Below are 59919 nucleotides of genomic sequence, written 5' to 3'. Positions count from 1 at the left end.
TGGCTTCTTAGCTATGAAAATGTTGTCCAAAGTTGGTACGGTCTAATGAAACATCACAAACACAGAATATTAGCCAATTTGTAAACCAAATCTTGGCTGATCTAAAGAATCACAAATGAAAAAAATAAAACATTTGCCCATAGTTTCTTGATGTAATATAAAACATAAAGCTTTTCAAAACAAACTCTCAAAATTTCATACCTGAAACACATGTCAATAACAGAAGATCGGCCCTGGTCAATTTGTGCCTTGTATTGTATAAGAACCCCGTTATTGCTGCGTGTTCTTTAAGTTCGCCTATTTTGTTCAATTTTGTCAATCTTATTAGATGTGTTTGCTAATGGATATGTTTTTTGAACTACATGTATATTATCAACTGAATGGAGGAACTATAGAAAAAACTTCAAACCAAAACCCATGGGTTCACAGTAGAAATAGTGCCCTATACTTTGGTTAAATGTTTATTTTCGTCGGCCTAGAAGATATTTAACCCACCGCAATCTATGAGAGTAAGTCGTTACCAGAAATACAATTTTCTAATGCTGAATATTGTTTGAATGTGAAGCATCTTTAAAATGTACGGTTGTCTTACGTTTACTAAAGCAAATTCCTAATCACCCTAACAGTATCCATAAGCGTACGAGGTTATTAATTCGAAGCTGTGTTTCTGAAAGACAATTAAAGTGTTTCATAAACTGTCCGCTAAATATCGAAATCTTTCTGCTGGACCATTTTGCACCCATAAAGCCCTCTTCATACTCCACCAATATATTGTATCCAACCAAAGCCCGAGAGTTCAAACTTTTAGGCATATGTACACCACTACAATAGTACACATTTCTGGTATAATATTATATAATAATGCGCAGATGATTTGCTATTATTTCAATTTTTTGCCATGCTTTACTGCCATCAAAATAGTCTTCTTTTTGACTTATTTTGACAGAGATCGAATTAATGAAGAAACGTCTTGTGGGCAATTGCGAGCGAAGGTTTTACACGTACACCCATTCTCTGAATAACACCAAATATGCGCTGTCTGATTGAATTATTTGTAATCCCTGAATAGAGTAACTACTCATAAATTTGGGCAACAGTGCGTACCTATGGGTCCCCCCCCCCCCCCACGTTTTACTTTTCTTCACCCGATTATACTTAAGAAGATGGGAACGTCAAGAAATATGCAACGGGAATTTTGCCAAGATTGTGGCATTAGCCCCGTTTTTCGTCTTCCAATAATTGTCGAGGGATAGCACAGCCTGTTTCACTCAAGGTCATAATTTATTGCCCCATCTGAACGACTAGATGATTTTTCCAGGTCAGCCTCTCTGACAATAAACACCGGGTTGAAAATACCCTCTGGCAGGACAAAACCTTAAGCAAGCAAGCAAGCACCGACCTCACTAAGCAGCAACTGTAAGATAGCTGTATATATAATAATGGACTATGCATGATGTCTGTGGTACAGTGAAACATCCTTGCTATAATCCTTGTTATAATTATGCAGTATATTTATTAGTATACAAGTCAGTCAGTCAGTCAGTGGACATCTTTTAAACCATTGACCTGTATTAAAGCACCCATTTGTCCCTTGAGGTAGATATAAATACAATTCATATTCATAGTTGTTTTACGACCACTATTTAACTGGTCATTAAAGGGATACCAAGGCGGTTTTCTAGCACTTCACATATTATATTAGAGATACTTTTAGCATGCATCTTTACATTACGTAGCAGTCTGGTTTTTCTGAAATTTCAATAATTATACACATCGGACAGGAAAGGGAATTGCTGCCTTAACTGTCCCTGATATCAACATCTTAGCAAGGTTGCACTAATTACCAAAGAGACGATGGGTATAAAACTGTCATAAACAATTTGGTTCAACGATTCGCATCGTCAAACATCAGTTAATAGCTAGGAAGAAGGACATCTTCGGCTCAAGGAATTCATACATGTATATGCTTTTATTCACAGTCGCATTTAATTCAATTTAAATCCATTAGAGAGGACAAAAAGAACATGCTACTGTTCTCTACTGAAATGGCTATTGAAAACTTACAACGCCCTGCATTCTCATGACAATTTTACCATAGCAGAAGCATTCGCATATGCTTTTTCGATTTTTAATCGTCGATGATCATTTAACGAAGCAAGGAAATATTCATCGATAAGACACCGAAAAAAAAATCTAAAACAAACAAAATATTTCAAACAATCCACCTTTATTAATTCAATAAAATAAGTACAGTATATAAATAAAATGGTTATAAGATAAATCATCAAATAGCTTTGAAAATTGTAGGTTGTGCAAATCATTCGTTCCAGATGGGCTTTTAGCAGCTAGAATTGTGAAAAATTGGATATTTGACCATATGCGTCGGCTGTGTACATAAGTTCTGTTTGTATCAAACCAGTTGGCAGCCAGAGATCGAAAAAAATCCTACTCAACGCAGTTGTGATTATTTTTGATCATAAAGAAGAGAATTTTTTTTTCTGCATAAATTGCGACCCTATTGTGACAAATACTCAAAAACTGGTTTTCAAAATATTAAAGGTTTTAAAATTGAGCTTGTAATTTTCAAAATAAACGGATAGAAGCCAAATTCTTTTCAAAATTTTGCACTTTCGGACTGAGAACTTCAAAATTTTGGAATGTGTTTCAGTTTCTTAAAATTCTAAAATTTTCCTAAATTTTCCTGAATAATTTATATAAATTAGAAACAAGTTTTTGAAAATTGCCCTTTTGCTTTTAATTAATTAAATTAATTTTAATTGTTCAGCAAATTTGATCATGATAACTATATCTCAAAGTACAATGGAATTGTAAAATTTAGAATAATTACTATGTTGGCGTATCAAATTTAGAAATATATACTTGATGCTTGAAAAGTTCAGGTAAAGTAATTGAAGTACAGTTATCGAAACAAGCCGAAATATACAATTGTAAAGTCGAGTTGAACTGGTAGCGACAAAGTTATACAAATATAAGCATATGAGACCCCTAACGTTAGTAATAATTGCCAAAATTTACTTTCTGAAGTTAGAGAAAGAAAATCGGAAGGGAGCGAAACCTCCAACATTGCCTCTTGGTTTGTTCTGGAAACCGAATCCTCCGAAACCAGAATTGTTGGATTTGTATCCGACTCGTCCACTTTTAACTGGGGAGATACCGAATCCGTTGTTACCGAAAGAGTGGAAGTTGTTTCCGAAGTTGGAGAATCCACCATTACCGTGGGTACCTCCGATATGTTGGATTCCACGTCCGTGGTTTCCTTGTCCGACATTTTCTTGAACTCCTTGTCGTCCTTGAATCTGGGCGACGTTGTTATCGTGGTAGTTTTTCTGGGCGGCGTTTTGTTTATATCCTTGGGCAGCATTAGCAGATTGAGCGACCTTGCCAGTATTTTTCTTGTGGTGTCCGTTGATAGAAGCAGCCTTGTTTCTCTTATGTTTCTGTCCTTTAGCTTGTCGGGCGTGTACGTTTTCATCCTTTCGTCGATCAGCAGTGAAAGCGTTTTGGTTGTGAGCAACGTTGAATTTCTTGGCACTTTGGGCAGCGGCGGCTTGTTGGTTACCGAAGTCGCTTTCAATTCGTTTTCTGTTGAACTTGAGTCTTTCAAAGTTGTTACCACCTTCTTGTTTGTCGTGGAAGAATCTTTTGAGTTTTCGTTGGTTCTGGTGTCTGTCGCTAAGGATTCTTTTGGAGTTTTCTTTGTCGAATTTAGCTTCATCTAAATCTTTCTTGGCTTGGCTGGCATGTTTTCGTGCAGCAGCATCAGCGAATTGTCGGTTGCTGGCGGAAGCACTCTTAGCAGCAGCGGCGTTCTTGTTGTTAAATCCACCATTGGCAGAGTTGTGGACGGCGTTTTTCAAGTTACCTCTTCGACTATCTCTCAAGCTCTTGATTTGGTCAACATCATAAAGATCCTTGGCTCGTTGGTAATCATTAAGGGCAGCAGCGTGTTTACCAGCTTTTCTGGCGTTGTGGTTGTTGGCGTTTTGGATGTGTTTAGCGGTTTCACCATACAGAGCAGATTTCTTGGCACCATTAGCACCAACCTGTCCGAGGGTAGCACCATTTCGTCCTCCTTTACCACCATGGACACCACTATGTCCGGCACCATGTCCAGCAATACCAGCACCATTTCGTCCGTGTTTACCATCTTGGTAGAATCGTTGAGCATTTTCTCCCTTTTTACCATGGGCATCTGAAGCGTCATTTCGGTTGAATTGAGCATCTTTAACGTTGAAATCATCGAATTTTCTGACGGATTGATCTTTACCTCGTTGGTTGGCTCGGAAACGTTTATCTTTCTTGTCATAGGCAACATCTTGGAGATCAGCTCGTTTTTGGGCTCGGTCAAGTCGGTTATCTTTGTTGGCGTATTTATTGTTGTGGATGGCTTTTTGGGCAGCATTTTTGTTGAATTTACCTTCTCGGACAGCTTTTTGGGCATTGGCTCTGTCAAGGGCAGAAGCGTGGTTGCCTCTTCGGAGATTAAGAGCTCGTTGTCTTTCTCTGAATTCATCAAGTTTGTGGCTGTTGGTTCCAAGTTCTTCTTCAAATCCACCCTTTTCTCCAACGTGTTTGTTGAATTTCTTGTCGAAACCATAAGAGATGTTATCGTTAAGGACTTTACCTCTGTTGAAGGATTTCTTTTGGGCATTGGCTTGGTTGAATCCAGCTTTGTTGGCGACATCGTTTTGTTTGAACTGACCATCCTTGAAGACAGAGTTGGCGTTTCTTACGGCTTCGTTGGCAGCTTGGTTGGCGAGGGTGTCGTACAGAGCGGAGCTTTGATCATCATCTTGATGAGCGAAACCTCTGTTAGATTTGGCAACTTTTTGGTTTTGTCCGAAACCACTGTGGACTTGGTTGTTTTGGTGTCCTGCTTTGTGGGAAAGTTGTTCTTTTCCGGAATGAGCGTGTCTGTTCAGAGCTTTTGAGTTTTCACCATTGAATGCAATACCTTGTCGGGCAGCATGGCCAGAGTGGTCATCATGGATATTATCAACAGCAGCAATAACTCCGAAACATACAACAGCAATAAGACAAGCGACCTGGAAATATAAAATATAAGAATGTTGAGCTCTTTCGAATAGTTGTGGAATAATTATCAAAAGAGGCAAAAAGACACATACATTCACACAGAATCAAGTTTATTTGGTTTCTTACGATCCGTAACACAATGTTTACGTATTTGTGACATTTCAGAATCAAAAATACCAAACAAACATAAGCTTTGCGAATGGATCGCTGTGCTTACATACATGGTTTCAAATTTGCATCAGGAGCTCCATCCAAACCAAAGTTATGAAAATGGTCAAATTAGATTCTTACGCCGATTTCAACTTAAAACTTATCTTTAACATGAGTCGTAAGTAAAGCCACAAAGAATCCTTGTTGTGTCTTATGGTGTTCAGAAGTTGTTATGTTGACTGAACTTTACAAGTAAGCTGAAAACTGTTAGTTAATTTCTTACCTTCATTTTGAAGCTGATTCAAGTCCAAAAACCAAGGAGGAACTAGACTGAATGAAGCGATGCCTCTGTTCACTTTGCCTCTAGTATTTATATTTTTACCTCAATACCTAATAAACTTTATTACAACTCAAAGACATCTTTAAAATTTGTCATTTTAACGACTTTTACACTGAAAATCTACATAAAAATTGAAATGCGAAATGCGGACGACATTGGTCAAATGATTTGATTGAAATTTATTGGATTTTCATAGATGTCAAAGTACAGAATCTTGTAGATATCTTGTCATCTATGTAACGTTAACTTGTCCAAATGACAATAATCACCCCGGGAAGTGTAATGTGTGGATATCAATTGCGTTTAAGTAGCTAATTTTTAAGTCGTGTTGTGATTTTTTCAATACATGAGATTAAATTCACGCCTGGAATCTTGACAAAGTTTAGCCCCCAATAAATCAATCATCTATTTGATTCAAATTCAAATTTTATCGTTTTAAATGTAACCAGATATATTTGACCTTATTGACATTCGAGATTTGAATTCCGTTGAGGTTTTGGCTTTGTTGATGAGTCTGGATATCTCATTCTATTGACGACTGTACACTTTCTTTGATAAGATGAAAAGAGCTTGCATCGGTCTGAGTGCTAAAGGATCTGGCGATTTACGAGTTAGTTAAAATCGAATAGAAGAAGATAAGCCTATTTCCTCTGAACGCTGCCTGGTGATATCCATTAGGATGTAAAACCCAATTTCATTTCGTGCCATATATCTTTTCCCAATGATATTTGAGGTAATCAACGGTAATCGAAAGGGGCATCGACGTGTCATTCCTTATGGAGATTCCACACAACTGATTCGTGTAGTTATTTTGGGTGCATTTAATGATGAAATGAGATGAATTGAGTCTTTTGTGGAAAACTGGGTGATTGGAGAAGATAGGAACATTAATAAAGTCAAGTTTTTCAAAATTAATAAAGCGCCGTTGAGATTATTGACACGTTAGATAGCAAGTAACGGTGAATTTTGTGCATACATTATGTACAGATTATGGACAAGGGTCAAAATTGTACAGGTCGTCTTAATGACCCCCTCCCCACCCCCTTACAAACAATTGGACCATGATATCGGTTGGGGCTTTTTTATTATTTTAATTATTATGCCCACGGCTTGCCATTGATGTTAACCTCGCCTGAGGACTTAATACTGCTAGTATAGTCTATTGTCAATAACCCATAGAGGTGAAATAAAGTGGAACGTATACCCTCACATTCCCAATTCGCCATGGTATAGTGGAATAAAAAGGATTTGCTCATTTCTCTGTTCAGTTCTGACCAATGAATATTAATGGGGATATCACCTTTAGATCAGCGAGTATGCAGGGCGATCTCAGAATGTGTATTTTTATGTATGGATATTTCATCAGGATAATATTGTTTCAAAAACAATATTAAACATTGTCTCCTTGTAAAAATCAGGCACGGGACATTTGCAATTCCATAAAATCACACGTGTCATTGCAAACGAACCACCTATTTTTATAGCTAAATTTATGACATGTTAAAGCGGTGTTACGAAATAAACAATCTTATTCGGGTCGATGGATATAGTCAAAAATTCACAAAATTATCGATAGGAAAACTGTGGAAACATATCACTGTATCATTAAAATCACAAACTGTTCTTTGAACAGTTGCTTAAAGTATCAAAAATATACCATTGAAATAATTGTAGATACTTTTCAGGTGCCAAGTTCAATCACTGTTCAATTTTCAAACCAGGGGGATCAAAGATCCCATTAGCACGTAAACACTGAACACGAAATATTCTAGGTTTCTTTGAATATTTTTTTTTCATCTTCTGGGGTGCATATCACAATCAAAGTTTGTGTTTCACATTGATACGATGTTTGCAAGAGATCAAGATACGTGATAGTTGGATGCACTATTATCGTTCAGGAGTAGTCTATGCAGTTGACCGAGGTATATCGCATAGTCCAATGCGAGCAAGCATACTCCTAATGGTAATTTTGTGCCTTAAAGGTTTGGTTAACAATATGAAAACTGTTCATTGCGATCACAATCCATGTAAGTCGTGAACAATTAACTCTAAGCATTATTATGCTTATCTATATGAAGCACTGCGATAATACTTGGCTCGAGTCAAATTATTTTGATACAACAATCCCCACAAGACAAAGCAAATGGATGGACATTCGTTTGGTATATACCCCAAGTGGATGCATAAAAAACATAAAATTAGTATGAAAATATTCTTTATTTTAGTAAAATAATGTTAAAAAACATAAACACCAAACCATACCTTTAAAAAAATAAAACTTTTGTACAATATTCTGCAATCTTATGGCCAGTGGAATTCAAAATTATTTAGTATCTTTCTGAGAACAATTTTAAGTAGCGGATTCGGATCGAAAAGGATAGAAATAGGATTTGAAAAACGAAAGTTGAAAGAAAACTATTTTTGAAAGCATCTGCAAAGCAGTTAAAAGAAATTCGAAAATTACGATGAATTTGCAAAAATTAGAAAATAATGATATTTCAATGAAACCTTTTTAAATGTGTAAGAAATTATTTGAAACCCACGTGTATTTTGACATGAAATGTTATGAAGATTTGAAAAATAAGTTTTGAGAGCTTGCAATTTTCAAAATTTTGACATTTACAATTGAAAAAGTTATCCTCCAAAATTCTCATAATATAAATCTTGCTTTTAGATTCTACTGTTTAATAACCATAGTAGTTTCGTCCGTGACCGTAACCATAGTTATTTCCTTGGTAACCGTATTGGGGGTAACCATTGTAGCCATTGTAACCATTATTTCTTTGGTAACCGTATTGAGGATAACCGTAGTTGTTGTATCCGTTTCCGGCATAACCGTAGTTGTTACCGTAGTAAGGAGCAGCATATCCTTGGTTGTATCTGACTCCGGTAGCGTGTACTGGAGCACTTCTAGCAATACCACCAGCAACACCAAGACCAACATGTTGTGGGGCCTTGACGGAAGCGTATTTGATACCAGAAGCATCTCGGATGGCGTTGTCGTGGGCAGCAGCAGTTTTACCATAGTATTGACCTTTAGCGTTGTGGGTAGCGTCATTGACGTTATCGTGGTTGGCTTTGTAAGCGTTGTATTGGTTACCAGAGTAATCTTTGTTGTAAGCGTTCTTGGCGGCGGCGTTTCTGTTAGCATAAGCATTATCTCGGACAGATTTAGCTTTTTGGGCAGCAGCAGCGTTGTTGTGGTAGTATTGGTTGTGGGCTTGCTTGGCAGCAGCGGCGGTATCTTTGTATTGGTTATTCTTGGCATTAGCACTGTAGACATCGTTGTTGAATTTCTTGGCATTGGCAGCTTTGTAAGCGGCGTTGTCGGCATAATCGTTGTCTAATCGTTTTCTATCAAAGTTGAGTCTTTCGTAGTTGTTTCCTGAAATGATAAATTAAATGATTAAATTAATTCAGCATTGATAGTGTGTTGATTCACAATGGTGAAAAAAGCTTAGCATCGTTTCGAGAATGGACGGGCCTTCATAAATGTTTCAAAGCTTACTGTTTACAGCTGATTTGCCGAATTAATACTACGAGGTAATCTCAAATATATGTATTCTTACCTCCGACTTTCTTGGAAGTGTGGAATTTCTTGACTGTTTTGCTGTTAGAGTTACTATCGTGAAGTTGGTGTTTAAGGTTTTCGTTGTTTCTGGCGGCAGCATATTTATCACTATTGGCAGCAGCGTTGAGATAGTTGGAAGCAGCATCGGCGTATTTTCTGGCAGCAGCTCCTTGGCTAGCAGCATTAGAGTGGGCAGCATTGTTGTGTCCGGCACCATCGGCTTTGTATAAACCGCTCTTGAAGTCTCCTTGTTCATGATCTCTGAGGTTGTCGTGTTTGGCGTATTTAGCACTATCGTGATCTTTATAGTATTGGTTTTCAGCAGCACCGAATTTACCATTCTTCAAAGCAGCACTATTGGCAGCAGCATCAGCGTGTTTAGCAGCATCCCCATAATAACCGTTATTCTTAGCAGCAACACCGTTGATACCACGACCGTAACCATGTCCGACTCCGACACCTCGTCCGTGACCGTATCCTCGTCCAGTTTGAGCAGCAGCTCCGGCATGAGCACCGTTTCTGGCAATAGCTCCTTGTCTTCCAAAAGCGTTATCCTTGGTAGCATAATCGTTGTATTTTCTGAGAGAAGAATCTTTGGCGTTGTCAGAGTATTTGCTCTTTCCAGCGACGGCATCGAGATCTTTGTGGTGAAGGCTGCTGTGTTGACCGGCTTTGTTGATTTTGTTGGCTTTATCGGCATAATCTTGGGCAGCGTAGGCTTTGTTGGCAGCAGCTTTGTTGAATTTGCTTTCTTGAATGGCATGAGCAGCATCGGCTTTCTTGGCAGAGTTGGCATGGTATCCTTGTTTGGCATCGTAGAATCGGGATTTGTCTCGGTAGTCATCTAATTTGTGGGCATCATTGTGGTTGGAAACTGAGTAGATACCATCTTCATCGGCGTTTTTGTTGAATTTCTTGTCGAAACCATAGTGGATGCTGTCTGAAAGAACATGAGCTTTGTTGTATCGGTTCTTGTTGGCAAAGTTGTTGTTGTAACCAGCTTTGTTGGCATTGTTCTTGTTGGCGTAATGGGCATTGGCATCATTGTAGTGGCTTTGTTTGTAGGCAGCGGCTCCACCTCGGGCAGCGTTTTCCTTGGTAGCAGCAGCTTGGTTGTTGTAAGCGTTGTTTTCATGAGCGGATTTAGCAGCAGCAGAACCAGCAGCTTGGTTGTAGACGTTGTTCTTAGCGTATTGTTGTTGTCCGGCATTACCATAAACGTTGTCTTTTTTGGCGTATTTTCTGTAATCTCCATGTCCAGCTACTTGACCGTAAGCACCATTATGGTGGTTATCAATACCAGCGGCATTGTATCCGGTTCCATAAACGTTCTTCTTACCATAACCAATCTGAGCGACGGCAACGGCTACGCAAAGGACAGCCACAGAGGCAAAAAGAAGCTGAAAAGACAAAAGATAAGAGTTAGAAATCGTTATACTGTACTTGTATAAGGGAGCAAACCATTACCTTGTTCCATGCAGTCAAATGTGCAACACTGTGAAGGCAAGAAGCAAGCCACTCAAAGCGATTATTAGTCGGCATCGGACCAGTAGAAAAGTTTCATGATATGCATACGCTGGGATGACTTCTGAATCTCTTACGAACAAACAGTGTTCGAGAGTAAGACATGGTTGTTATCAGCTTAGCCACTGTAAACTACTGTTCACTTACCTTCATTTTGAAATGAGATTTCTTGAACTGTATCAGCAACAACTACCTTCTGTGACTGTAGGAGAGAGGAGAAGGGAAGGATGAGAGTGAAGACTGATGGATTTTCCTCGACTTATATACCAAACTTTTACCAAACTCATAAAATTTTAACTACCCTGAGCGAACCTCAATATCTTACCCGAGCTCATAAAATATGGAAATTTGGCCTTTGAAATAAGCGCAAGAAGTTATGAGGAGATTTTATTAAAATGAAATATGGTTTATGGAAGAACGAGTTATTGGTTTATTAGCAACACAGGACGTCCCTCAGATATTCATAGTCCTAATTAAAATTAATATTTCTTAATATTAATGAGAACATTTCAATTTAATTCTCATATTTAATAAATAAGCCTGATTTTATTTGTGTGAATATATGAAAAATTTAATTTAATATACCATTTGTGGTTTCGCACCCCCCCCCCCCCCTCTCCTTTCCCAGACAATCTGGAACAACATTCAGTTGGGATTATTTAGGATAAACTATTATATTCAAATTGTATTGTTGTATGAAAAACTGTATTGACAAAGGCATTGTTTTTGTGAACGGGAATTGTTTAGGTTTTTTAACTGGAACCGAGGCGGTCAAACAATGGACACGCAAACAAGTATGACTCTTTTTGAGTTTATTTTGGCTTCTGTATGTGTCTTACTACTTAGTAACTAGAAAAACTGGCTCTCTTTTTCATTTTTAGTTCTATATATCTTGTAATATCTAGAGATTGCGAGCACCGGCCAATGTTATGTTTTTGAGGCCTGGCCAACTGCTGAAATTTTTCGATTAGAAATAGAGAGTTGACTTTCGATAGCCTTTTTACATTATGACCTACCATTTTTTTCTAAACCAAGTCCGCAATTTGATCATTTTGGTCAGAGCCCATCCATGTTTTTAGCTATTTTGTGATGATTCGGTCAATTTTAATACATTCTTTTGCTTTTGACAAAATTTGAAGATGCTACCCCAGACCCTTCTCCCTAAATTTGCTTTACGGCAATTTTACACCCTTTATAATTCGTAAGAGTGGAGAGTATGCATCAAGATCTGGCTGCTTCAGCTTAAAACAACCAGATTTTCATTCCGTACTATTGATGAGTAAGGTCGTAAATCATCGTTATTACGCAGTATGTTATCATTTCATCCCTCATTAGGCAATCACGGTAATCAATTTCTAAAAGGAATATAACAATAGTCTATATATAATTTCAATATGAAAATAACTTCATAGAAAAAGCCCCACGAAAAACATCTAAATAAATTTAGCAAATGAGAATTTTCGAAACCAAGAGATGTTTGAAATTTGTTTTATTTTAATAAAAAGACACATTTTCTAACATTGAAAAACCAACACGTTCTTGCGTTAACCATTGCCTGTTGTAGCCCAAATGGAAAATATTGGCAGCCTGAAGGATTTTAGTTGACTGTTTACGTGAATAAATAGGTTTATGTATTGATTTATGCTTTTTTTTAATCTTGGATCTATTGGTAGGTTAGTCGGTAGAGGCTTGGTCACCTACCTACCGTTATATAAATTGTATATCATGATTTGCGAACAGTTCTGGTTCATAAATATACGATGTACCATGAAGTCAGGGGAAATGTTCGGGGGAGGGGGTTGTAGAAAGGTAGCCAAATCAGTGTCTAACATTTTTGTGATAGTTATGTCCCTTGAATGTGAAATTTGAAATATGTGATATACTTGTTGACGAAGTTGTTGTGCTTAACATGACTAAATTGGAATTTTTAGTAACTTCTATCCTTGTTTGTCTGGGATACTAAAACGATAACATAGTTAAGATTTATACATTGGCTTTATCAAAATGCCGTCTCTGTGGTGTGTTTTTCTGTTTGGCTCTCGTTATAAAATTGCCCTCTCCAGTGCGACTCAAAGAATTTCGAGTACTCTTGAAACCTCCATATTCAGTCCTAATGCTAAACCAAATACTGACGATGTAGGCAATATACACGGTAGATAGCTGACCAGTTAACGTCCGCTTCCAGTGGGACTGTTGGTTTGGTAGTTGAGAAAGCAGTGTACTGTAGCTATTTGATATTTATATTGTTTCACATTTTAAGGCGATATAAACATGTCAGATTCGATGATTTTTATTTGAAATCCAATTAAACAGCTGGTTCGAGGGTTTCATAGTCCCGGACCGTATAAATTACTAGTTTATCTAGGTCAAAAGGTCGCCGCCGTCTAGACTCCCCTGCTGATACCTGCATCCAGGATCAAGTTTTATTACGCTGGTAGGCCAATATCAATATGATTTTATGTCATTGGTATGCATTGATATACAATTTGAACGTTGCAATTAATTCACTCTTACAATTAAAACATCAAAACCAGCTTCTTCTGTAAAGAAAATGGTATCCTTCTACAGGACAGTGTTTTGTCTGATATTTTCAAATATTTGATATAACTGGGGCGTAATACATGTGTTAGATTGACTTTGGTTTCATAGATTTATAAGGCTTTGTCATTTTGCATTGCCTTCTCGCTAATGGAGGGAGGAGGGTGTCAAGGTTTGATCATGCTACAGGTCGATATATCATCCTCCAAATTTACAACATTATTTCGTCCTGAAGCATGTCGGAAGAGCTGATACGATAAATCGTATGGTACGATAAATCGACGACTAGTCTACTCTAGGACTAGAGCCAGGTTGTGCATGATAATCCCTAAAGGATATCGATAAAGGTTTGAGAATGCTGTTTTCCTGGAAAAATATAACCGATCATACACTGTATAAATACAAAATTTGTCTTCTGTAAAATATTATTTAAAATTGGCAATTCAATATATTGAATATATCAGTGTAAAATACACAAGAAGGTGGGCGTCAATGGAATATTTTCGTATTATTAATAAGCTGCAATGTCGGCGTAGTTTGTAGTACAGTAGAAGTAGCGAAAATAGAGGGTGTGTCCAGAATGGGCCTTTGTCTGATTTTAATATTACGTCCCCAGTAAACTGAAAATAATCACGTAGGAGTGGGTGCGGGGCGTATAGGAATACAACAAATATTGTCGTCACTCCGGGGCCATTATCAACATTTAACGATCCAATACTACCAATATCATAACGTCTTCAATCTTATCTACCTGGCAGAAACTGTCTGGAAATGACGAACCTCAACAATCTTTCATACAGAGTTGTCGTTCCTTGCAGACTTTAACATGTGTATGCAAAGAACGGCAACTCTGCATGAGAGAATGTAACTCGCATTGTTTGTATGTTGATTTCAGGAAAATTGGACGTCCAGAAAAATGACGGTGACTTAAACTAATTATCCTTTATCTGCTGTTGTGTCTAATATTTCGGTAATAGGTAGAAAGAGGTGTGCAGATGGCATCATATATCCATTCATTTATTAATTTATTTATTGTGATACTTGTATTCTTTCGATATTAGATGTTACTCCGAAAAAGATGGTTTACCAAGATATTTGATCGTTATAATGGAAATAATGTTGGGATCGGGATCTAGAAATGCAGACCACTTTATCATATGCCATAACTCATCCGGCAACGCGGTGAACTACTGCAAAATGACGGTTTACAGGGAATGTATGTCTGTAGGGGAATAGGTAACTAAAAGATAGCTGCATGGAGTGGGGGGGGGGGGGGGTGATCTGAAGCTTCTTGTTAGCAATATATTGTACTTATATTGTGTTTGAAATGGAGCTTCATGTCTTCCTTTTGCTATATTGGGATACATTGAATGTGACGTGTCATCAAATTGCCTTCGCTTTTCCAACCTTCGGGGAAGCTTAAACTTCGTTTCAAACGGAACCTCTGTTTATTGTGCTATTACACCTACGAAATTTTGCCCATAACCTACAGCGTTGATAACGTGGTTGGGATAAAACAATGACGAAATAACATTTTGATAATATATTTCATTTTCAATAAATTATTATCACATAACTATCACCACAAATAAATAAATAAATAAATAACTTCAAGATTTAAAGACAATTTTCAACTATATAACATATACAACGTACAACAAAAGTATTCATTTTCGTCAATGGTTTACAATAATCAAATTATTCTTATCAGCCTTTTTCTCAACAACCTGAAGAATTTTCTAGTGGGCACTATGATTTATGTCTAAATCTGGAACATCTTATGTGAAGATTTAGAAAATTTTTCTAAGTCATCAATCACAACAGCTTTGTCTTTCGAAATTTTAAATCTAAATCGAGTCTTAATATTCAAAGTTTTTCTTACAGATTCAAACTCTTTGAATTTGAATGCTAATTGGTACTTATTATTGTTTCCTTCGGGTCACTTAATACATGTGCATTCAAATGAATTAAGTTACCGTCATAAAAAATTTTAACATTACAAAAATGAAACGGAATTTAGGATCTTAATCTGGATTACTGTAAATTAGAAATAAAATTCAAAGTTTCTAAGACTGAAAACCTTGTATATAATTTCTGTATGTTCTGACTGAATATATGGACGAAATAACAAGAATCGTTAACGGATATAGTGTCTGTTCAGATTTATCATTTTTTGTTATCGTTCTAAAATCATTTTAGACTTGTTAATTAATAATAGAGAGAGTTATCCGTTTTTTATAAAAAAAAATTCATAAAAAAATTTTCAGTATCAAACTTTTCACAATAAAGTTCAGTTATAACTTTCAGACTGTAAGTTATTCAAAATATATGGAGGAAATAGGTGGAAACTTTCACTTAAAAATTTTACAGTTTTTTACATTTCAAAAGCAAAATTTTTGTTTATGATTATTTACCACCATGACGTTGAATATGTTGTAAAGTGATTTAATATTGTTGTACTTTGTCTAATATACCATTGCTTTCATTACCAATAACATCACGACTTTTTAAACCGGAAATACCAGTAGCTTGCTGAATAAATGGTTTACTTCCGACATTAGACACAACTCCGCTGAAATAATAAATTAGTATTAGTTTTTAGCAATGAAACTTGAATCTGAATCCAGTTGAGGCAAACCTCACAAGGAGCATTCGCAAATGCAAATTTCGGTGCCGTTGAAAAAAGTCCGTAGCAATAACTGCTCTCCACTGCATTACGTTTGTTCTTTATTCAGTGATACATACAGAAACAAAATCATTAGCCCCGTATAAGTCTTAAGTCTTATATCAAGTCATACGGGAGCATCTATTTTTTCAGGAAATGCTGGTCGTGAGACGGCAGAACTTATGAGAATCGACGATACCTCAAAGAAGGTAGATTTCAAAAAACCATAATCACGGGCAAACATACCCTGAGGTGCATAAGGTTTTACACGAGTGTGATCCTGCCCACTAATCATGCTGTAGAATCAACTTACCTAATATTTTTTTTATCAAGAAGTGAAATTATTCAACTCACCTATTAAACTTGTGGGCACCATTATTAAGCCGTCCCTCGTTGTAGATGTGTCCATTCCCTCTTCCACCTTGGATATTTTGGTTTCCGTTTTTGAATTGGTTGGTTCGGCCTACTGGCTGGAATCTTTTGTTTGCTGGTGCATTGAATTTGATGTTTCTTTGGTTAACTCGGTTTGGGATTCTGAAATTTTGTCCCTTTTGGGTTGGAATGACGGTGTTTCCATGGACCTTATTTCTTATTAATCCATTATTGGCTACCTTTTGTCCCACCAAACCATTGTCTCCATGGACACCAGTGTTTAATGGTACGATTTCGTGCTGGTTGGTGTTGAAGCCAGATCCAAATTTATCATCGCTGAAGGATCCAAAGCTGTTTTTGTTGTTGAACGCAGGGCTGGCAAAAGCATCGTGAGTATCAAAACCAATATTGGCGTGTTGACCATCAAGGTTCATCTTACCGATACTACCATGTCCGTTGTTGAAGTTGGTGTTTCCAACATATCCATTTCGTCTTCCGATGTTCATTGGCCCATGGATATTACTCAAATGCTGATTATTTAATCCTCCGTTGATCCTGCCGTTAACGGATTTAGCGAAGCCATTTTTATTCGAGTTGACGAAGTTTCCTCCTTTTAATCCATTATTAAATTGGCCACCAATATTGGATTGGAATCCATGATTGATACCATTGTTGATGCGGGAATGGACAGATTTGCCGAATCCTCGGCCTGGCATCTGGCTTCTAATGACATTTCTACTGAACTGGTTACTGGAATCGCCAATACCACGGAAACTTCCAGCAATACTGTGTTCTGCTCCCAGACCACTGTCACCATTGTAATCATTACCCCGCACATTTCCTTGTACAAGACCATTATTTTTACCAAAATTGCCTACAATACCATTAGAGTGCTGGACAAAGTTGCCAACGATTCTGTCTTTGCCAGAAACAAACTGATTTTTTTCATCATTGCCTTGGAAATGGTTTCCAACAATACCATTATTGCCTTGGTAACCATTGTCTCCAACAAAACCATTATTTCCATGGAAATTATTCTCAACTATACCATTATTGCCGTTGTAACCATTGTCACCAACAATACCATTATTACCATGGAAATTACCGCCAACAATGCCGTTATTGTTGATTTTATTTCCAACAATACCATTATTGTCATGGAAACTATTTCGGATATTTCCATGGAAATTATTGCCTTTAATGCCACTATTAATTTGGATTTTATTTCCAACAACATCATTGCCATGGAAACCATTCTGACCAACAATACCATTATTGCTGTTGTAACCATTGTCATTAACAATACCATTATTGCCATGGAAACCATTCTGACCAACAATGCCATTATTGCCATGGAAATTATCCTGACCAACAATACCATGATTGCCATGGAAACCATTCTGACCATCAATACCATTATCGCCATGGAAATTATTCTGACCAACAATACCATTATTGCCATGAACACCCTTGTGTCCAACAATACCATTATTGCCACGGAAACCCTTGTGTCCAACAATACCATTATTGCCATGGAAACCATTCTGACCTATAATACCATTATTGCCATGGAAACCATTCTGACCTATAATACCATTATTGCCATGGAAACCATTCTGACCTATAATACCATTATTGCCATGGAAACCATCCTGGCCTATAATACCATTATTGCCATGGAAACCATTCTGACCTATAATACCATTATTGCCATGGAAACCATTCTGACGTATAATACCATTGTTTCCATGGAAATCGTTTCCATTGCCAGCAAATTTACCATTTCCAACTAAATCTCGTTGAGGAGAAATGGCATTTTGGGGTGCGCTAGCGTGTTGAAAACTTCCGGAATTGAAGCTGTTTCCCTGGTAACCATTGTTAAGTCTTTGAGAACCAGCTACTGTACCTCGGAAACCAACGATTGATTTACCATTGTTATTGTGTACAGCATCATTACCATTATGGATACCACGAGCAATACCATCATTGTTACCATTGAAACCGACTTGTTGAGCGATAGCGATGGTAACTGATGCGAAGAGGTAAAAAAGCGAAAATGATCTTGCAGAAGCCTGAAAAATTTTAAAAGAAATTTAAAAGCAAAAATACTAGACATGCCCTGTGTACTGCCAAACGAAAGCGGAAAAATATGTCACTCCTTTTTCTCCAGATCTTTTTTGACCCTATTTTCGTGACTCTCTTAATCCGTTAAGATAAGCGTGTGGTTAACGAGGTGGTACATTGTATTCTCTTTAAAAATCATATACCACTACAACATTTATCATGTCGGATTCCTTATCCAAAAAAAAATTGTCGAATTTGTCCAGATACTGTTGCATTTGATAACAGACGTACCTAATATCAAATGTCATATCTGAACGTACCACGGATGCTGGACTTAAGCTCTAACAGAAAGGGCCAGCAAAACGATTACTGATAGTGCAATATTTCTGTAAATTTCTGATTCATTCTTACTATCTTACGGATATATACGAACACTTACCATATTTTCAGATGAATGGCTTGCGACCAACTGGTGAATATTCTGATTTCAATTCGCTTATAAAGAACCTGTCAAAACGGATTATGTAAATTGGATTTTAAATATCAATAACTTTTTACCTTGTTTCACATTAGCAACCATCTTGCTGATGTTAATTTTAAAATAACTCCGTCAAATTCGTGACATCTTTGCGGGCATCCAGTTGTTTTAAGGAGAATTTTGTTTGAAAAAATCAAATAAATGTCAGAGTTTGACAAATCAGTTTAATTTTAATTTGTTTAATCCCCGTGATAAATTCTGATTTATGTATTAAAAGCATTTAAAATTCAATTTTTAAATATCGCCCATTCGTTGTTCGGAGTTTTGATTGCAACCCCGTATCTGTCTATGTTTGTTTATTTTCGAAAGACATCTGGAAAGCATAAGATGATTAGGACTTGAACGTCCTACTTTTCTGCCTTTGGTTACGCTTATGATAAGGAATAGCATACCCCTTTTCGATTCTTTAATGTCAACAGACTGAAGAAGTTTTTTTCCATGGCTCTTTAGAATAATTTGCTTACAAAGTGGCGAGTTATTGAAATATATACCATGTACACTTAAACTACATTCTTAATTTGTCATTGCCTAATGACATTTAAACAACTTTCCATGACTGCCAGATCGTATTTGCCGTGGCATCTGAAAACGGCAAAACCTTTCAAATTTTAACTGAATATGAAGTTCATATTATGAACATTTGGCGATTCTCACAAGAAAAACTCGATACATGTATTTTGTAAGTTTATTAAAAGAATACAACATACTCCTAATAATACATCCTAACTTGATGATGTATCGAACTCTGATTGGCCAGCTTTGCTTACATCACTTTTTTAAGCCAATCAAATTTAACAAAAATATAAAGACATATCGAAAAGCTTTATGAAAGAAACGTCTTCAGCATTCGAAGGTTTTACAGGCACAGTGAGTTGGTATTAGAATTTTATCATAAATAATCTTCTTGTCTCTGGGTAAAGCCTCACAGTAAGACCACACCCATAGGTCTCTAGTCTCTGCGGCACATTGAGTGACTCCATTAAAACCGTTACAATTGGAACATTTCTGTTTTCTGGAAAGTAAAAGAAGCTAGATATAAGTATTGTTTGTCACTTCAAAGATTTCTGTAGGGATAATCTCGTGATTTCGACCCTCAAGAGAAAAGCAGGAGCGAACAAGAGCATATTATTATTAATTGATCTTAGCGTGGGCGTCTAGATCTGTTTCGGATTTTGTAATCGGAACACTTACAGCTTTTTCCTTGCACCATTTAATTCCCCAGTCTCCAAGCAGCGTATGAAATTTCCTAATTGTTAATCTTCGATGCCCGAATCTGGCTTTGCCAAAAATTGTACGTACAAAAGCACCCATCTGTTTGAAAGTTTAATCTTACCTGCATTTCACGAAGTTAATATTTTGAACTTCGGGTTCTAAGACGAAACATTTTCCACCATAATTTTGGTATCTTTTAAGTTGAACCGTCTGAGAATCACACAAATGTTTTGGTGTCTTGAATCCACTAAAGCTGGTCTGAAAACTGAAATGTGAAATGATGAGGTATATATTTAATACCGTTTGTTTGGGATAGGTCTTTAGATATGAGTCTTTGTGTTCATTTGTGGACAAGAAACTGTGGACAGTCTGTAATCGAACTGCCTTGCAATGAGAGAATTATGCTCAGACCATGACAGAAGCTGATCTTCAATTTACAATGATTTCTGTAGCACATGATGCCACTTACTCACTTTTACTAACATCTAACTTGATAACGAAGCAAATATTCCTATTCATATATTAAATTGCAGGTCGGGAGTATATTTTTGATCATAATAGTTTAATCATCTTGGAATATTCGCATTTTTAAAGGAATCGTCAAGATTTTAACGACTATAACGCCAACTCGTGCATGGTCGGATAATTGAATTGGGCATAAAAGTAAATTGTTGAAAATTGCATTATATGCCTAATTCTTACCCAGACATTCTCTTCTTCCTAAATATTGGGATTCCTCCTGTTGGAAAATGGAAGCCATTGGTCACGATGTTGGCTTTGTCCTTGGTGTTAGAAATGGGAGAGCTGAAATCGAAGCCTTGGAAACCACCACCGTTTTGGTGTTTGGGGAATGAATTGGAATTAATGAAAGGTGACTGATAGTTGTTGGTTTGGAATGGTTGTGAAACTTCATTCCCGAACAAGATGTTTCTCTGATTGTTTCCATTATGGGTGCCAGCAAATGGGTTGATGACTTGACCCTGATGTGGTTTCAGCTGGGCAACTGTTTCTGATATTGTGTTGGTATTATCAGTATGTACATGTTGATTCATGGGATCACCAACCATCCTGTGTTTTCGGAGATACAGATCAAACATTTGGGTCGCCAAGTTGTTGCTTCTGAATGCATCTTCTACCATGTACCTGTAAAGACATCAAAATGTGTTTGTATTAGATGAAAGTTTACATTTTTGATGGACGTCCTTGGCATATTTGTATCGGGACCATTCATGGCTTGACATTGCATCATCTGTCTGAATTCTAAAGTGGAAATCGATGCTATCGGTGCAGAAGTACAAAGTTCTTTGACCATAGTACACCTTGAATAACGTTATTAGATTACAGCTGGACTCTTACTGGACTTACTTTGGATATCCGAAGTCATCATCTGTAAGATGTAATGTGTCTGTATCGTCAGCGATAGAGATGGAGCAAGACACTCGACCTGTAGGATCGTGGAAGGAGGTCTGTTGGACTGGTAGGGCAACGAGAGGTGACGCCTTGAAAGCTGGTGGTGTTGGTTTAATTTGGTGATTGTTGTGTTCTGTAGTATTGTGGTGTTGGCCCAAAACTAATTGAACCAAAACACTGATTACTACATAGTGTATCTAAAATAGAAATAAAGGAGGCGTTTGAAAACTGCAATAAAACCTTTACTAGATATCAATATCATTGAATTTGAATTGCAAGATTGTAAGTACAGTGGTGTAACCTATTTTCGTGGATATAAGGATTCAACACCGAATTTCGTCAAAAAAGGAAAAAAAAATTATGTCTTAGAGGTTTCCTCAGATATTCTACCAAATAATTAAAATTGGTTTATTTCGATTTCCTTTACGAATCCTTCACTTTGACCCATATTTCATGAGCAACCAACTCGGCAACGGTGGCAGAATGTCTCACCTATTTTCATGTACAATGTTTGATCTATAAATAAGTCTAGAAAAACACGTTGTATGGATACCGGGTGGTATAATTAACTTCTCTTAGCATTTATCTTTAATATCAATTCATTATAATTAGTGACAATTCCTTCAAAGAACCACGATTTAAAAAAAAAATAGTGACTGACAAAATAAGATACGTAGTGTGATTTATTGCTGAAAGTCACTGAAACAACATAAGAATATGGTCCACTTTGTGTTTCATAGAAATTTTCTGCTGACACGGAATCGGCTAGTTGATCACGTGACTTCATTCGATTACCGCTTGGGAAGTTGGAATTCCGATTACCGCTTGGGATTATAAGGAAATTCGGCCGATAAAAAATGGTGACGTTTGGTATTAAGTGAAATCCGCCATTTTGTATTTGTCAAAGTATACATTATTACACTTTACCTTTCTTGAAACTACTGGATTCATTCTACTAGCTGATATTGTAGAGAAAACCCATGTTTATCAAAACAAACTAATGCGGAGGTCGCTCATGTAAATTATTAATCCTTTCCGGAAATCCACGAATAATAGGTTACCACGAAATTAGGTTACTTGTCTGTACTAATGTTTTGGAGATGTTGCAAAACAAAATCCTAACGATTAGCGAAACCACTGGCCATGTTGCTACCATGAGGGAAATGGGAACCCATGTCACCTTCCTCCCATCGACATTTTCATTCACTTATAAAGTTAGTCAAATCATCACCAGATACCAGACTAGGTTGGATTATTAGGAAATACAATGTGAATGAATGAGTGTATGTAAGAATGCTATTGAATGGGAGAATTACGTGAATATTGCTTTCTGAGCTACTTTATTGGCATTATTAACTCAACAATTTCCTTACGACTTATTTTAACAATTTGATTAAATTGCGTCTTCATAATATCAAGCTATACGAAATTCGTCTTACTGCAGTTGAAAATAGCTTAACATTGAGAAGATCGCACGAGAGTACCATCACTATCTTACTTATACTTCATCGACTTCAGAGGTGACATTACTGGACTTACATAACGTGGATACGAATGCAGTTAGACAAGCGAAAAACGTCAAATTATGACCATAAATCCGAGACATCTCGAGACATTATCAACCTGTTCCGAGTCATCAATTACGTAAAAGAACAATGGTGTGCTAAAGAGAATGTGTCACCCATTTATTACCTAATAAAACAGTAGTTAAGCAATAGTGAAATCTGGTGCATCATTAGTATCAACAAAAACAAGTCCCTTGGTGAAAAGACAGTTCGGTAATGATGCAAACGTTTACCACAATAAGGATTTAATGTGTAATTTTTAACTGTAAGCTATTTTAAATCGTTATGATATGGACAAAGCGGCAGATAATGCAGCAAAGCGAGAGAGCTCTCTCAATTGTTTTGTATCTTTGCTGTTATAAGTGCTACTCTATATTCACCAGAATTTATAATGTAAAATTTTGAAACGCTATGTACAGTAACATTCTGGGCAGTGATTTCCTTCCTGAACCTTTAATTTTTTTCCTTATGTGCTTATCCCCACCTCTGTCAAAAGTTCGGATTTTGGTGGCTTGCTATAAAATTTTACTGGCCAGGCTTCATTCAGTATCTTAAATCTCAATGTTCCGCTTTCAACATATTTTCAAGTAAGCTAATGTTCCATGCAACACAAATACCGTTTTGTTTTGAATATCAACACAATAGAATAACATTACACAAGTCAATTAGAAACGCAAACAAACGTCGGCTCATTCGTCATTTAGAGAACGTGCTTGCTTTGACCGTGTGATGTTTAACATATTAGTTTCTTCAATCCAAATTCCAGAACTGTTTTCATTCGAAAAACCTGTCAGCAGAATGCGGCAATTAAGCACTCTAAACTTCTATAGAAAATACAAATATTAAACTAGAAAACTTACCATTGTAGCAGATCAAATGAAAGAATATGTTAAAAGAGTGAAAATTTATTGAATCTTGAGGGTCATTCTTAATAAATTATGAACGCTCTTAATAAATATGTAAAAATTGAGAAAATATGCATTATTAATTCTTCAGATCGCTCCGGGATGGACGCTTTGTCTAATATATCTGAAATTATGTCGCAAATTTTCTTACTATTTAATTGGTTTTAATAGGTTTAAATGCATATTAATGGAGTACACCAACCCTTAGCAACCTTTATACTCATTTTGTACTGGAAACTTTATAGATAACGTACGAGTTTCAAACGATTTAACGCTCATTAACGGTGAATTTATTGCAGAATGATTAGAAAGGACTTGGTGGTATATCTTCCCACGCCATTGTTTGAATTCAGTTACCGTGAATATATGCGGCAGATGAAAATCTTTTTCGGAAAGTCTTCAAAAACATTTAAGGCAGTGGTTTTCAATTAGTTTTGAATTTGTCCCCAATTCGTATCAACATGAAAACGATGTCCCTAAAAGGAAAACGTGAACGTCACAAAAAGTGTATAGGTTAGTCATAAGAGATGCTGTATATCTCGTAGTTGAATATTTTTTTCATAACCTGTGACACATCAAATTGCCCATAGAAAAGTGTAACATGTCCCTGTGGTTGAACAGCTACGAATTCGGATATCATTGGTAATATCAACGTTAGCTTCAAATTTCAACATAATCCCTGGTAATTTGACATTGGCACCGATTGGCTTTGGGGCCAAATACTTTACTCCAGGTTCTAGCATCTACGGCAATCTTAGAAGCAGTTCTCGTTGCAATTTGTATGTGTTAAACGCTACTGTGTACAACATCATGTAGCTCAAGTGAGGCAAAGACCCCCCATTACACTCAACCATTGGAAAATCGCATAAAAGCGTAAGCTGATGTCCCTTATTGGCCTATACTGCATTACATTTTCCACAAAGGTGTATGTACCAAATTCTTTTTTTTTTCAAAACGTTTATTTATAATATTTGGCAAGATATAAAGAACCTGTACACAAAAAAAATTAATATTTACATACATGTATATACTAATAAACAATAGAAATGCCAAACCACGGTTTTGAGAGCATCAATCTAAATCGTAGAGCTCATCCGTTACGAATAAAGCAAAGTTTCTAAGCGTTTAGTTGTCCTTCTCCTGTTCGGTCATCTAATTCGCCAATCACAAGAATTGATTTGGAATTTAATTTTTTAACCAATCACAGTACTGCATTCATAAATCATGGTCCCGCATTTCATAAATTAAAGTTCTGCACTTGATACATCATAGTACTACATTTCATAAATCATAGTTCTAAATTTCAGTCTCGCAAACCTCAGCCACCACACCACCCCCAGCCCTGTGAATGGTCAATGGGCACATTGCTTTCGACACTCTCAGCCATTTGCTAGATAAGCCCTTGCTCGTAGAGAGGTTGTACCTTAAGGAGAAATGAAGCAAAGATACAAAATACACAATTGCTAATATACAAATACTAATGCTAAATATACAAAGAACGGCGTTTTGATAATTTCATTCCATATAAAAACGTCTATTTATAGTTTAAATTTCAAAATTAAGCAATGTAATACATCGAAACGAAATATTTCACGTAACTAAATAAACACATTACATAATCATGTCAGTATGACCCTGAGATCAGTAACACTGCGAACTTTAGACATACCGAAATGTAATAAAACTGCTATGATGAGAACATTTCAATTTCATTATTGTATTCCTGATGACGGTGCGAGAACCACATTGAAACGTTGAAGTAATAAATATTCTAGAAGTATCGATCCATAAATTGTCTTATTTATTTCAATATACAGCTTCTTTACTATGGAATTCATTATCACAAACTGTAAAACATAATCCTTCTTTATATACATTTAAACAAGAACTGAAGAAGTTTGTTCTTACTGAGAATAATAAGTAATTATTGTAATAACATTTATAACCATTCCTTTTGTTTTCTCGCCATTTCATTTTACTTAAAAAAAAACTATAATCATATATATCATTATAAGAAACACAGTGTTTACATTTTAATATTTTTCACCACATCCATGTTACATTGTAAATGTATATATGTTTTATGAAACTTTCTGTGTTTATATTACTTAGTATATAATTGGTAGTTTCGTGGGGAAACATAGTGGTTACATTTTCATATTTCTTTCCTCATCCATGTTACATTGTAAATGGACATATGTTTTATGTTATTTTCAGTGATTTTATTCTTTCTGTAATCTTGTATATAATATGTTGTTTAGTGGGACCTATGGAAAATTAGACTTTTGTCTAAATGGGTTGCCAAAATAAAGTTATTAATATACTTTGAGTACAAAAACCATAGTTTCCATAAGTTACTTAATACAAGTTACCTCCCTTGAGATAGGAAATAAATTAAGTAATCTTGATACAAAAAACACAGTTTCGACATTTTAACTAATCTTGTAATAAACCAGCTGGTGATTAGTGACCTACTATTAAAATACACAAAAATTCAATACGAGTTACATCCCTTATGAAATTGATCAAAATAAATATTGGATATATATATAAAACTGCACAGTTTAAGCAATTGACAGTCTGGTTATCAACACGTTATGACTAGTGACTTAAGCTTAAATAACACTGAATTCCAATACAATTCTCACTTGACATCCGAAATTGGCTATCAATTCGCTGTTTATTAGTGACCTACTTTAAAATTCAATACAAGTTACTTCCCTTAGATGCGAAATATATAATTATGTACTTAATAAACAGTTGCTCTATATTGTTACAGACGAACGGTACGTGTTACAAACTTAAAAGCATACTATCTCTTAGAATGGACATAAAATTTAACGTCTCAAACTTAGTGTTTATATTCATCAGTTCGACTTGCCTCCTAAAGAGTAGAATCTCTGTATATGATAATATAACCATTAAACTAAATAATTATATGCTTCTAGGCATGTTTCAAAATTACTTAGTTTAATAAATTATTTCTTAGTTGTCTGGGTTTATTGGATAATAGAGTCCACTGATGAACAATGACTGCTTTTAATTAAGTTTCACAATTTCAATTTCTTGGTCATCCTTAGAGGTAGCATACTTATAAATAAAAATATGAAAGGTGAATATTGCAGAGATCTAAAAATATGATACAGGGCGTATAAAAGCGAAAGTTAATAAATATTCAATATTCAAATAGAATTTATAGGTTTATATAAAACATGATATGTATTTTAATTCGTAAGATTATCACATGCCCGTTATACCCTAGTTCAATGGAACGACAAGGCACCTTCCGAGAGTATACTGTACTTCACTTATGATTTTCTCTTTAACGACAACGCGCTGCACGGCACAGCGTCAACGCAAATCATCAATTAGTAGCACAGCACAGCGCCAATCGTGAACGCAAACGTTTAAAAAAAAAAGCTGAAATTTAACAAAGACGTCAATGGCATACTTTTAAGTGTTATGCCATTAATTCTTCGAGTTCCAAAACACACAAAATTGCGTTAATATTATCAGTAAGCTATTTGCAGCCTCGTCGTCAGGAATGAATTGGTGCTGGGGCTCAGATTTTATACTCAATAAATTTGAAGAATTAATGGCCCAGAAAACTCATTTCTGACAATTTTGAAAAAACCAAAATCTATATCTTTTTAATTTTGTACAATGACACTGTCAATGAATCAATCTCTGCTGAACTGAAGAACGTTTTTCTGGGGCTTAATTCTCGCTTGCTGGGGTCCAGCCCCCACGGACCACACCCTAACGACGGGGCTGGCTATTTTGAGTGGAGCTTTACTTTTATGTAATTTTTCAAAGTTTGGGTTCATTTTGAATCGCAGTGCTGGAACTACTGGTTACCATATTCTTCTTTACCTAGTTACTTCTTATATAATGAATTAACTGAAAGATATAAAACATTAAAGTATTTGTATTCTTGATTAGATATCATGTGATGCATTTATCGATAGGAGCTGTATTGTGCCCTATTTTCACAAAAATGGGACCATGCTTTTCAGTGTTACCAAATATTTTCATTATTCAAGGGAAAGAACTTGTCCCTGAACATAAAACCAAACAGACCAGTCGTCGGTATAGTTTTGAATTGAGGGGGGAGAATTCAAATTTAAGAAGAAATTTCAGTCCGAAATGAGTTCAGACTTACCTTGATAATGCATATCCCGTTCCATTGTGCATAGTCGATTCTGGAAAAGTAAAACATGCATAATAATGTGGTGGTATCAATTTCTAAAAGACACGTACAAGTACTTTACATTATGGCACCAGCATGAGCACAAGTCGATGGAAAAAAGTAACTTTGAGATCGAAAAACGTCTGAGTACTATTTGTGTAATTCTGAATTGCCATACGATGTCTGTGGTTCCTGTAATCGCAAATGACATGAACAGATTAGGGCATCACTAAAATATCAGATGGTGACGTCATGATCTAGTATGTTTTTCTTGGAAATCTTGGATAAATCCTTAACCATTGAGCAACCATTGAGCTGATTCTATCACTAACTAGAATTTTAAATTCGAAAGCTTGAATAAGCCAAATCTTTAATTATTTGATACTTTTCTGTTATCATCAAACCATTAAGGCTTCATCCCCGGGTAACAACATAATAATATAAGTAAAACATTTAAAAGGCTTAAAAACAGTTTTCTTAACTTGAAACGATAGCATCGATTTTTCCCCATTCCCATTTTTAGTCAGACATCTGCGGTTCCAGTTATTCAACTAAAAACCAAGCTTTTTTGACGTCATCATCGTAAAGGACCTTACATTACATAGTATTGGCTGTTTTTGTGATAGTGTATTCATAAAACAGTTAGATTTAGTGGAATTGCAAGAACCTCGGACGTCTGGCTTAAAATTGGAACGGCGGATAAACGATGCTTTTTCCTATATAAAAAAAGTAAAGAAAACCTCTTTACAATCCCTTTAAGACGTGTGACCTTATACCTACCCTTCTCCTAAAGTTAATATTTGTTCTAACTACACGATGGTTTAAAGGCATAACTGGACGTGAATTCACCTCTAAAGCTAAATTAGGGTCGTTTTCCCTTCCGTCATATAATACACGTAAGGCAGAAAGCTGAAAAGACAATATTAAATGTGAACGAGTTTTACGTCCTAATTTACTACTGCACGCACATTATTGGACTAATGACGATGGGCGACAGTATGCAAGGGGGTTAAGCCTGTTTTGTTAAAATTGTACGATCCGTTGTTCATTTGGTTCTTCGTCCAAACGAAACAAGACAATTTTATGGATGGATACTTCTAAAATATTCATTTTCTCATACCACATCCATAAAATTGTCGTATTTATCTATAACCATGTCCTTGTGCATTGGGCCTATTCATACCATTGTAAAATAAAGAGTTTATCATTATTTTTATGAACTAGTGCTTCTAATATGCCATTGTTCCAAAAGCAGTAGTATTAGCATTTTTTTGATTAAGCTAATGTCATTGCCTTGGCGTATTACATTTCAATGTATTGGATTATCATGTCCTAACCCATAAAATTTACCCAATTTTGACTGCAGAATACGTGTTCTTCTTCCGATCGCAGTTGCCTACTTAAACATACCCTAGTTTCCTATCCACACAAAGTGCCACGATTAATACATTGCAATAGTTGGTAGAGCGTTTCAAGAAAATCGGTTGAGTTTAAAATTGTGTTGAAATGAGACAGGTTTTTACATTGACATATTACTACGTGTTCTGTTTCATTCTGTATTGTGTAAAGAAAGAAAATGAAATTATTTTAAATGTTGGGAAGTGACAAGAAAGAACTGGGAAATTTCTAATCAGAATTATCCAGAAAACAATCAAATTTTAAGATATACATTTTTGCTTTTTTATTGTTTTTATCCGATACGCCCCATTTTTTATTTGTTTAATGTTACATTAAAAAAATGTGTTAATAAATAAACCAAAAGTACTAACGATCCAAACCACAAAACGAAACCTGAAATCCTAGCAACATTTAGGCGAAACATTAGCAGCAGCTAATGAGCTTTTCACGTGAGGAATTATATCAATCTTAACTGAGTAAGGATTTCATAATGAAAATTGGCATTCGGTGTCTAGAAGAGCAAGTATACCTGGTTTGTTTGCCGACATTGCTGATCTATAAACGGACAGGCAATTCCGAAACTTCAAGGGAGGTAACTAATGAATATTTCATTTTAAAAATAAAAAGTCAACTAGCACGAGAGCAGAAGAGCAAGAACATGCTTACTCCTTTTGAATGCGTTGATAGCTACATCCGAACAACCATTAGCCTCATGCCTCATCTACGTCACTGATTCAAAGGAATTGGATGTATCATTTTTATGATAAAGAAACCATCTATGGGTTACTGCACTCGCCATCAATGCTCTGACGAAATTATTCTTTGTATTTTGTTCAGTAGAACAATAGCTACAAATGTTGCCATAATATATGCTTAATAATGAAATCAACTGAAGAGAGTGAGCTAGAAAAATATCAAACATTTCGTCGGAGCATAGATGGCATGTGTAGTAACCTGCACTTCAACCCGGAACATAGAAATTTTCTCAGTCTGAGATCCTCCGGTTAATAGACTGTATCAGATAAGATGCCGTATCACATCCTCTGTATTGTTACCGTTGTTACACATGCAATGTTAAATCAAATCGTATCGATTGAGACGTTCAAAGTGAAGGAAATGTTCAATAATTCAATAAGAAGACTATCACAACTTCCAATCTGTATAACCAAACCATAGCCAAATAATCAAAAATCACGGTAATTGCTGATATGACGGAAAGATCACATTAAATATTTTATTTGAAATTTGTCCCAAGTTTTTACGATGATTACTTTGTTATACGCCCACATTGTATTGCAGTGAATGTTGAATTGTAGACTAATCATACCACATGAACGTTATTATGTATTTGAAATCTCTGATATGGTTGAAAATCACGGTGACAGAGTTCCATCATGTCTTTCAAGCGTTTCTTACATTACCTTTTTCAGTGTTGGCGTATGTGTTATCTGTGGGCAATAATAAAGTAAGAAAAGTTATTATAGCAATACTAAATACGGTGAAAAGGTTAGAAAGTATAATCTAAGTTATTCAATCAAGAAAACCATTATTATTTGAATTTAGAACGTTATTACTGTCAGTGTGGGCGTATATGTCATTTGTAGGCAGCCATAAAGTAAGAAAAGTTATTAAAGCAATACTAAAAGGTCAGAAAGTATAATCTAAGTTATTCAATCAAGAAAACCGTTATTATTTGTTTTCTGAACGTTATTAAAGCTCCAGATTAGATTTCACCAATATTGGCATTCATAGAAATCACTGATGTAATAATTTCTCACATAAAAACATAAATCTAGTGGAAAAAAAAATTTAATACTGAAAATGTAAACAAGGTCTTGTTTGATTGGTCTGGAAATCGATTTCGACGGTTTATAAAATTGTTTGGTATGATTCGCCAGAGAATTGTAATTAGTTTGGTAAAATGACTCTAAATGAAGACGGTAGAGAAACGTTACAATCAAAAAGACGAGCAGTGAGTAAAGCCTCGGCTCTAATTGCTGCCAATTTCCTCCCTTACAATAAAACTAATCAAGTTTTCTCGCTTCTCAGTCGACAGAATCAACTTTGATTTGAATCCAAACTTACTCCACATTTCAATCGAATTGTTACAATTCCAATTGTATCAATAATTTGTCAGAAATTACTTGGCTAAAAGAAAAAAGTGTAATCTACTTCGTATCTTTTCTCTCATCAATACTGATTTTATACGCAACCGAGTCGGCCATGTTTATTGAATAAACGGCACGGCGGTCAGTTTATTGGCCTAGTAGAGACTTTCTCGTTCAGATTAAAATTCAGCTGAGTTGAAACAAGTTTTAAGTGGTTTATACTTTACCCAATAAAACCAGAAAATTGCCTAATTTGTATTGACTTTCTAAGGATGAGATCAAGCGATTTCCACAAATTAGATCTTGGATTTACGTCGGCTATTTCAACCTTTTATCACTCCACTTATAGGAAATGGAGACTTGTTTTGCTTCCGTTCCATTACGATACGTTTTAAAAGTAAAAGGTGTCGGAAAATGTTAGATATATTTTCCTTTACAAATTGCTCTTTTGTTCTTCCTTAACAGAATTTCGATCTATTTTTCAAAATTGCTTCTTTCGTTGGTGGCCTTGCCATTCCATGAACTGAATAAAATTGCGTCGGATAAGAATCTATTGTAGAGAAGAGATGAAGAAAGTTCTGAAGAAGATAGAGTAAAGGAAGTAGATAGGACTGGACGAGTAGACGAACAGGAGAGTGAGAGATCAATAATTAGAGATAAAGAGATAGGGGGCCGGGTGGGGGAGAGTAAGAAGGTAGAGGAAAGAAGAAAAGGAGTGATACAGGAAAAGAAATTGTTTTGGGTGGAGGGGGCACTCTCTTATATTTGAGATGTACTCAATGTACCTCCGTGCAATGCTTCGAATTACAGTACTCCGAAGACTTATTATGGTCATCTTTCATTTCTCAAACTGATTTGAAACTGTGATTATTGAAGGACTAAATTGGATTTGGAAAATTTTTTCATAAGTAGCCTCAGTGGTCAAATAAAATTACAGAGAATTCCTTCCCTTAATGCAAAACGTATGTAAAACGTTAGTTTTTATATTTTCATAGTTCATCAAAGTTTATAGAAACCGACGCGGGTTGTCTTTAATAAATTCTCGTGAAAAATATACAATGTTGATTTGATTTATTAAAAGTTTAATTGTGGCTTATCATGAGAAATATTGGATCGAGAAAAAAGGTTATTTTACTATTTTACTCGCTAACTGCGATGCGATAACGGTAATAATGAACCCAGGAACAAATGGAAATTGTTCAGAACTCGCAAACAAAGCGCCATCAATGGCAATGGTTGTAACAATAAAGCCTTGGAACAGATGGAACCTGTTCAGAACCTACAAATCGAGCTCAACCGAAGTCTTAATAGAAAGATATTTCAGTAATATTAACAATAATGCTTATGTTCTTTGATGAATGTATATTAAAATATGGACTATTTACCTGTTCTTTGGCTATTTTTATTGGTTTATTTAAAATAATCCAGGTAACTGTCTCCTGACAGCCGGGCTGAGTAAACGAGCCCTCGTAAGTCATGTAATGCTCAGTTTTAGGAAGAAGTCGTCCCAAATCTAGATGGTGTAACATTGCTGTTTGTTCTGAAAACAACAGAAAGTTGTCATTTTACAGTTAAAAAAAATATGCTTTAACTTCGAAGATGCATTCAAAAGAAAAACTTTAAACAGACTTTTATGTAGTCTTAGAATGGAATTCTTGTCCTCTTCGAATATCAGGAACCAAAGGCAATCAACCAAAAAACAAAAAAGATGAAAATAAAAGCTAATAATGCCAAAAGGCCATTTTATATCCCTTTTTACGACGTTTCGACAAAGATACTATTGTCTCCATTAAGCAATAATATTCTGACAAATTTTACAAAGTCTCTATTGGATAATTCTTAAATTACCTTTATAACGCAAGGCTTTCAACTCTTTTGATATCAGATGAAAAGGCTTATTTAGTTCTTTTCCTAACTGAAATAAAAAAAAAGAAACAGAGATGAAATCGAATTAGAGTTTAATTGACATGGAAACCATGGTTTTTCAGATGTGAAACAGATGTTATTAACTTAAAGTTATCAAATTAAAATTCAATTTGGATCAAAGAGTGTTCGCTGACAAATAAAAATATCTTGATCACTAGGCGAAAACCTACATGTTCTTCAACCTGGCAATTCTGAAAACAGCGTCTGTGCGTTATCAACACCAAGAGACAAGAGAAGTAGTATTTTGTTGTTGGAAGTCAAGTCGAAGGAAATGAAATGAAACGGAAATATAGATTCATTTATTAGACCCATTTTGTATGTACCCGTATGTATCTCATAGTTATTTTGAATTGTATACACACAACCTGTGGTTTATGCTGCTGTGACCAGTAACGAATTTATGTACATATGGCCATATCTTATTTTTTCAAAAGGTTCCACACCAATATCAATTTACATCCAAAAAGATAAAAGCTGGTGGCACAGCACCTTTATAACTAGTAATTCAATAAACTTGCAATGGTTCTTTAAAGGGATTGTAAAGAGTTTTCTTAAAAAAAATATGTGTATCTGGGACACTGATAGCATTAATTTGCACCATTACAATATTCATTCAGACGTCTGTGATTCCTACAATTCAACTAAGTATTTGATGACGTCACTCATCGTGAAGGGCCATATTATGTGATAAAGCATATTATTTTGCGACGTCATCAAACACTTAAGTTTAGTAGAATTGCAGGAACCACATACGTCTGGAAATTGGAATGGTGCAAATTGATGCTATCAGTGTCGCCGATCCACATTAAGTTTATAGAAAACCTCTTTACAATCCCTTTAAGAAGTTAATTCCGCACTTTGTTTGATCATAACCGCAAATTGTCTGGACAGTTCTTCCATTATCAAATTGATCTCTTGACCTGTTATTAATTGACTACACAGTGGTTAATTTTATTCTTAAATCCCTTTCTATTGTTCTTCATAAATTTAGTTAAGGGCATTAAATAAAATGGGATTATGACGAAGACGATTAATGACATGCTGTCTGTTTCATTTTATTATCTCATTAACATGCAGAGGAATATAACTTGTTAAGGGAGATTTTTCTATTTACATGATACCAATTTTGTTTTGCAGTTTTCTGTGGTTCCTTTAATCACTTAGCCCATATGTCGTCACAAATAATATCGAATACCCGTCGCCTTAAAGACTACTTTAAGTGAAATTGCAAGAAAATTTGAATGGTTCAGATCGATGTCCTCGATACACATTAAAAGTTAAGAAAACCTTTTTACAATTTCTTTAACATTTTCGACACACTTGATCGTTAAATGGTTTAAGTTAGTATTTCGAAATTCAAATTTTACCATCAAAACAGTCAATATTTGGGCTTCGTACCACCCAGCTAAGTCATCTAATATAGATGCAGGGATTAGAGCCCAAAATATCCAAGCTTCTCTTACCAGAACACCTAGTTACGAAGAGCCCATTGTATTGGATTCAATGTACGCCGTGTCTTCATGACAAAAATGTGTCCCTACCTCTATAAATACTGCTATAATCGTGTAACCCTTCACGCCTTTTAAAGCATAACTTGAATTTGGATAAAGGTCACTGTTGTACGCTAGTAGATGCATCTGAAAAATATGATAATTTGTTTTCAATAATTTTAGGTTTTACAATGGACGACATTGGCTGAATGTATTAATCAAAATAACACCGTAGAGCACTATCTGAAATTGGTAATGCTATCCTACTTCCTAACCATTGAATGGGTTCAAAGTATAATCCTGTAAACATGAAGACCTTTAGTGTTACCTTTCTAGCATTCACAATACTAGCATTCAATTTTTTCAATTCTACGTCCATGATGAGTGAGGTTTGCAGAGGCTATAGTTTATAATGCTTGTAAAAAGGGTGTTCAATTGAGCTGACATTAAAATACTCTGGTGGCTATATTGTAGGATTGTATTCAGTTACAAGTCGACATCCTTGGGGGTATATAATATTCCAGACTGGTTGGCATTTCAAAATAGTTACTTTGCCTGCCACTTCTCATTCCGCTCTGACTTTGATCATTGCAGCAGATGACGATAAAACGATTTGCTGGCCTAGTTAACTACCCAACAATTGACAGCAGATACAAATGATCAACTATAACTTTCGCCACAGGCAAACTGATTTAATAGAAAATCGTGATTTGTTCGGACAATTTCATTAGAGTCAATTTCTAAACGTAATGTGTCTGATCGCTTCGATTAATTTCGCTACGTTATCATATGGTTTTGTTCTCATTCTTATTCAGTGCCTGAAAAGGGAAAGAAGGTCTGGTCAATCAAGCAATACTTAAGCCACGATTAATGAAACCGTTTTTAAATTCAGCAAAGTAAGCACGACAGTATCTGCTTTAAGCCATCTCCTAAAAAGAAATTGTTTTTTTTATGTCGAGTGGAATACAATCCCATAGGTGTTTCTTTTTTACAAAATGGAAATGAATCAAATCACTGCTAATTGAAAAAATTACCAATGTTTGTATTAATTTGTCATATAGTTTCCCTTACAACTTCAGTTCAGCTACAAGCGTTACTTGTCAAAATAATTTTCCGCCATCAAGTACGGAAACAACCGTGTATTATAGTAAAAATTGAAATTCGTTTTGATAAATGTATCTTGGTTTTCTCTCTGTGATTAATGCATTGAGAATCAAAATAAAATTTTATTTCCAATATTAAATAGAAATAAAACCAGAAATTTGATATCGTGATATTAATCTTAAATAGATCTCGATCTGAATTCGACAGAATCAAACAACCACATCTTATCATTTCAACTCTACTAAATCTCTTCCTTTTAATTCGCTGCCTTCCAATCAATAAACCTAAATCAGAAATTTTGGTCAACCGTTGAAATTTGCCACTCGAATTTCATCAATGAGAATGTTTTTGTAGAGTAAATGGTCGAAATAAATCTTCGGCTGTATTAACGGGGATTAAAGTGACTGTAAAACGTCATCTTAACAACCCTGTTCTCTTCCGCCTCAAATCACATTTAATCACTCCCTTTAATTCCTTTTATCAAACAGGATGGTTCTTCCCAGAATGAATGGTTCTTAACATCTTGAATGAATGAGCGCATAAATGACCAACATTTGTTGGACATGGTCATGCAAATGATCTCAGGGTTTCATCGCACTAGCCGACTGCACCACAGTTCGCCCTCAATTGAATGAATGGACCAGGCACATAACACCGAGATTCCAACTCTCTAGCAGACTACGTCACAGGTCACCATCGTAATGAATGAACGAATGAATGAATAACCAACATTTGATCGACGCGACCAAGCAAATGACGCCGAGATTCCAGCGCTCTAGCCGACTGCAACACAGTTTGCCCTCGTAAGAATGAATAAATGAACGAATGAATAACCAACATTTGATCGACGCGACCAAGCAAATGAGGCTGAGATTCCAGAGCTCTAGCCGACTGCAACACAGTTTGCCCTCGTAAGAATGAATAAATGAACGAATGAATAACCAACATTTGATCGACGCGACCAAGCAAATGAGGCTGAGATTCCAGAGCTCTAGCCGACAGTACCAAAGTCCATCCTCATGGATGAAAAAAGAAAGTAATGACGATCATTGGCTTTACATAACGAAGCTATTAACGTCAATATACCAACAATATGGCTGATTGTACCAGCCAACAACGACAGTCAACGACGCTATAGTTCAAACTTCGCTGAAGCCAAGGTTCCAACGCTGTAGCAAGCTATACCACAGTCCTCGAAATGAATGAGTCCAAAGGGAATATTGGAATCTTGTCTCTGAAATAAATTGCTGCACCAAGTCATGAATCGTAGTTGTCCTATTGAATCACAAAATGCTACTTAAAACACTAACCTTAAAAATTGGCAAGGATACAAGAAAATGAAGTAATCGAAAAAATCTGATAATTTTTTGTTAGAAAATTTATCTTTTCTCAAAGCAATATTTCAAACGATTGTCAAAAGACTCATTTTTGTCTTTGAAATATTAACTTTTGTTAAGAGACAATATGATCTTTCAGCTTATTGTTTCAAAGAACGCCACCTTTATCATGGAACAAATTCCCACTAATAACAAAGGTCATTTGTGTCTCTTCCTTATCGTTTAAGTAATAGAAAAAAATTCTTTGAAATTGTGGATATTTCCATGATGTTGATAACATTAATCAGATCAAGAAAGAAAATTCAATAATCGTAATGACATCTGAAATTATCATCACATTTTTTTTTAGGAAAATGACGCAGTTTCTAACAATATATCTTTAATATGAAACAATTTGATATTTTACAAGACACGAACTCAGTCTTATTAAAATAAGACCCAAAAATTACTTCATTTTTTCTTTCACTTTTAAGTCTAATATAGCCACTTCAGTTAGGGTCTAAAGACGAGCCACTTGAACATTCGTCTAAATAACGACATAACCAGATGGATCCTGCTTTAACCAATCAAATTCCTTCACTCTCTCACAAAATTCCAGCGCTAAAGAGGGCAGAAATCTCATTAAAGCAGTGGTCATCAGGCTAGGCCAAAAGGTCATTTTGACAAATGTTCAAGAGGCCCGTCATTAGACCCTAACTGAAGTAGATATATTAAAAATAAAAGCTTATAAAAATCTGAACGATAGTTTGGTCTAATTTTGATCAGACCTCATCGTAAACCGCAAGGATTTTTGGGAGGAATTACATGAACCACTGACTTCGGAAAGGAATGACACCTGATTTCTTCAATGCTCCTTTTTTTCTTATTAGAGGACCATCCTTCACTATTTACAGATAAATCTGGCAAGGAAATATTTCGACTGATTCGTCAACATTGGCAGAAAAACTGTAACAGCTAAAGCCCACGAAAAGACATCATCGTGTACAGAGAATCGAGTATTGAATAGTAAATGTATTAATACGGTTCAAGGATTAATGTATCATTGCGGGAAATATTTATCTTCAGAATTAATAAAATCAAACATTGAAGTGGTATTTAGGAGAGAAGTGGATGGTATTTAGTGGGGGTTATGAGAGGTGATCGATCCAATCAAGCCTCGTTCACACCAGCTATCTGTTATTGGCCAGAGAAATAAAACCGTTCATTTTGACCAGTAGGTTGCTGGTGAGCGTTTACAATTCTTTACTGATTCATCTACACGTCAGCTGTTTCTTATTGGTCGGAATAATGAAACCTATATCTTCGATCAGTTGGTTGACGGTTTACTTTCCACAGGATTCGTGACATCTGCCCAATGTGTCACCCATTCCAAAAGAGTATAATATAAAAGTAGATTTCATGTTATTCATTTTATTGCATAGTGTGCGCTTGGAAATACAAAGCTGCATCTTCTATACATATCCAGTACAGTTCATATACAGGGACGATTAATATCTGGAATCGTCCTGGATTAGCAGAAAGGGCTTTGTTCGACGTTATGATTATACTCTGCATACAAAGGCCATGGGCTGTTACAATTATTTACACTGGTACAAACTATTTGACAAATTAGTTGAACCCGTGGATCAATTAGATTTGTTGATCAGATAGATTACACTGCCCTTTATTTATTTACCAATAAAAACTAATTAAACGTTGTTGATAGTTCAGCTTGAAGCGACCAATATCTACAACCCTAGTATAATGAATTAATCATTGTGACGGGCACTGAGATATAAATTGAGATGGGTTTACAGACTAAAAGTACAAACTTCTTACAGTTGTATACCCAATTATGAAGTTATGATAAGAATTGACCAATTGAAATTGCTAAGGAACAAAACATTACGAGTCAAAATATTACAATGACATTCCCATTACAACTAACGGTTCCGCATATCGCATCTGGGATACACGACACTACCTGATCATACTAGACAAGACCTTAAACTAAGTTTTGATCTCGTCCTTTTTTGCTGATCAAGACATGCAACGTCATGCAATGAGGACAAATTGCCAATGCCAAGTGATTTTCCGTTGCGAAAAGTTGCGGCAATTCAATATACTGTATATAGACCAAAACTTTACATGAAAATGTTTTTTTGTTCAAATAATACTTCTGCGTGTAAATTATTTATTTTAAATATTAGGTATACATCTGGTTTAGGGTCATGTTACTTCCATTTTGCGATTGTGAATGTCAACTGAGTTCACACATTGCTATTTCATACATTACAGTTACGGGCAAGAGTATATCGGTGGATGGACCAATAATTAAAGCGTAGTGTATCGATTTACCAGTATAATTAAATCACACCGCGTTATCCCACATCAGCCACTATTTGTTTTTGGCGATCATTGGGATTTACAATTTAGTTAATGGTGTTGCATTGAGTAAATACCAAGCTTAGACATTGATTTTATCTGAGCTTCTTAACACACTTTCTAGTTGTAATCTACTTCTTATCATCAGATTACTCTAAATATCCAAATTGGAAGAATCTTTTCCGATACTTCCATCTGCCGCAAAAATGGCACACAATTACCTATCTATATTGGCCTTTTCAGGAATGGTTTCCTTTTCCTAGTGACCTTTTAGAAAAACATACGTTTGTTGCTTGCATAAGAGTGGGATGGATACAGCAGCGACGTTGATGAATTGGGTCGAGATTATAGAACTGATATTCGATGGGTATTGATAAGATAAGATTTATTGCATATACGCCCATTGTGGACAGCATACACATGTAAAACAGTTCAATAAGGTGGAAGATATAATAAATATAGATTTAGTATAGATATATGTTAATTTATATATAAAACAAGACTATGTTACAGAAATTAAATGAATGGAGTTTTAAGTCCTACTTTTCTGCACCATGTGGGCAACGACATGCAGGGTGCAATGAGGTTAATTTTGCCAAGACAGCGGCATTAGCCTGCTCTTTTTCGATTTCCAACTGTCGAGGGATCTTTAACGTGCACAGCCTGTAGCTCATCCTTTTCGAACGACGAAAGTCACTCTGCATCTAGGTTTGTCAAATCGGCATCCTTCGCGGAAAATCGACATATTTAATAAGGAGACCATGAGCACGACTTTCAAAAAGGTGGTTCTGTACTGAGTGTTTGTGAACTAAAAAATCTAGAGTTTCAAGATCCTGCTAAGCTGTGAAATCCTTGTCTGATCACGTTTTTATACTTATCAGACTTCGTTTTGTTGAAACACTCTCGACACCCAACATGGTGACAGTAATTTAAAAACAACAATGACTACATGAACTTAATTTCCGTACGACAACATGTAAGGTTTCACCCTAAATACCAACACCAGCGAGACTCTTGACAGAACATGACTTCTTGCTATAATGTCTGGTATAAACAGTTAACTGTAGTAGTTTGTACTTATTACAATGAAGCCTTAAAGCAAGATCGACCTTCGTGATACTCAAATATCAGAGGCCATGAAGCTCATACTAGGGTTTTAACGCCCATAGCGAGCATTTTATGTAAGTCACAATAACGTCTAAAAGTCAATATTCCTGTACGAGAATGAGCTAAAAAAAAGGTGTTAAAATACGAAATAACCCCGGTATGATTTGATTCCACAAGGAATTAGTGTTATTTTAATAACGTCACGTTTGCAAATGATCAGGGATAGTTGATATTGTCTGTCCGTGTTCATAGGAATAAATGGATAATTACCATTTCATTTTTTTATACAATGCCAAGTTTTAAAGATATATTTCTAGGAGAAATAAATTCAGAATTTCAGTACCTTGTGAAATTTTAATGAAATCATTGACATTAAGCAGAAAGTTTACAGATAACCTTCAACAACCGACTACATTCTATAAGTGTAGAAAAAAATTGTATCCATTCCTTCGGTTAGGCAAAACATTCGAATATACTATTTAATATAATGATAATAATCTTAATTTATGACATCCCCTATCCGAACGTCAGACAAAACTTTAAGAATTTATATTCTCCAATTGGTCCAATATACAATAAAGGCAACAAAGGATACCAATTTTGAACTGTACAGAATGACAAAACTCTCTTCAAGTCCAGTTTTCTTTCAGAAAGGTACAATTAATTGTGTGTTGCTAATTTCGAATACGCTTGAACCGGAATCAGCATTACAATGGTACACGGATGACAAACATCATAGGTGTTAAGAGGTTTCGAAAAGTACAAAATGTTCAATCAAATTGTATGCATAATATTTCATCAACGTCAGTATACAGCAAAAGCAACAAAAGGATACCGATTTCAACTGTACAGAATGACAAATCTCTCGTCAAGTCCAGTCTGTCATTTGGATCCATTTCATCAATTGATGGTGCTGACTTGTTGAATGGGGTGTAGAGCTCATGGTTAACATTATAAATTGTTGCTTTCCACTTGCAATCAATAAAGAAAATGTTTGACTTGAGTCTAATTACTGGGCTTATCACATGATGAATTGCTCAAATCTTTATGAAAATCAATAAAAACAAATTGAGTTAGTCCGTTTCAGAGGTCAGAAAATTTGTTTCCTCGCGTCCCAAGAGAAGGATAGAACACGAAATAAATTTTATGTTAGGATAATATTTGTTCTGCTGACATACATCAATATTTTGGAAATGTTCCAATCTTCAAATTGAGAATCTCGTCCCTTGGTGAGAATTATTAACCATCAGAAACAAAGCTTGTATACACTTTTTCTTTAGCCTTCGTCTGAAATCACTGTCAGAACATAGACTTCTGTCTGAAATGGGACGATTAAACGATTCATTGTTAACAAAAGATTCTTTTCATATCGTCTACCTAATTGGAACGATGTAATAAAGCGATAACTGCTATAAACATGATTGCGGATAAAAACTGCGTAGTTTCATTACGTGTAAAGCCGCTAATAGACGATGCACGATGTTCGGGTGGTGTTCGGTGCGGAGAGTAAAAAGTAGACGCGAATCGTACCCGCATTGTGTCCGGATATACACCTCGTGTACTCATTTCTTCTTTTTTCTAATGTCTCGATTAACCGGCACCGCACACGGCTTTAGACATACAGAATCGAAACAGAAATAGATGTTGGGTGTATTGGAAAGGGTCGACATGGGAATAAACCACATACGCTTGTTTCCCAACTCAATAACGAATTGCACGGAATTAAGGAAAGGAAACAATGACAAAGGGGTTGTACAGGAACGCATGTGTATGTGCACTGACACTATCAATTTGCACCATTCCAATTTACTGCAATTCCACTTCCAGTCGAACAAAAACTTAGGGAAAAGACCTATGCAAGATTTTAAAAACTGTTTCAGAAAATCCGATACTAACTGAACGTAATTGCCTTGAATCTGGAACTTGGTATCAGGCTAACACTCGGTCAAACTAAGTCACCAGTACCAGTACCATATGTTAAAACCAATGCAGACCGCAAGGTACACAAAAAACAAATCCTTTACCTTATCCGATTAAAACACTGTGGAGACAGTCTGGAAAAAAAATACTTAACAAATCCGTCAAAAGACCGGAATATCTCAGACGGGACTACCCGTTCACTTATTTATAATTCTTCAGCGTCCGAAACAGACGGTCTGAAGGCTTAGAACATTAATTCAGCGAGTCTAGCTGTTTAAACTATTGAGTATTCCAGACCAAATTGACATCCGCTAGACAAACAGTTGGATTTCAACATCTTCTAAATGAAATAAATCTTGTTTGAAGCTCATCTTGGTAATCTGTTAATATTCTTTTATTAGTCGTACTGGATAGGACGTCTGTGGTCGTTTTTGGTACGAGGTGATCGACGTGTTATTGTTTTTGTATGAAATGAGTCGAGGTTGGTTCCAAAGGGTGGTCTTCGTAGATGAAATTGGTGGAGCATTGTGATTGCGAGTGAATGAATATTCTCTTGTCGCACTGGATAGGGTGTCTGTCGTCGTTTGGGTAATAGGTGGTCAACTTCTTCTAGTAGTTCCAGTTCGTTACAAGTGGTTCAAGCTTAGTCGCTTCTCAAACTGAAGAGCATAGGTTTATTGTAGAAGGCATCAGTAGGACAATCAGTCATACCATCCCAAATCAACAAACTGAGATATAAGCTAGCAAGAAGTGGTCAAAATTTAGTAACCGGGGACACTAACCAGCAAATGGAGACGTACACGGCGTATGCAATCGCTGGTACAAACGTTGTAAGAACTGCGTCTGTAATCGATCTACGGAAAGTTGGTATTTCTACAGAATCGATTGCCACGAATGCTTAATTGTATGTTTATAAGTCAAAATAAGAGACATGCTTGTATTAAGTTTTAGTACAAATTTTATCAGAAGTACTCTTCAATTAGCTGTGAAATTGACGTCTGTAGAAACTTGGAAGCAATCAGAGCAAAAGGTCAAAACCAATCTAGAAAGTCTATCTCTGAACACAGACAGTATGTCTTTATAGATATGATTTCATGCACCGAACAGCTTCATTAGCGGTAGGACTAGTTCAAGTTTATTTCAGCCATGGTTTAGGGCATAAAACTAAGCTCGGATGTCCAATTATAAAGCATTTTTTTTTGTCTAGAAATGTTTTGACTTCAATATCTTCATGATACATGGCATTTGAAAAACAAGAACCGATCGGTAGCATTTTGCCAATGGAGTCCGCAGTGAGCAGGTCTGCCATAAAATGCTCAAATATATCATTTGGTCCGTAGAATGAAAATTTGTAGCCCACAATTTGCAAGTTCCACACAACTACTACTACTAAATTCCGGTTTGAAATTTTATGATCCACGGAAACGAAACTTGATTCGGAATGATGCAGTATAAAGCAACAAATGCCTACTACCAACTACCTGATGGTAGCAACCGTCCATACAAATGGTGTACCGAAAAATTTTTATTATCCAAAACATTGTAAATCATAAATGAAAATATGCCATTTACTTCTATATATACACATGATCAACCCGAATTTGTTTTCAAAGGGTTTAAAAACGGAGGGTAATTGTATTAAAACAAAACCAGACTGCCCCTTTAAGAGAAGATCAAGAAAAAGAATGTAATAGCCTGACTAATGTAACTTGAGTAAATTGAGAAACGATGTAAAAGTTAACATGTTACATCCTAAACTTGTTATAATTGACAACACTATTGACAAGGATTTCTACTAATTTCAACAAGAATCTGCACATCATGTCGTCAGTGCTGATGTCTAAGTACCAATGGCGGTTAGATACATAATGGACTTTGAACACAGATTGCGAGGCGAATTCTTTACAAATATTATTCTTCCTGTCTCGTCTAACTTCCGTAATGAACATGTGTTCAACTCAAGATTTGTGCTGTAAATATGAAAGTCTAATTGTCCATGTTCTGTATTGAAGCAGTCTTCCCACACGGAATTTCAAAATGGTCTTTGAGCCAAGAGTTGACGTCAATCGAAATTATCGTCAAGTGTGGCTCCATAAAAAAAAAACTGCAACTGGGACAAAGTCGCGTCAGGAGCGCACATACCCCATCTACCCGGACAGTAAACCATAAATTTTCGGTCAAATTTGAAATTGAATAGTAATTTCTGTTTTGTTTTAACTAATTTAACCTTACTTTACAAGGATAACAACTTGGATTTCCAGGATAGCTTCTGTCAGATAGTCTTTCTGACAATGTAGATTGTGTTGATCAGAACAATCAATGCATCAATTCAGTGTTACCAAACTAATACCAAGAGTTATTACTTCGACCTATTCTATTCCTTTTTAACTATCCTTTGCGAAATGAGTCTAATTCTTTAAGCTGATATTGGTCACGGAGAAAGAACAACATTTTGATTCGAGTTTTCAACATAATATCTTTTATTGTCCGATGATGCCTGGAGGAAATGAACAGATTCGGGAACAGAGTAACTCGGTAGTTAAACGATATCAAGGGAAGGTCAAATTTGAGTCGCCTCGTCTGATAGAAAGAAATCAAAAGACTGGCGATTAGAAGAAATTTGGTTAGAGTCCAACATTTATCTCAAATATTGTCTTGTGAATAAATAGAGGTTTTTATTAGGAACAATCAGCCATGAAGTCTACTTAGATTAATTCCGTAAATTCGATTCTATATTCGCTCCAATAACTTCATATCACTCATCATTATACTTGGTCAATTCTATTTGATTTGAAAGATGTGGCTAAATGTGTCTGATCTACACAATAACACGTTCAACATTCTGCTTTAATATTCCTTTTAGATTAATATAACTTCAATAACAGACTTAGAAATGAACCACTGACTTCAACGCTCATTTATTTAGCTAAAACGACAGTCAAACAAAACGAACCAACCGTAAACCTAGAGTGGTGAAGCATCTATCGACGGATATGAAAAAAGTTTTTTTTATTAGCAAAGATTACTGAAATTATGTACACGTACTTAGACCTATATATATATATATATAAGTGAGGGGCTGAAGAATTGAATCTTGCTCAGAAACGACAGTCAGACAAAACGAGCCAACCGTAAACCTAGGGTGGTGTAGCATCTATCGACGAATATTAATATCGACTAATTTTATCAAAATTCAAATATCCAAGATTATGAAATCATGCACTGAGCAAACGACCGATATAAAAATGAAAAAAATACGTTTTATAAGAAAGAAAAGCTTCCAGAAATCAGGTACCCAGGGACTGAAGAAGGTTTCCATTTAAAATATCCAAGTATTTCCAACGATAAGCCAAAAATCTTCACAACGATCAAATCAAATCAAATAAAATTGTATCAAATCAAATTGTATGCTTTTAATGCGGAGAAAATTTAATTATTTAACAGTAACGTTTTATATACGTTTTATTCAGGGGAAGGAATTCACTGCAATTTTATTCGACCACTGAGGCCGCTTATGGAAATTTTTTATATCCAATTTTGGTCTGTAGATTATTATAGTACCAATCGGTTGGAGTATTGAAAGAAACATATCCATAATAAGTCTTCGGAGTACTGTAATTCGAAGCATTGCACGGAGGTACATTAAGTACCTTTCAATATAAGATAGTTCCCCTGTATCTGGATTACGCCCCATACTATATCTATCTCAGCATCCACTCTCTGCTATGTATTAATTCTTGTCTACTACTGTACTTTAACTCTCTTCATCTTCATCTGTGGTACGGTGGCTTCTTTTTCTATATTTTCCACTGTGTAACCATTCTCCTCTGATAGTTGATGTACATATACTCTTCTTTCCCCAGTCTCTTCATCTTTTTCTACTAATATCCAATACTTCTATCTCTCTTCCCACTGCACATCTCTTCCACCTTTCTTCCTCTCTACTAATCCCGTCTCTCTTCCAACTGCCTATCTCTTCTGTTTTCCCTTTCCCTCTTTCCTTCCTATATCTTCTACCTTTCCCTCTGTCCTTTCCCTTCCCATCTCTTCTAGCTTTCCCCTCTGTCCTTTCTCTTCTAGTTTTCCCTCTTTCCCTTCCCATCTCTTCTACCTTTCCCCTCTGTCCCTTCCCATCTCTTCTACCTTTCCCCTCTGTCCCATCTCTTCTACCTTTCCCCCCTTTCCCTTCCAATCTCTTCTACCTTTCCCCTCTGTCCCATCTCTTCTACCTGTCCCATCTCTTCTACCTTACCCCCCTCTTCTACCTTACCCCCCTTTCCCTTCCAATCTCTTCTACCTTTCCCATCTCTTCTACCTTTCCCCTCTGTCCCTTTCCCGTCTTTTCTACCTTTCCCCTCTGTCCTTTCTCTTCTAGTTTTCCCTCTTCTACCTTTCCCCTCTGTCCCTTTCCCGTCTTTTCTACCTTTCCCCTCTGTCCCATCTCTTCTACCTTTCCCCTCTTTCCCTTCCCATCTCTTCTACCTTTCCCCCCTTTCCTTCCCATCTCTTCTACCTTTCCCCTCTGTCCTTTCTCTTCTAGTTTTCCCTCTTTCCCTTCCCATCTCTTCTACCTTTCCTCCCTTCCAATCTCTTCTACCTTTCCCCCCTTTCCCATCTCTTCTACCTTTCCCCTCTGTCCCTTTCTCTTCCCATCTCTTCTACCTTTCCCCTCTATCCCTTTCTCTTCTACCTTTCCCATCTGTCCCTTTTCCTTCCCATCTCTTCTACCTTTCCCCTGATAATCCTTTCTATTCTACCTTTCCCTCTGTTCTTTCCTTCCTATATCTCCCGGTGCATATCTCTTCTTCTTTCCGATGTCCATCTCTTTTTTCCTTTCATTCTACTGCCTATCTATTTCACCATTTCCATCTACTTCCCATCTCTTTTTTTTCTTCCTGTCTATTCTTCCTTTCCTCTGGCTTTGATTCCTCGATAGAGATCAGCATGTATAGAATGATATGCTCATTTCTTTTTCCAAAAAAGGCACACTTCAACAACGTACTAGCATTCATATTATAAAATGTATTCCTGACAATGAAAACAAATAAATATTGTATTTTTTGTATTAAAACATACAAATTAAATAGAAGAAATATTGCGTGATGTCGACTACTTTCGGTTTTTGTTTTAACGGTGTAGATTTCTAAACAAATTATTTTTAACAACTTCCACGTTTTTTTTAATTTGTAAAAGAATCGATTTTCGACGTTTGTATGTTGCATGCTAATACACCAAAGAAAAAATTCTGTTGGCGCCTTAAACTTTATTTTTAGCCTTAGAAGTATCTCGGTATTTTTTTTTTTTTTTGTTTCTAAGTGTGTGCTTGAGACAACTTTCGTTTCTTTAAGATTTCAAAGATTTTTTTGAGTAATTTTGGGAAAACTTCGAGCGTCATTCCATTTCTTCGCATCTAGGTATTCCCTGGAATTCGGTATTAAAAACCAACACAAGCATTGCATGTTACTTATTACGATCTAATTTAATTTTTGGTAAACGCCTTATGATGAAAATTTTGTCCTCATTGATTAGTATCCGAGCAACCTAATTTTATTTTTTAACACATTTATTTTCCATTTTTTTTTATTTTTTTTTTTTCTGAAATCTTTGTAAGAGACTTTATTAGTTATCCCAGCCTGGTGCTGCGACAGCAACTCCTCGCGTGTTTCTTCTTCGTTTGATGGGCACATGATATTTTCTTCCCGTGTTAATCAGTTCTAGATTCTGAGTATTGTGTCCGTTTTGACCTCTAACTCTTAAAACTTTCATCATTACTGATGGTTTATGAGTCGTTTACACCCAAAACTTAGTCATAAATCGACCTAGATAAACATTATTGATCTTCAATAAGGAAGGCGGAAATAGTACAGATACATATATCATATCAGCACTCCCTTGAGACACAGACCACCAAAGTATCTTTATCTTAAATATCTTAACTTAACTTCTGATGTCAGAGATTGTGAAGAGGATTCCTTCCCATTCCTTTTGTTGCCTGAGCTATACAGTTGCCAAATGTTTTCTATGATGGCCCTCGTTCATTACGCTTTTACAAAAGCTTCTAGGAGCTTCTGAACTTATTTGAACGAAACAGAAAATCTACTTCTGTCCGACAACTTATTTTTGGGCTGCAGAACCTTAACCCTTTGCCTGACAAGGAGTATTAACAGATTATTCTGATTATTCTGGTCGCTGGCAGTGTATTGGTTTGAAATGCATAGGTTTTTAAAACAATTCCAAGCCACGTTAGCGCAGGGGTTGAAAATTTAAACTTTTAGGATAATTCATTGATCAAGTAGGTCGCATTGCGTAGAGGTGGGCTGACATGTTTTTTTTTTTAATAAAAGAAATATGCTTTAATTCTCACTAAAAGTTACAAAAAAACAAAACGAGACAAGGAACTTCGTATGATTGAATATCAAGGGAATTCTTTAAATTGGAATCAATCTATTTAAATTTTAGTTTCATTCCCATGAAATTTGAAACAATACATTTTAAAATTGTGAGACGGTTTTTATTAAAATTATCAGGCGAGGAATTTCCTGGTTTAAATTTGAAATTTCACCATCCTGTTTCTTACAGTGCAAATCCTGCAAAGTGCGTATGGCTGCCACTGTACTGTTTGGTTAGGTTTAATTTTGAGCGATACAATTTCAGAGTAAAAAACGCAAATTGGGGTTTGACTATTATCTATCTATTTAATTTCATCTATTCCCTCACTTTTCAGAATTGAAAGACGACGTCTGGTTCCTCTACAATTAAATCTAAAAGTACATGGAAAGAGTATTTACAATATACACGTATCTTGAGAATTACATATTATTTCAATCTTTTCAACTCCAGTGTTCATAGTCTTTATTTGAACTTTAATTTACCCAAAAAAATCATATTCGCAGTAGAACTTGTTGTGTTGAGGTTTATATGCACAATCCATCAAAACGCAGCATTCGTTTTTCTTTATTTGTGGTAGCAAACCAAACATTATCTAACGTTCGTTACATTGCTGATTTTTGTAGCAAAGGTTACGTAGATCTTATGAACTGGTGCGATAGAGATTGATGCGATGAAAAATAAATCGACATGGATAATATCCATTAAAAGGAAAATACAATAATAACTAATATGGAGAAAAAACGAGAAATAACAAATTATATAAGAATTTATCAATGATTAATGGTGCGACTCCAAAGATTTATGAGTGTTAAGAAAACAATAAATTCTATATCATTTCCACACAATTTATTTCCTAGTTTTTCATTTCATTTAAACACCAAAAATCATCGCTTGATATCGGAATTGTAGAAACACGCCTACTAATTTAAAGGATCTCTAGCAATGGACTATTAACGCTATCGCGAAGGCTGCTTACAAGCGTACATCTTCGACCTTTGCATTAGAAACTCTTTTTCTGAGACCTTATATATTTTTTAATTATTAAGGAAAAAATAAATCATACGATAACGTGCAAACAGTAGGTAAAAGTCGACACAATTAGAGTTAATGTAGCTAAGTTTCGGGATTAACCCCTTTATCAGGCGAGAAAAAACACAAATAGGGGAGAAAGGTGCTATCTCTAAGAACAACAGTTAGTTGACAAAAACTGTCACATTCAGCTTAGTTACATGAAATGACAAACAGAACCTGATCATAGTGTGAACGGACCCAGGAGAACAAAATTATGGGTTTACATACGGTACATAGAGTAGGTTTAGTAATAAAGGTGTTCAAAGCTAAAATTGGACGGTTTCTGAAAGTAATCGGTAATTGGCATATATTTGGGATGAAAGAGTGTCTGAATTATAGCGATGACTATAGCTGTTATTTTTTTTTACTGCAAAGACAGATCTGTGGAAGACATGAAAAGCAATGAAGTGTTACAGGTTTCTGCTTCAGATTGTGTTAACGAAGGCGGGAATCACCATGCAAATTGCGTTGAAGGAAAACCAAAACCAAAACAGAGGTACACTTTTTCCATGTCAGAATGTCTCAACTGAATCACTGACAACAAAACTTGGTTGAAAAATATTATCTAGATCAACTTTTTCTCCAGTATTGGCAAGGTACCAAAATCATTGCGCTTTTTTCGTTTTGTGAAATGCCGTTTAATACTTTATAATATATACTTTTTTCAAATCAAGAAAGTCCTGTTATTTTCTGATAATAATGTAAGTGGTAGACCTTAGAGATGTTTATAACATGTAAGCTTTATAATTGATTAATAGAAGTTGATATAATTATTAAAGATATCTAACCCAAGGGATCTAAACAAGGATTTGACATTGATTGGATTTCTCAAATGAACACAGATTCTGTGCTGTTTATTTTTTCCGATAAATATTCTTGAGTGATTTGGAAGAAACACCACAAAGAGAACAACCTACTGTTCAGGGTGTCAACTTCTGCACAACTTGGATTTGATTTCACTATGTAAAACGACCATCGTTAATTACATTTGTCAATTACTGATATCCTTCTTCAACCTTGTGGAACACCTGTTGCCCTTCTATACATGGTTTTTCTAACTCGTGTCTCTTTCCGATCAATCTAATTCACACTGGAGTCCTGAGTTTTTTCTCTAATATGCATGTCTCAATTGTAACAAACAAATAGAGCGATATGACAGCCTCTTTTTATACGCCCACATGAAATGGGGGGCGTATATTGCCGTCACCCATATCCGTCCATAACTAAAATTAAGTTATTGCCCTTGTTCTTGAAAACGCGTTCAATTTTTAGCTCGTAAACACTCTAGAAGGCACAATTCTTGACAGATTTTGACGAAACTTGGCATGAGTGTTTGCTATCACCCAAGGATAAACACTTTTGAAAATCAGCAGAATCTAAAAATATTTAGTATGAGTTATTGCCCTTGTTCTTGAAAACGCGTTAAATTTTTAGCTCGTGAACACTCTAGAAGGGACAATTCATGATGGATTTTGACGAAACTTGGTGTGAGTGTTCGTAATCACCCAAGGATAAACCCTATTGAAAATCAGAAGAATCGAAAAATATTTAGTATGAGTTATTGCCCTTGTTCTTGAAAACGGGCAATCGTTAGCTTGTAAACAGTGTAGAAGGCACAATTCTTGACAGATTTTGACGAAACTTAGCATGAGTGTTTGTCATAACCCAAGGATGAACCCTATTGAAAATAAGAAAAATCGAAAAAAATTAAGTATGAGTTGTTGCCCTTGTTCTTGAAAACGCGTTCAATTTTTAGCTTGTAAACACTCTAAAAGGCACAATTCTTGACGGATTTTGACGAAACTTGGCTTGAGTGTTTGTTATCACCCAAGGATAAAGCTATTTGAAAATCAGAAAAACCGACAAAATATTTAGTATGAGTTATTGCTCTCAATTTTTAGCTTGTAAACATTCTAGAAGGCTCAATTCTTAACAGATTTTGACGAAACTTGGTGAAATTGTTTATTATTACCCATGGATGAACCCCATCGAAAATCAAAAAAATCTAAATATGTTTCATAGAAGTTATTGACTTCGTTCTTGAAAACGCTTTCAAACTTTAGCTAAACACCAATAGGCATAATTCTTGCCTGATTTTGACAAAACTTGGTTTTATTATTCAGTACCATGCCTTCTAGAGTTTTCACAAGCTAAAAATTGAATACGTTTTCAAGAACAAGGGCAATAACTCATACTCAATATATTATTTAGTATCGCCCTAAAGAATTCAAAAGAAGTGTATGACTGAAGGTTGAATATTTCATACTGGTGATTGTTACTGTACTGCTAAATATTTTTATTCATAATAAAAGCTGCCAGTGGGCGTATATTACGTTGCCTGGCAAGCTATCTTCTATAACACAATTGGTCCATTTTGTCCAAAAACGTGTCGCATTTGACAAGCTTTGATTGGTTTAGTGTAACGTCATTAGAACGGGACTTTGATGGAGAACTTGTTAGATTACAATAGAGATAAAAATATCAGAAAGGAAAAATTGTAATCTAATTTTCATTAGATTGCTTTCAGAGAGTCTCCCATATCAAATAACATTAATTGCTTAGTCATGATGGCCTACTTACCTCAGCTGGAAAAGGCTTTCCATTAATAGTATGTTCTGATCCGATCTTATCCATATTACCAAAATGAAATTTTATTTTGGAGAGTCTATATTGATATGATAAGGGCCCGAGAGAGATATTGATATGGTTATATCCTAAATTCTGCATTTCGATGGTGATATCTCTTCCCGTATTTATTAATACTCCTTTAGCCTGAAATTAAAGAGAGTTTTAAGTCAAAGATACGTTATTGAGAAAAATACACTGTACAAGAAGGAAGAAAGGTGTCGATACAAAACAACATATATACAACCATTTCGATTTTGACTATGGTTGGTCAACTTCCTGAGCACTTTCAGATGAACTTCAGTCGTTGCCTGCGAAATTGAGTGTTTTTTTAAACATAGAAAGGTTTTTTCTTCATACGAAAGCATTACTGAGATATAACTTTAAGAATGAAAATAGGCCAGCAGGTAACATGTTATCAAAGGTCCCTTTCCCTAAATACGCTACGAATAAGGACACAATAGAGGTCCATAGACATTTGGTCTGAATGGTTATTCCATTGTGGACAGGAATTCGTAAATGTCCAATGTAGCCTATAGGCTAATGGTCCCCATTGCATATAAATCGGCCAGAATTAATCTTATGAAGCTCTTTCGCAAGCGAAGCATGGTATGTTTTTTCATCTGGGTCACCTTGCGCCACTTTGTCATCTTGGCGTTCTTGTCGGAAAGTCCACAGAGTTAATATTGTTTATACTGTACATTTGTTTCATCATAATTATAGACTGGTATCAAGGGATCTGGGTACGAGGGGTCTAAAAGGCAATCGCGTTGAAATGATCTCCAATTCCAAGAGGCTAGATCTTCAGATCTTCAAGAATAGGCTGGTACTTACATCAGTATAGTTGATATGTAGATGTTTTAAATTGGGATCGTATAATAGTCTTGATGGATCTATATTAATAGGCGACTGTTGTTTGCCTTTCTTACACATTGCAAAATCTTGATTTGCTACACCCCAAAAATCTGGACCTGAAATAACAAAATTATCCGGTTACATTTCTTTCACCAGCAGAATATTTTTTATGAACGATTTACTGATTGCACGAACAATTTTGTACAAGACAGCGATTTGCGTCAAAAGCATTCCCTCATGCTTGTCGTGCTGTCAAAGAGCAGCTGTACAATAGACAGTTAAACATGGTTGCCACAAAAATATGACTGAATACGGACTGAGCTGTACTTGCCTAAAAAAGCGTTTCTTTGAAACTCATACACAGAAGATGACCTCCAACATGGGTGGCTAATACCTACTAAAAACGGAACGATTCAATAACGAAATTTGGGGAGAAATGCTTACCGGAAATTCCTTCGTAACTCCACCATAAATTCCATGCTGAATCTGATGCACAAAATCCTAAAAGTAAAGAGTAGAAAAATAACAAAGCTCCAACCAAACCATTTGTAGAAAGGCACCCAGGGTTCTGGAATGAAATTCGATAACAGAAAGGCAATACGGAATACCACATACTTTCAATAGTTCACTTATATCATTATTTTAATAAACCGAAATATGTTCTGAAATGCGCAAAACTCATTCTATCATCAAATTTATAGATTTGGCTATGTATTCGCCCGAACAGGCAATTATTCTTTAAGTCATAAGATTGCAGACAGTTCTAATTAAAATTATCATACAGTCCAATTCATGGTCTCTTAACCCTTTCGCCACGATATCATTCTTCATCTTTAACCCCTGTTCCGCCCAGAAACCAATTCTAGTTTGATATATCACCGACGACAGGAAATCCTGTTAAAGATATTGTGTTATTTTCAAGTTATTATGTCTTACCAATGATCAATTGATCTCGTTTGACTCTGTCTGACACTACCTCAATATATTATTTCTTTTTTTATTTAATATTCAATCAAATTTTACATTTTCTCAGACAAATTTACAAAAGTCAAATAACAAACATAAATTTCTTCATTTATTGATCATTTTTAACATCTTATTGAACGATTCTGACAACTTTTTTCACCGTTCAAGATGGCAATTTGGCTACTTGAAATAACTTTCAGTTTAATTTTGAGGTACTTCATGTAGATTTTGACTTCATTTTGTAAGTAAGTTTTTAAATTGGAATCCAACTTCCTACCGTTTATAAAAGCAATTTAGCTACATAAAATAACTTCAGTTTAATTGTGATGTATTTAATGTTGATTTTGACTTTATTTTGAAAACATATCAACTTTTTTTCACTTCAAAATAGCAATTTGGCTACATAAAATAACTTCAGTTTAATTGTGATGTATTTAACGTTGATTTTTAACTTCAGTTTAATTGTGATATATTTAATGTTGATTTTGACTTTATTTTGTAAACATATCAACTGTCTTGCAGTTCAAAAAAACAATTTAGCTACATGAAATAACTTGCAGTTTAATTTTGAGGTATTTTTGTAGATTTTGACTTAATTTTGTAAATAGAAGTAAGAATTGAAATTGGAATCCAACAATTCTGACAACTTTATCACCGTTAAAATTAGTCATTTCGATACATAAAAAAACTTTGGATTTAATTTTGAGGTATTTTATGAAGATTTTGACTAATTTTGTGAATAATTAAGTTTCAGATTTTTTTCCAGTGACGTCGTTCTTTATATATAAGATAAATGTAATTTGTTCATATATGACTCACATACCACTGAATTGTAAAACTTTTTATTTCAGGATTTTTTATAATATCAAAGCTAAAACCATAATATTTTTTATCTCATGTTTGTGTTGGTCACCTCATTTTTGTGTTGGTCAAGCTTACAAAAATTTCAGCATATTTTTAAATAAGTTCCCGAACGCCAAAAATTGAAAATTACGATTTTTATCTTTGTCGCCCCAAATAGTTTCAGAATGCAGCTAATAAATTCTATTTCTCAAAACTTTTCTGTGGTAAGAACCCTCTCAAACGCTCCCTTGGATGTTGGTGCCTAAGCGTTTCCACAGCTGTCGCATTCTTGGGAGGCTGGCGCCACTACTGCGACAGAACAGTTTGTCTTGGATCCACCATAAAAACCTACGCGGTTTGACTTTTACAAATATGGTGGACAAACAGTTTGATATAGTGGCGCCCCGAAAATGGCGTTGGACAATGAATGATGGAAAATTTTCATGAAAGAAATAAGATAAAATGGGATGGTGTTTTGCGGCCTACTTCTAAGTTTCAGATTGAACGGTGTTTCCATTGCACTTGATGAACGTGTAATGCGTTAAAATTAACCCAAAGCAGACAACAAAGGTAATACAATCGTATTCAGATAATTATCTTAATCTATGATACATGTTTATAAGATCGAACAACCATCAAGAAATTTGATCGGATCTGGTTGATGGTTCATCACGATGTACGGCCGAATATAGCGTGTACAACTCCCGTAAAACATTCCACTTCCGCTAGTTAAAGGACATGATTGAGTGAACCTGTCATGCGCAATGGAGATAAATAGAGACGAGAAAGAAATATCTGTCGCCAGTTGTATCAATAAATGTTGATGTGGCTCGAATTAGATGTGAGAATAATCTTATTTAAAGACGTATTGTAATGATGGTTATTGTAATAATGTAATAATATTACAGTAATCCAATCCACTCCACATCTCAATCAACACGCTATCTTAAAGGGATTATTTATATAAAATCATTTCGCCAACATCAGGTAAATCATTAAAAACGCATGGCACTGCACTATACGTCATACCATACGTAAACGTAGAAAGTATTATGAAATCGAATAAAACGTCAGATTTGGATATTTTTCAATTCTTTTGCCAAGAAGAGGGCTCTAAAAAGGTTTTCTAGACTACTAATGTCTATCGGGGACACTGGTAGCATCAATTTGCACCATTCCAATTTTCAGTCAGACGTCTGTGATACCTGCAATTCTACTAAACCAACACGTTTCATGACGCCACCATCTCGAAAGTTGTCAAGAATATCCAAGGGCCTTTAATATAATGACTACATAAACAATTCTTCTTTTTTGTGAACTTCAAGAACCACGGACGTTTTAATGAAGATTGGAATGGTGCAAATTGATGGCATAAACGGCCCTGGTATTAATGAAAAGTATATAAAACCTCTTTACAATCTCTTTAAAGTGAGGATTCTGTGTGGAGTTAAGCCAAAAAACCCAAATAGAAAAATTGTAAGCTGTATTTTAATCAGTCTGAAACTACTTTGAATATAATGTAATGTAATTTGAAGGGTATCACCAACTGAAATGGGCATTCAGACATTTTATAACCTCTCCACGTTTGGTCTCAGTTTACTTAGTGCGCCTGTCAAATCATTATCGCATACACCATTAGTTTGAAAATGTGCAAAATTGCTATCAGAATTCAGAATGTTGCAGATAAAAACACTGATTATCTTATGAAACTACCTCGACTATGAACTAATTTCTTTCGACTAACAACAACATGAAAGAAACACTTGATAAAAAATTACAATTTTCAAACAATCACACAACAGTTACAAACAAAGTTTTTCCTTCTTTGCATCGATGATAAAAGCTAACATTGATGAAAAAAGGCCTGTGTTCAAAGTCAAAGCCATAACCATCCATTACGACCAATTAGCAATTCCTTAAAAACACACCTTTGAACAAACTTTGTGACTTGATGGAAAATGATACTTATGATGAATTAATAATGACAACGTTATGACATTCTATTTGGTCTTGTTTTGTATTGTTCGGATTTCAAACAAACTGGTAATATATCGGCAATATCAAGCTAATTTGATAATAAATGAATTTTAACCCGAAGGCAATGCTGACTCACTGTCATCGCTTAATGAATCAAGAGAATATTTGTAAAATGTAAAATGGTCAAAATGGGTTGTTATTAAGCCGTTTGCCTGTTCCAAAATATTTTAACGAAGATAAAATTGATATTAGTGATTAACCAATCATATAACTAGAGTATTAAAACTATCCTAAGTTACGTTTTCGTTGTACAGGCCTCTTAGTCTATATCGTAAAAGATCTGCACCAGATAATTTTGACTTCTTGCAAACTCAAAGCAAGTGGAAACCTTATACCACGGACATTAACCCTGCGTTAAGTTGGTATCTATCCACCTTCATAAAATTTGAAAAACTTACTTTGCTTTGCAGATAAGACAAGAAAAGGTCGATAAAAAAAAAACAAAAAACAAAAAACTTATAATATAAATTGATAATGTCATTACCTCCGTTTAAAAAAAAATTGAGACTATTTTCTACATTCCATCTTTTTTCGAAAGTGAAAAAGTACTAATCTATTTAAAAAAAAATAGTTTTAAAAATTAGTTTTGGAGTATTTTTAGAGAAGCAGCTTGTTGTTAATCAGCTAATCCGATTATAGAACGTATTCACTCAAAAGAAAAGTTTTGGAAAATTTCATCCCCAAGGCATTTATGACTAAAGTAAATATATGACGAATATAAAAACATTAAAAGCTTACCGATGTCTAAAAAAATTGAAAAACCGAAGAGAATTAAATTAGTCCACATTTCTCTCATTTTAGCACCAACAATTGAAGAATTTTAACACCGTGCACTCAATAAACACCCCAACTTTCCAGTTGCATTTTCTCGTCAAGAGAAATAACTCGAGGCGACTGGCTATTTGTTAATATACCAACAGACAAATGTTTCGTTTTCCTGTGAAACACTGCCTGCCACTCGTGGTTTCCTATCGATTTTCTGGCAGTTTAGTGGCAAACAGTTATTGAAACTTTTCACTCATGATATGAAGATCTGAAATTCGCCTTAAAGACTTGTCAATGGAACTGCGATGTCAGTGGAATTCCTGATTTTCACAGATTGATCTAAGATTTTCTATTGATTTCTTTTATTCTCTTGTCAAAATGAATTTTATATAAAAAAAAAATGTTATTGGTTTATTTTGTTTATCCCATTCAGTGAATTGTTTTATTTTAAACGGATTCGAGTCATTACCTTCAGTCTAAATTATTCTACAATGATCACGTTTTTTCATAAGTAATTAGATCGTAAAAGCTGGTAATACACTTTACCTTTTTCTTGCTGGAGCCGGAAATTTCAGAGGAGACAGTTCTCTGTCTCGGTTTTCGTTGTCAGTGATACATGGGCTGACATGGAAAAAAACGTTTTATCGTTTGTAACAATAAAATACTGTAGGATGTGCAGATCCCTCGACAGATGAAAATCCCGAAGGTGGCATGGTATTATCCGACCTTAGTAACCGAATCAGACTCGGAACTCCATTTCACTTCCTGTGATGAAAAAAATTTCATATTGAGGTTCGAATCGGATACTAGTTTAAAGAAGGGTCTCTTACACTTACACATTCGTCAAAATAACCTTTCAAACCTAACCCTGCTATAACCAATCAAATTTCTACCCTCACCAGTGCTGGCATTTCGCGAGAGTGAAGGAATTTGATTGGTTAAAGCAGACGTCATCACAGGTTATTTTAACGAATGTTCAGCCCTTAGACCCTAACTGCAATTAAATAAATGCTACTAAAAAATAGATTTTAATTTGACACTCCATGAGAGGTTTGCGACGATGACTTCTGCAATGAGTTGCTGTATTTGAATTCAGCCTCGACAATTATCCCAGTCTGCCCCCTATTTGTACCCCCAGTTGCGTGAGGCTGGCGCCGCTACTGGTGGCTTTACCTGATGTTACTTTGTAACTCGGTTTGTTGGACATTTAAATCAGAGTCCACCTTGATTTTAACATTCTAGACTATTCTTGCATTGTAAGTAGCAATTTTAGGGGGTTGATTTAGGTCTTGAATATATTTAAATAGTCTTCAGAATTATCAGAAATGTACCGAAATTGCATCATCCTTTTAAATATACCTCCCACTAGGAATTTCTCTTTCTATTTCCAAGTCTCAAATAAAGACGACTCGTCATTTTAACGCGGATAATTCTCCACAAATGGCCCAAATTTCTACTGTGAGCTGTGAAGACTAATTTAAATAATTTTATTTCTGAGACTAGAGTACGATTGAT

The 59919-nt window shown here is 35.4% G+C and overlaps 5 protein-coding genes across 5 annotated transcripts; all 5 read right to left on the bottom strand.

The window, feature by feature from the left end:
* Positions 1-2209: 2209 nt before the first annotated feature.
* Positions 2210-5531, bottom strand: LOTGIDRAFT_238001 (hypothetical protein). The gene is made up of 2 exons (XM_009048710.1): positions 5489-5531; positions 2210-5066 (listed from the first exon to the last, which is right to left on the bottom strand). The coding sequence occupies exons 1-2, from the start codon at positions 5492-5494 to the stop codon at positions 3033-3035; spliced, it is 2040 nt and encodes a 679-aa protein (XP_009046958.1). The 5' UTR covers positions 5495-5531; the 3' UTR covers positions 2210-3032.
* Positions 5532-7748: 2217 nt separating this feature from the next.
* LOTGIDRAFT_238000 (hypothetical protein) lies at positions 7749-10793 on the bottom strand (the record flags this gene model as incomplete). The annotated part of the gene is made up of 4 exons (XM_009048709.1): positions 7749-8237; positions 8265-8930; positions 9115-10516; positions 10788-10793. The coding sequence occupies 4 exons, from the start codon at positions 10791-10793 to the stop codon at positions 8230-8232; spliced, it is 2082 nt and encodes a 693-aa protein (XP_009046957.1). The 3' UTR covers positions 7749-8229.
* A 6660-nt stretch (positions 10794-17453) lies between these two features.
* On the bottom strand, positions 17454-17963 carry LOTGIDRAFT_58375 (hypothetical protein; the record flags this gene model as incomplete). Its single annotated transcript, XM_009048708.1, has 1 exon — positions 17454-17963. A coding segment is annotated over one exon (510 nt), but the record flags the coding sequence as incomplete, so codon positions are not given.
* A 1694-nt stretch (positions 17964-19657) lies between these two features.
* LOTGIDRAFT_172126 (hypothetical protein) lies at positions 19658-23867 on the bottom strand (the record flags this gene model as incomplete). The annotated part of the gene is made up of 5 exons (XM_009048707.1): positions 19658-19829; positions 20151-20294; positions 20732-21172; positions 21395-21636; positions 23865-23867. The coding sequence occupies 5 exons, from the start codon at positions 23865-23867 to the stop codon at positions 19658-19660; spliced, it is 1002 nt and encodes a 333-aa protein (XP_009046955.1).
* Positions 23868-28842: 4975 nt separating this feature from the next.
* On the bottom strand, positions 28843-54406 carry LOTGIDRAFT_138561 (hypothetical protein; the record flags this gene model as incomplete). Its single annotated transcript, XM_009048706.1, has 7 exons — positions 28843-29007; positions 32990-33144; positions 33453-33519; positions 35072-35167; positions 52894-53085; positions 53773-53909; positions 54238-54406. The coding sequence occupies 7 exons, from the start codon at positions 54404-54406 to the stop codon at positions 28843-28845; spliced, it is 981 nt and encodes a 326-aa protein (XP_009046954.1).
* Between the last annotated feature and the right edge of the window lie 5513 nt (positions 54407-59919).

Source organism: Lottia gigantea (assembly GCF_000327385.1).
Source record: "Lottia gigantea unplaced genomic scaffold LOTGIsca_127, whole genome shotgun sequence".
In the NCBI taxonomy this organism is placed as follows: Eukaryota; Metazoa; Mollusca; class Gastropoda; family Lottiidae; genus Lottia; species Lottia gigantea.
The sequence above is the reverse complement of the archived record's forward strand: the minus strand, read 5'-3'. Positions and strand labels throughout refer to the sequence as shown.